Consider the following 72,089-nt stretch of genomic DNA (forward strand, 5'->3'; position numbering starts at 1 on the left):
TAAAAGGTAACTTATATTGGTTCAGTCAGGGAATCTTTGTGTCCTTTACATGTGTGCCAGAATTGTAAAATTATTGTAGTGGGCCTGGTAGTTAAACGCTGTTTTGTGAAGACCCTTGCTAATAGCGGCTTATGCTGCAAGAGCTCCATTGTTGTTCCTGGGTCTCAGCAAAGTCAACACTCTTTCTCCTTCTAATGTGCTTCAGCATTCTTAAACTTTTTAGTTGACTGGCTATCTCCAGCTTCAATGCATGGCAGTTTATCCTGGGTTTAGGAGTAATATTTTTGTTAGTACTTCTATGTCTATGTGTTCATGATTTCTCTTATTGAAAATGATTCAAACCCCATTGCTCAAAATAGTTTATAATCAGAAACCGATGCATTTTCCTATTGATTATTTTGCCCCCATCCCCAATATTGCTTTAGTTTGCTTCAATAAGGATGCACAGAAGATAAATATTTTAAGGTGGACTGTGACTTTCTTAAAAAGCAGGGAAATCATGGCTTGTTTCATGTATCAAGGGGCTTGTCCCCTTAATATAAATAATTGGTATTTCAAGACCCAGATTTAAAAGAATGTTTATGGCACATGATGCTGGTATGGTCTTAATGGTCTTCCAGGGGCTTAATGTTTTTTACTATAAAATTATGCTTCACTCTGAATATGTCACACTATGGTCTATATCACATGGCACTGGACCCTGGCACAAGTAAGAACAAGCAGAAACAATTGACTCCATATGCAGGACAGAAAAACATAAGTCAAGTTCCAAAAAATCGACTGCAGTTTCTTGCATCGGTACACATTAATAAATTTTGACCCTACCCAGCAGCGAGCCCCGCACACATGATGTTGTGGTCTTGCCTACTTGATTGTGATGATGTGAAGGTGAGGGAACACAGCCTTTAGGAGTGTCTTGAGGACATCACATACCCTTTATAAGTGATGCAATTTGTTGGTGCATCCACTCCCCCAAGGAATCACTATTTTCTTTCTCTCTGGTCTTCAATCCAGTGGCCACATGCCCCAGTCACCATATTAAGAAATGTTATATTTTAACTAATCACAGCAACCACTAAATCATCATAGTCATATTTTGCTTCAGCACTTTCCCTTGGATTCCACACAGGCTCTAATTTTCAAGCCCATGGTGATAGTCTAGAGGCACAATGCCAAATCATAAAGTAGTTAGGGAGACTACCTCACTTGAGGGCATTTTTGACACTGTTTAACATCCTGAACTATTCATCAGCAAATGATGGTCTTCAGGATGTTAGCATAATTAGTTCAGTGCAAGTAAATTAAAATGATGGCAGCCCAACTGCATAGGTTATCAAATGAGTATACAAGACTAGAAATATTCTTAATAACCTAGAGGGAGATGGCCATCCTAGGAGCAGTAAAGTGCGTGGTTCCCATCCTTGCAAGCCAGTCACACCTTATGGCAGCCATTACTCATAATTGGCTGACCTAAACAGAGAGGTTTAGAAAAGAATAAAACACAGCTGAACTGATATCCATGACATATGTGAGTGATGAGAAATAATAAAGACCTGCCCAAAGTATATAAAAATATATTTTAGGGAAATCCTGTGCATGTGACTCCTACTGTTTTTGCAGTTTCCCTCTATAAATGTCACTGTGGCTTATCCAAGGATTCCTATGCTGGTTTTTGTGCCCTGAAAGGAGAGCAAAAATTGTCAGTTTTGAAAAGTATAGTATGCAACCAGATCCTTGTCTGCAGGAATGAAACCAGAGTTTAGGATACAAGCCTTCAAGGAAGGATATGTCTTGCAGTTCAAAGAATACACATCCTTCAGAGCTGCACTAGTAGGGATTATTAGTGCAAAAGGGAACTCCACACAAGGTTATATATAAAAATAGCCTTTGTATTACCATAAACACATTAAATCATAATCACACAGATACACTGTGTCAACTGGCACTGGGCAGTATTTACAGGGGATTATATACACATGACTGGGCCACTTGGGCCACTGTCAGCTTCAGCACTTAGAAGAAATAGCACTTCTAGAACACAGAATAATTGTAGCACAAAATAACAATTGTAGAACGCAACCCGTTACCACTGGTAAAAGGTAGGTACACACTACGCAATACTAATCACCTTAGGCATAGATCACGCAGGTAAACATAAACTGACTAGCATAAACTATACTAGGCCAAACAACCTCCTAATCATAAAAACACAGTTAGAGGTATCACAGGCATAAAGGCCTTGCACATTATGCATAAATCACATCAGGCATTTATCATCGCAAACACAGTAGGCAATCACCTTGTGCCAAAATCACATTAGATACTGACCCCCTGGCCAACTGGCCTTCTGTAGGGCTCAAACGCCCTTTGTCCCAAAAGTCAGGGCTGGCTGCGCATGCAGCCAAAAGCTACAATGACAATGAACAGACCTAAACGTGGCAGCTGCCCACTACTTGCTGGGCAGCTGTAGAACCACCCCGATGGCCACTAGCAACTACTGTCCACCAACAGTCAGTGTGCGCTGCCTGGGTAGCTAGAGCCAAGGGGACAGGGGCACAGCCTAAACGTTGCAGCTGGCCACTAAGTGCTGGGCAGCTGTGGCAGGGAATATGGACACCTCCAGGCCCTCACGGTGGAGCCCTCAAGACTCCGAAATCAACAGGTTGGAGCCAGCACGGGCACTAAATTACTTGCACCAAGCCCCTCATGGGGACTCTAGAAAAACGGGGCGAAGTGTGGGAGCCACTCAGGCTCTGTAAATCCACGAGGTACCCCTGGGAGCCATCTAGGCTCTGATACTCATAGGGCCAAACTGTGGGAATGGGCAGGGGCCCATCTGGACCCTCTCAACAGGTGTACTCCTCCTTGGAGCGGCCCGCTGCCAAGTGGGGCCGCTCAAGACACACAAACAGGGCCAACTGTCAGAGCAGCCCTCTGGAAAGCGGGGCTGCTTGGGGTAGAGACACCGGTGGGGTGCCCGACCTCACTCCTCCCCCAGCCGGCTTTTACTCACCGGCTCTCTTCGGTGGGGAACTTCTCTCTCCACCCGGTCCCTCTCCCCCTGGGGCGGGGATCTCCCCGAGGTGGTGGTCTCCTTTCTTCCGGGTGTCGACTTCCCCCGTGACCGGGAAGCAGCGTCGCACTGCTTCTCACCAGGCACCACGGGGCCCTCCCTTGCTCTCGGGGGCCCAGGGTGCAGACGCCAACATTGTTCTTGTGGTCTTCCATGGTGCCTGGACTTCCTGCCTCTGCTCCACATCACAGTGATGTAGCAGTTGGAGTCCTAGTTGCCAGGCAACCCTCTGGTTTCTTCCTGGCAGTGCGTGGGGCCGGCGCTCCGGCTGCGATCAGGCCGCCATTGCTGAGGTCCTTGAGGATGCTTTCTCAGTTTCCATGCATGCCTGGCGGGAGCACCAATCACAGCGCGGCTCCCCTCTGACGTCAGCTGGGAGCCGGCGCGGTGCTCTAGGGATTCCCGGGCCGGCAGCAGTGAAACAGGGCAAATGAGGGTTAAGCTCCCTCTCGAATTGTACTTTAATACGGGGTGGGCACCCGCAAGGAACCAACCATTAAAGAATGAGCGAGGTGGGCACCTGCTAAAGAAATGAACCACAAAAAAGCGGCAATTATGCGGGGCGGGCACCCGCCGAAGTACCCAAGAGCAGCCAATCGCGGGGTGAGCACCAGCTCCTTCGGAGTGCAGTCATGGCGGGCTAATCCCTACACGGTGCAGCTTCACGCTGCAGGCCCCCTGCAGTTTCTCCACAGACAGAAACAAAGCACTTATTCAAGGTGAAGCATAAAGCACTCTTCAGAAAGTAAAAATAAAGCGCTCCAAAGGCGCTAGAGGCAAAAGTCCAGTAAGGTCTTTGAAGATCTTTGAATGAAGGGGGGGCAAAGGCTGGGCCCAGGGGCCAGTTCACAGGGCTCTCCAGCAGCAAGGCAAGCCCCAGTGGTGGTTCCTCCTGGTGCCCAGCAGCAGCAGGCCCCCCTCAAGTCAGGAACAAGAGTGAACAACCTACATGTGGTCACAGCCGCTTCTTATACAGCATTTTCCTTTGTCTAAGACTGTAGGGCAGGGGGAGAACCAGTTACAACTGTTTTTTGAGCACTTTGTTTTGCTCAGCCCCTCTCCCTATTCACAGGACAGGCTAGGGACATCAGACTCACAACAGGGGGCGGAGCCAGCATTGTTGAACGGAAAGCACAGCCCTATTCAGGTCCCAGGTGCAGCTCTTCCCTGTCATCAACATGCAGATCTCCCTATTCGCCAACGGGCAGACCCATCCTGACCCCTGGAGCCAGGCACAGCATCCAGCTCCAGCCAATCACAAGCCAGACAGTCAATTCACATTCACTGCACAAACATGCCAACTTCTAGAAGTGGCACTTCTACACTAGAAACAATCTGCGCACACCGTCGCGCAGTATTTAGTCTCACGAGTGCGCACATACCAAACTTGCCCCTGCACTCCCCACATATCAGGAACTACCATGGACACACATCTTCCCCATGCATTCCTATGGGAGGGCAGGCCAATTTCACCACACACACTCAGATTGCGCACGCACTTTACACTGGGACACAGTGTTAAAGTGCGCAGAAGCCAAAAACAACTAACACCAGGTCACATCTAAAAGGAAAAAGTTTAGGGGTGAACCTGCCAAAAGGACAAGTCCAACAGCGCAAATATTGCTGTCGCTAAGCCGGTCTGCTGCAGGCTTGTAAATACAGCTAAGTCTTGTTAGCGATTATTTCCATGTTGTTTTGCTCCGGTACGCCTACTTTGCATGTCATTAGCGATGGCATGCAGGGTGATATGAAACGGGAGCAAAATCATGGAAACCAGCGCTAACAAGGCTTAGCGTAAGCTTTTTAATAGGGTGATGTGAATATTGCCGCTTTAGAGGCAAAAATTGCTGTTAAAGCGGCGATAAATGCTCTTTATAATATGCCCCGTCATTGAGGTGGGTCAAAAATAGATTGTTGCACCTGACGGCGTCAGCGCTAAATCCGGCCCAGTGTCTCTGCCATTTCTATGCAAATATTTATCCCTGTTCTGTATGTTCTAGCCTACCTGAGCCCACGTTCACCCTTCCTCACTTCGAAGAATAATTTTCATTCCTTTTATGCAGTGTCTTAAATATTCCCGCCAGCAAATAAGACATTTTGAATGCTGATGTTTCTTTCAGCTGGCGGAAAGTTTGCTATTCCATTTTTAGGGTAACACCAAGCACCGATCCCCTTGATATCTGCAGCTAGAACATTTAAATAAATACGCTCAGACATCTTTAGTTTATTTTTTGGCTCACACGCCTCATCATTTTTAGTCTGACCTGACTGCTTTCGCTGTCTGCCAACCTCTTATAATCAGCATAAAATAATACATACTGTAAAAGTATACATAATGGGCCTTGAGAAAGATATACCAGCCAGGACAACCAGTCTTTTCGTTTGCCAGGCAATGTTGCGTGTTGCTATTTTATGCGATTACTGTCAGTTTCCACACTTCATCATATTTCGTGGCTCCTTTTCAGATGGATGTATTTTCGATAATATGCTAGGGTGGTGTCCAAAACAGAATTACTTGCAATGACAAAAATCTGAAGGTTATATAGATTCTGAAAGCAGACTAGCTACCAATTAAGACAGGTTGAAAGGTGGTTTTTTTTACCTTTGATTCTGTTTCGTTGCGCACACATTTGTTGATTTGCACAAGATGAAGGGTGCATTTATTACTTTAGAATATTCATTTTTACTTTGAATTTGTATTTCCGCTTGGCAGTATATCAAAAGTATTATATTTTGAATCATGTTACTATATGCATATATATTTTTAAATGTCTGCTTACTGCAGCACATTTACCCAAAGCACGTGGATTGAATGTAGGTGTTATATAAGAGCACTACACTGCTATGACAGGATTACACATCTTAACAGAAATAAAAATAAGCAATGAAGGGCACGAAGTACAAAAACATAAGAAAAAAGCAATGTTTATATTAAACCAAAATTAAAGTTAAACAATAAATGTTTCTGTGCAAGAATAACATTTTCGTGAAATAAAGCATCTGGCTTCTCAACAAATGAATGTGTGTTGGGAAGAGAGTGTCCCTGTATGGTAAACTGGCATGTAACCATGCCTTCATAGTAAGGATTACTGTCCTGTCCTAGGTGTATTACGTAGTGGTGGCAGTGTGCTATGTTTTTGAATTTATAGGGCGACCAGACCTTTTTCCTCTGTCAGGTTGAGTGCAGCGGACTGGCCCTTTGTGTGTAAAGCTACTCTATGTTGTGAAACCTAGAACCTTCTGCTGACATCCTGTGTGTATGAGCATTGCATGTGCTGCACATGTGTCATAGTAGGGATATGTGTTTTGTTTAAGTTTCAGTATTGGGGCAAGTAAGATCCATTTTGAAGGGCCTTAGCTTATCAAGAGCGAGGCGAAGGACAGCTTCACAAAGACAGTGGAAGTGTATTGCCTGCATTCCTGTAGCTGGATAATGACGACACAGACACTGAACTGAAAGACAAGGCTCCCTTTAGACATTCCATGAGGGCCTTGAGGTGAAGGACTGCTAATTAGTTCTTCCTGAGCTCTGACATTTGGTAGATGGTAAGGTGAAGGACCGGACTCAAAGATCCTAGACGGCTGCCTGCCTGCCTGCTGAGTGAAGGAAAGAGAATGACTGGCCCTGCAGGAGGAGAGACTGTCCAAAAAATGAAGTCCATCATGTTCCCCGGTGAGGAGCATCAGAAAAAGCTGCTTACCACGTGAGCAATCCGAAAGTCACCTGTGCTGTAAAGGGATCCTAAGGTCACTCAGCTCAGTTCACAAGTAAGCTGTATCAATACTAGGTATTCCTGTGAAGACCAGCAGCCCACTGCAAACTCTAAAGACTAGTGCTACTGCTGAAATGAAGCGAGAACGATTATGTCACTAGCCATGCAGAGGACCTTGTTAAACACGGAAGCTGCAACTGCCCCTAAAAACATGAACATGAAACTTGGCCTTGAAGCTGCACTCGCCACTCTTGAGCACCTGACTATAGCCAACCTGAAGCGTTGTTGCTGGTTTTGGCTACTGTTGAAGACCTACCCAAGACTATCCCCTTAACTTTGTCCTGAGTGAGGCAGCTACGGCAGTCCACCACGAAAGAAGGGTCTAGCCGTGTGGACAGGAGTGCTACCCAGGTTTACTGCAACAAACCAGCAGGTAAACTGTTTGACCTATTTGCAAAAGAATGATCAACACACACACTTCACATCACATACAAATAAAGAACAAATAATGTAATTATATAATGCACAGACTCCTACGTTTTTCTAAAAGAGTTACTTTATTCACATCTTCTTATTTTTTGTTAGAAAAACTTCTCTTCTGCTGTAGCCAATGCATTTAATCTCTTGAAAGAGACTTGTTCAGGGCGACAAAAATGGACAATACATACATAGCTAAAATACATTTACAAAAAGCTTTCCCACAAACCGCCATCATGTATAATCCATATCATGCAATCGTGTAACTAAATGTTTCTAGAATCCCAATGAATTGCTTTAAAACAAATCCTATTCACTCTACACATCCTGTTATCCACGATCCAATGTCACCTTACACAAAACTGTGTAATCATATGTAAGGCTAATTGCAAATTAAATTCAAATTAACGTGTTCATGCTATACAAGTAGTATAATTTTCTGTAAAGGGAGCTTCCACAAATTGCCAGTGGAACATTGTACAATCAAGTCAATCATAAAGAATCTAAACGTTGTCTTATAAACAGAGACACCTTACGGTTACACATACAATTATTATTCAATTTATCCTATATTCCATTTCTCATCTTACTCCATGTTTCATCATACATTAGTACATAAATATATAATTTACGTTTTGATGGACAACTGTTATGACATAAATCAAAAGGGTCCTCACCTGGTAATTCAAAAATTATATTACAATTCAATTAAGCAATATATACCTTAATATTGCATTAGTGTCTGTATTGATTGATGATCAAAAAAGCTTCATAACATCTTAGACAAATGGGCAAAGTTCACTATATAGCTCAGTCTGAAGTATCCAATTGCTTATTTCGAAACATTTCTCCAATTGTCACTAATGTTTTAATATCTATAGCAAAAAAGGAAAAAATAAGTATAAACCATTGAGCTCACTAACCTCCATTGTATAAATCCATCCTAGTAATTCTTAGGTTAATAAGTATTCAATGTACCTTCTAAAGGCATGAGCAAGTTCCATAATCCAATCTATATATTTTATTTTCTGCTTCTTTGAACATGGAGCACTTTGGCATCAAAACCTGCTAAACTTGTGAGAGCGGACACAATTACATCGCAGATACAACCTTCTTGAGTGCTTTTGTATCCACACATGGGGAATTAGCATATAGATAAAAAAACGTATAGATGTTAAGAACACATATATAAATGTTATGAATGACAGGACCATTTTATATTAAAAAAGTGTCTGAGCACTCAGGATTGCCATCATTTCCTGCACATTTATTTAATAGCGAGCCTATTATTAAGCCAGTATGTTATAATTTACAGAATTGACAAAACGGCTAACAAGTGGCATATTCAAAATATTGATGAGACAACATAGCGGTTGCATTAGAATTAACATACAAAAAATGGCCAATATTCAAAAGTAGTTTGGTAAAGCATTTTGTAAATTGATTTTAATTATGTATATATAGTCCATGTTTTGTAGCCCTGAAGAAGTCTCTATCAAGAGACGAAACATTGGCTGCAGTAGAAGAAAAGTGTGTTTATCAAAAGAATAAAAAGATATCTATAAATGAACTCTTTTAGAAAAACTTTGAAGGATTCTGTGCATTATATAATTGAATAAATGTGTACTTTATGTGAATATGGTGTATGCTGATCATTCTTTTGCAAATGATATTATGGAGCTGGGCTCCTGTATTGACGATTAGGAGGCTGATATTCTAGATATGTGAACCACCCCTATTTTGATTAACTTAATTTACTAAAAGTGACAGGTGTGAATCTTTTTGCCTCAGTTTTCTTGTAAATCACTCAAACCATGTGACTTGGCCTGCAGCAGGGACAAGACAATGAGCAAAAATGGGATGTACACCATATAGGGAACACGGGTGATTGCCAAAAAGTCAGGGAGATTGTGACACCTCCCTGTTAGAAAGCAGATTAATACAGTTCCACATGTTATAGCCAACAGATTGTCAACTATTTAGCACAAAATACTTTTTTATATAAAAGATACTCACTCGCCTGGACATTAACTTAATGTGCCTGTCGATTGACAGTTGCTCTCAGCTCTTGCCCACAAGCTAACTCCCTGATAAGACTGAGACTGCTTGCCTTCACTATCCTGAACGTCAAGTACAGTAAAGGATTTCTAATGCAGTAATTGAAACACTTTAAACCTCAGGGTGAATTATTTTCAAGATGAGTAAGTACCTCGCTTTTTTGAGTTGTTCCCTGGTCAAGTAGCAGTTATCAAGGAAATCAGTGTTTCCACACCAACTTCTGCATGCCATTTTCCAGGGGCATATTTCCTTACATTCTACATGGCTAATCTCTTCTCAGAGAAGTGTAACAGTGTGATGTGTCTGCACATCTCTGAATCCCTATTTGGCGATTAGTTACAATTATCAACCACATCACAATTCTCCAATAAAGCCAGAATGAGTCTATTACATTAAGAATGAGAAAGATGATTATTTAAGAGGTGCTGTTTATCGTAATGTAGCTAAAACAATGGATTATTCCAAAATAGAAATCTACCCCTTACATTGTTGAAAAAAATATTAAACATTAATAAAAATACAAATGATTGCAGAAGAAGCAGATGTATGTTTGCTGTAAAGTCCTCCCTGCTATTTGTAATTACACAGTACATATGAGGGGCATCTTATTATATGTTTTTTTTCAAATGTACAATTTCACATTGGGATACCTTGCGACTGTGTGTTTAGTGAGTTGATGAAAATTGCACTTGTAAATCAGGCCCTGAATAATTTTTGCCCTAATATGATTTTTACTTTTGTGTGGAAACAGCATGTTTGCATGCAAACATGCGTACTTTTCATGATTGTGTGCAGAATCACGGGTAGCAATGAACCTTTAGGTGAGCGATCTTGCCTGTATCCCAGATCACTGTGGCAACACCTCGAGACATGCAGTGCTGCCTGCACAATCAGCATAGACAAGATGCTGTCTTACAGTAGCCTGTAAATGAGTATATGTGACTTTTTCAGTAACTAATTCATTTGTTCTGAGTTGGTCGTCAGCTCCCAGCTGACTTCAGATGTCAAATGGTACACAGATTGATCTCACATCTCCTCTCCAGTTGCAGAAGAAGCTGCCTAACAAGGAATCAAAGTCACAGCTTGTCACTTCATAAGCTTGTAGGAAAGTGCCCTTTTTGTCTGGTCACCCGCCACTTTTTTTCACTAAATGCTGATGGTTATGAGTTTGATCGTACACTGAAGTCTGCTTCCCAACCCCCAGTGCCTGTGCTCTCTCTAAAAGCTGTTATATTTGATTTGGTAATCCCAGATTGGCAAACGCGTCACTCCCTTATAAGCTCTTAGAATATGAAACCAGGGATTCCCAGGGCATTGTTGGTAAATGGGTACCCAGAGCTAAGGCATGGTTTTGTGCCACCCTGGGTGGGCCATGGCACCTACTGATAGCATGCCTGCTATTGCAGACTGCAGGAGCTGTGCAAACTGCTTGAAACTGAAAGTCACCTACTCTGCATGTAAGGCATTTCTAAGGCAGGCCTCCTCAGTCCAGGAGGCAAGGTGCAATCTATCAAAGGCGTGAACATATAAGTGCAAGCCTATTTGTCCCTATAATGGTGTTCCCCATTGGAAACCATTATATGTGTTAGCGGTCCATTAGATAACATGGGCTGCTAGCCAGGCACCCTCAAGATTGGCAGCTCCATTACAGTACCACTAAAATAATAATCATGTTTGGTATCAAACAAAGTGCCTTTGCAACCCTGACATGAATCTCATACCCTGGGTTACGTGGCATGCACCCATAGTGAACCTTAGGGGTTATTCCCTGGTTACCCTCAGCTTTACTTTGCTCTGGCTGACCATCCCATACTGTCCCATGCCTGCTGCCACCAAGACAGGATTCTGACCTCCTGCCAGGCAGTGTGATCAGTCCCAGAAGTCAGAGAAAAGGGCTGGGGAGGAAGTAGGTCACATCTCTCTCCTCCCCAGAAGCCTAGTGATTTGGCACATCAGAGTGCTGAGCTTTGAAAGCTACACCACCTCTGATATGCATCTGGGCTATCCCCCTGAGAACGAACTAGTCCTTCCCTTGCCCAGGCACTCTTGCACCCAGGCAAGGTGGAAAATGTACTATGCAGGAGGTGTATACCCCCAGGGTGGGCAGCTGGCTCTGTACACCTAAAATTGAATTCTACCATCACTAGGAGAGCAGAAATAGTGGGTTGTAGGTAGAAAAGGTGACCTAGATCACTGGATGTAGTCACCTAAGAGTCGGACTAGCTACAGGAACTAGCTACCACTTGGCTACTAGCTCCCACAGCTCTATGTCCCCTAAATCTAGGATTTTAGGGTCCCCGACTCTAGAACGCTAGATCTGAACCTCCTACTTCATAGAAGGACCAAGAGGAGAACTGTGTCACAGAAAACAGGACTTTGCCCACCAGCACAAATCAAAAGTGCAATATTTTGTCCCTGAGGCAACAGACTTGTAACTGAGTGAAAATCCCTCATTCTTGGCCAAACCTCAACACTCCAAAAGAGAGGGACCCTTGTGGAAGCCAGAAGCACCCTCAGCCTCCACTGGACTACTGCCACTAAGCCAGTGCAAACTGCAAGTAAATACACTCATGGGTCACCCAAATGTAGGTGATCCAGTGCATTGTGAGAGCTGTAGTCTCGCCTGCCCAAAGCTTCAGGCAGCTAGTTTTCTCCCACGCCCCCAGTAAAGTTCCAGGTGCTTTTTGTTATGCTTACCATTGCCAAGCCTTGTTGATCACCAATCGGGGTAACTGACCCCCACACTTGATGCTGCAACTACAGAGATCTCCATGCAATCATTGTCCAACATCAGCAGCTGTGTACCTGTGTTTATGCATTTTGTTTCTTTGAGCACCTTGTAAATAGTAAAAACAGCACCACCTGCTGCTCATGTTCAGCACCAAGGACAGCCAGACCAACTCTGTACCCACACTTCACAGGCTTGGTAAAATTGATCTGACTGTTGTGGCCTGGTCCTGGGGCCTGCATGACCATATCCATAAATGGTTTCCAAATTACTCGACCTGCAGGTGACTGATTGTCACTAGTGGGTTTTGCCTTTGACTGCAATGTTATTTTGTCTATGTATTTTACTGCAGTGAATTAATATTCCTTCAAAAATCTATAACTCTGGTTCTTTGTATGCTATTCTGGTCATTTTGGTGTCTAAATGTTGATAGAAATATACACTGTTTTAATAAATTGGTGTTGGATTTCTCTCGAGTCCTGTCAATTACTTATCATCCATGTTGGCACTCTGAAATGCTTAACATATGCTCCTCTAGTAAAGCCTGGCTACTCTTTGCCACTCAACAAGGACTGAGCCAAGGATTTATCAGTGTGAATCCGAGCACCATCTTTGGGGTATTGTGATAATATTACATGGTAAAGCTACCCAGCCATACTACATCATATTCCACTTTCCTGCAAAGCTTTTAAGATGAGCACTGAGATATGAAAGTGATGTTGCCTATTTAAGGATCTCAATGTCAAAGTCAAAAAGGTTTATTGCATAATTAATTACAATTATTACAAATTTCACGTGATAAAATACCAGTACAAAAGTTAATACATTTTTATGGACTTGTTAAATATGTAGTTCTGTTTAAGTTATGTAAAAAAATATGTATGCCTTTCTAGGGATGTAATTACATGAATATTAAACTGCTATGTAGAACAAAATAATACCTTATGTGCAATAATGTGCTTCTGCAATGTAATTATGTCAATATTAGGTTTTAATTTCTCTAAGAATTTACCTAGATTTGTGTATGTTATGTAAAAAGATAGGCATGTATTTCTAGATATAAATTTACATGATTATTAAACAATATGTAGCAAACAATAATAAAATGCAGCACTGTACCTGTGCAATTTATAAATTCTGCAAATAATAGGTTTTATGTTACCACAATTATTGTTTTTAAATGCACCTAGCTTGAATGTTAGAAGGCTGTGTCACACTCGTCAGAATTTGAACCTTCAGATTACCACATGGGATAGCATCTTACAAACTGAATTGTTTTTTGGTTATGATTTTATTAGCACTGTCATCAGCCTGCATAGTATCTTTCTAGTGTACAGTTATCATTGGAGAAAGCTTTGAATTGAGTGAATATATTAGAACAGATTTACCAAATGTGAAATATCTGATCAATGGAACCCTGCAAAATCAGGAACAAGTTCACAGGCAGGTAACTTTAGAGCAGGGGAACTTGTCTCGTCATTTGATGAAGGGCTTTGATATTTGCTTCTGAGAGGTTGGCACATATCTTTTAGTAGATTCTGTTTCCTGTGCTTTAGTAATTGTACATTTTGTGTGGGGTTTCTCTAAAAATAGTGCAACGATGTTTATAAAAGGTACCTTATGTTGTTTCAGTCCAGGCATCTTTTGATTCCCTTACATGTATGCCAGAATTGTTAAATACTTGTAGTGGGTGTGGTAGCTTAACATGGTTTTGTTGTGGATCCTTGCTAGTAGTGGCATATCAGAAAAGGGCTCTAATGTTGCTCCTGGGTCTCTCCACAGTCAGCACCCTTTCTCCTCCTAATATGCTTCAGCATTCTTGAAAGTCCCTGGTTGACGTGCTCCTGCTTCTACACTTGGTAGCTTATACTGGGTTTAAGAGTAATATTCGTTTTAGTATTTTGTGATCAATGCTTTCTAGCATTGAAATTGTTTCAAGCCCTCATTTTCAAAGCAGGTTCTTTTATTCTTTTCCCCCCCTCCCCAACATTGCATTAGGTAGGGATGTGCATTAGGCAAATATTTTAAGATGGGCTATCACTTTGTTGAAGAGGAGGGAACTATGGCTTGTTTCATGCATTTGGGGCCAAGTACCTTTGATAAAAAAATAATAGGTATTTTAGGACCAAATTTGGTATAATGCATTCAAACATGATGCTGGTTTGATCATTGTGGTCCTCTAGAGGCCTAATGTTTTGGACTCTAAAATAGCGCATTGCATCTAGAGTCCTCAGCTACTTTTGCTCCAGCCTCACCATGAATATGTCACATCATGGTCTGTATTACATCACGTGGCACTAGAGACTGGCACAAGTAAGAACAAGCAGAAATCAAAGACACCTTATGAAGGACAGAAACACATGTCCAGTTCCAAAAAATAGGTTGCAGTCTCTTGATTGGGTATGCATTGTTACATAGGGCCCTACCAAGCAGCGAGCTCCACATTCACAATATTATGGTCTTGCCTGCTAGATTGTGAGAAAATAAAGTAAGGGAACAACACCTCTGAGAGGGGTGTCTTGAGGAATTCACACCGCCTCTAGATGTGATGCAATTTGTGGAAGCACCCGCTCTCCCAAGGCACTACCACTCTCTTTCTCCTCGGTGTTCCTCGCAGTGGACGTATGTACCAGTCACTCCATAAAGAAGTTATATATTGTGAACTGCTCACACCAGCCTCCAAATCCTTATAGTCAAAGCTTGCTCCAGCACCTTCTCTCAGATCTCACACTTGGTCTAGCCTTTCATGCCCACACTGATAGCTTAGTGGTACAGCACCTAATCAAAAAGCAGCTAGGGTGACTACCTCATTCGAGGACATTATGGACACTGTCTTACATTCTGAACTGTTCACCAATAAATTATGGTTTTCAGGGTGTTGGTCTAAAAAGTTCAATGCAAGTAAATTTAAACTACAGCGCCCATAGGGTATCAAATGAGAACATGGGAAAAGAATAGAAATATTCTAAATAATCTGGAGGGACAAGGTCATCCTACAAGCAGTAGAGCCAATTGTTCACATTATTGCAAGCCAGTCACACCTTATGGCAGTCATTCTTCAGAGATGTCTGGCCTGAACAGTGAGATTTAGATACAACAAAACACAGCTGAACTGAGATGTAGGTCATATGTGAGTGATAAGAAACAATAAAGACCTGCCCTACTTGTAAAAATATATCTTTTAGTGAAAGACCTCTGCATGTGAATCCTACTGTTCTTGCAGTTTCCCTCTATTAACGTCACTAAAGGGATTTTGAGCTCTTTAAGGAAAGGAAAAATTGACAGTGGTAAAAGTATGGTACATAAATCAGATCCCTGTCTGCAGGAACTAATACAAGAGATCAGGATATAAGCCTTCAAGCATATGTTTAGCACTTCAAAGAAGACACATCCTTCAGAGCTGCACTGGTAGGTATTAAGCTCGTGGTGGAGAAACCACTACTTTATGAGGAGCATCCTCACCTTTCCTTTATGCCTTCTTTCAGTAATCCTTCGAAGGTCTCAGAATAGGACTCAATAAGAGATTCTCACTGGGCTTTTCAGCACTACTCACATCTGATGAAAGATCTGTTTCATGCAGGGCCTAGTTTATAACAGAATAAGTGCAGAGGCAAACGGTTTTGTTCAGAAACTAAAGGGTGGTGCTATGGAAGGTCAGGGTGCCAAATACCAAGTCTGCATATTCTTGATTCCACCTCACGCCCTTTTAATCCACCATCAGACACTCCCTGACTCTTTATCTCACTATTGGAGGTTCTTTTTCTGCCCTGTTTTTTCCGGTCTTTCTTTTTCTGGCGTTCTCTCCTTAAGTATACAGAGAAGATTATAAGTCTAGTGCCCAGAAAAAAAATAGAATTTAAGAAACAAAAATTTTAAAGGAAAATTTTTGTGTATTTTTGTATCTTTCAGTGTGACAGGAGTTTGAATGGACCACACTAGAATACATAGAATAGACAGGAGCAGAAGAAAATTACCTTCATAGATAGAATCTTTCATGACACCAGATCACTCAAGTAGGAGCGGGTCATAAATGGCGTCGGAAGAAGTCTCCTTTATCGCATACAGGGAAGAAGCCTTGGATTGAAGTAGAGCTTCGAGACAGGAGCAGATGCTACTGCAGGATTGAAGAATGTGACGTCCTAGAATAGACAAGGCTGTCTCCCTCACACATATCTGTGAACAAACGGTTTTTGAAGCAGTTTTCTCTAGTCACTGCTGATAAAAAGTAGGTTTTGAATCAGGGCTCAATGCTCTCAGAACTGCTCAAAGAATAACAACGGAAAAAATACAATTGGGATTTGCTTCTTCTCAATAAATAATTTTTTGACGCAAAGCATTCACCAATTGAGAGTTGAAGGTCAGGGCCCAAAGATGGCTGAAAACTCTGAGAGCGTCACAACGGATTCAAACAGAGAAGATGGAGTGAGTTGGTCACCCTACACATGGCATAAAAGGCCTGAGTATTCTATCGCATGAAGGGAGCCAACAAAGGGGCAAGGAAAAGAAAATAGATTTATAAATGTACACATTATCTTATAGAACAAATTCTGCAATTTTTTCGAGGATTTTGGAAGAAAGCATAAATATAGTCTTATAGAAAAGTGTGATAATGAAAATGTGAGCACTGTTGGAGGGCGGTAGTGAGGGATTCCGTGGAGAAGGACATCATTGTGGTGGCGCCAAAATAGATTCTCGCACCAGACGCCCTGAGCTCTGAAGCTGGCCCTGTGCCTGAGTGCCTTTGCCATTTCTTTGCAAATATTCATATCATTTCTGCATGTTGCAACCTGCCTGAACCCCACGTTCACATTTCTTCACTTCAAAGAATAATTTTCATTTCTTTAATGCAGTGTCTAAATATTCCCTCCAGCAAATAAAAAAATGTGCTTCTGACGTTTATTTCAGCCATCGTAAAGTTTGCGATTCCCTTTCTAGGGCGCTGATCCCCTTGATATCTACAGCTAGATCGTTTAGATTAATTAATTCATTCATTCATCTTTCGTTAAATTTTTGGATCACACGCGTCATCATTTTTTGTCTGACTTGACAGCTTTAGCTGTCTGCCAACCTCTTACAATCAGCACGAAATAATGCATACTATAAATCAGGGGTCTCCAAACCGGTCCTGGAGGGCCGGATCCATACCAGATTTTTAAAATTACTACATGTATCTCAAAGGGGATATCCAAAAAATCTGGCATGGATCCGGCCCTCCAGGACCGGTTTGGAGACCCCTGCTATAAATGATATACATAAACGGGCCTTGGAAAAGATGTATGAGCCCACAAGTAAAACCAATCTTCTCGCTTATCAGGCACTGTTGCGTGATGTTATTTTCTCCGACCACTGTCAGTTTCCACACTAAATCATATTTCATGGCTCCTCTCAGGATGGATTTATTTTCGATAATATGCTTGACGTGATGTCTAAAACAGAATCACTTGCATTGAATCGACAACAATATGCAGGTTATAAAGATTCTGAAAGCAGGATAGCTACCAAATAGGACAGGTTGAAAGTTTTTTTTTTACCTTTGATTCCGTCTTGTCACGCACACCTTTGTTGATTTGCACAAGATGAAGTCTGCATTTATTACTTTTGAATATTTATTTTTACATTGAATTTGTACCTCTGCTTGACAGTATTAAAAAGTGTTATGTTTTGAATCACGTGAATATTAATTCATTAATTTTCTGCTTACTGGAGCACATTTACACAAAACACGGAAATTGAATGCAGGTGTTATAAATGAACACTAGACTGCAATGACAGGATTATAAATCTTAATAGAAACAAAAATAAACAATGAAGGACAGGAAATCACAAACACAACAAAAAAGAAACGGTTTTGATGAACCAATTTAGAAGATAAAGAATAAATATTTCCATGCAAAAAATGTAATTTTTATGAAGTAAAGCATCTGGGGGCATATTAGCAAGGACTGGTGTTAAAACTATTGCCGTTTTATCGGCAGGAAACTGCTGATAAAACGGCGATAATGGGCTTGATAATACGCCCTTGTTAATTCCCATAGAAGCCTTTGTTAACACCAGAACATGGGCTTCTATGGGGATTAACAAGGGCGTATTATCAAGCGCATTATCGCCGTTTTATCAGTAGTTTCCTGCCGATACAACGGCGATAATTTTAACATCGGTCCTTGATAATATGCCCCCTGGATCCTTAACAAATGAATGTGTGTTGGGAAGAGAGTGACCCTCTATGGTAAATTGGCATGTAGCTGTGCCCTGAGCGCCCAGCTACAAGTGAAACTGGTACCCTAACTTTCATTTTGGCCTTAATGTAATTCTAATTTAGCATGTGCGCAGGGGGCTTTGCCTCTTCCTGACAATGCAAGGTCCTAGACCTGTCCTGTGATGTAGCGGGTGTACAAACAATTACTCCATAGTAGGGAGTGAACTACTGTCCATGCCCTGTTTGTATCACTTTACGTAGTGGTGGTAGTGTACTAAGTTTTTGACTTCATAGGGTGACCAAAACTTTTTCCTCTGTCAATTTAGGTGAAGACTACTGCCCTCTCGTTTGTAAAGTTACTCTATGTTTTGAAACCCAGAACCTTCTGCTGACATCCTGTGTGTATGTTCAGTGCATGTGCAGCACATGTATCATAGTAGGGATATGTGTTTTGTGAGAATTTGAGTATTGGAGCAAGTGGGATGGATTTTGGAGGTCCTTGGCTTAGTATGGATCAAGAGGGAGGATAAGGGCAGCTTCACGATGACAGTGGAAGCGTATTGCCTGCATTCCTGTTGCTAGAGAATGGCTACAAAGATACTGAACTGAAAAGGATGGTGACAAGGCTCCCGTTAGACATTTCATGAGGGCCTTGTGGTGGAGGATTGCTAATTAGATGTTCCTGAGCACTAATATTTGGTAGATGTAAGATAAAGGACCAGATTTAAAGATCCTAGAAGCCTGCATGCCTGATGAGAGAAGGAAAGAGTGTGACTGGTCCTGCAGGAGGAGAGACTGTCCAAAAAAATGAAGCCCATCATGTTCCCACGGCGAGGAGCCCCAGAAAAAGATGCTGATCCAAGTGAAGAATACAAAAGTCACCTGTGCTGTAAATGGGACCCCAGGTCACTGATTCACAAGTAAGCTGTATCAAGACTGGGTATTCATGTGAAGCCTAGCAGTCCTATAAAGACTAGTGCTGTTGCTGCTAATGACGCGAGGAAAATTACATTGCTACCCAAGCAGAGGACCTTGTTCAACACTAAAGCCGCAACTGCACCTAAAAATATGACTTTGAAGAACTTGGCCTGAAGGCTGCACCTGTCACTGCAGAGCACCTGACTGTAGCCAACCAGCAGCGCTGGTGGTGTCGAGGACCATTGCAGACCTGGCCATGACTTTCCGCTTAACCTTGTCCTGAGTGAGGCAGCCACTGCAGCCCCCCCTCAAAAGAAGAGTCTAGCCGTGTGGACTGGAGTGCTTCCTGAGTCTCCTGCAATAAACCAGCAGGTAAACTGTGTGACTTAGCCTGCAGCAGGGACAAGAAAATGAGTACAAATGTGATGTAAACCACATAGGGGACTGGAGCGATTACCAGAAAGGTAGGGAAATTTAGGTACCTCATTGACAGAAATATATTGGGGGCATATTACCAACAAGTAGCGATATTTATCGCTAAATAGGCTTAGCGAGGATTTTTTTTATCGCTGCCTATCGCTGGATATGTTAGCGGAGAAAACATGCTATTAGCAACGTTATTTTCCATTCTGCTAAAATATCCAGCGATAGCGGCGAAATGCGTGAATATCGCTGAGAATACAGCGATATTCATGCATTAGCGACGAAATGCTCTTAGCCATGTTATCCTCCTCCCATTGGATAACATGGCTAATAACTGGTCTGGGCAGGTGTTAGTATTTGGAGATATTCGCGCTTAGTGCAAATATTTCCAATGCTACGCCTGCCTTGCTAATAGGCGATAGCGACGTTAGCGACTGCTTCCTGTCGCTAACTGGTTGGGTACGCCCACTTTGCATGTCATTAGTGATAAACATCGCTGACATGCAAAGCGGGCCCCAAACCGCTCGCTATCGCCTAAAAGCTGTCGCTAACATCAGTTAGCGACAGCTTGCTAATCGGGCGATAGAATTATCACCGCTAAATCGGCGATAATTGCCTATCGCCCCCCTTGGTAATATGACCCATTATTCCCAGCAGATTGTCTACTATTTAGCACTGCTGTGACATCAAAATACTTTATTTTTATACAAAAGATACTCACTCGCCTGGACATTATGTTATTGCGCCTGTTGATTGACAGTTAATCTCTCAGCTTTTGACCGCAAACTAACTCCCTGGCAAGCCTATGATTGCTTGCCTTCACTATCCTGGGAGTCATGTACAGAAAATGATTTCTAATGCAGTAATCGAAACACTTGAAATCACAGGGGGGAGTATTTTCAAGATGCGTAAGTACCTCACTTCTCTGAGTTGTGCCCTGATCAAGTAGCAGTTATCAAGGAAATCAGTGTTTCCACACCAACATGCATGCCATTTTCCAGGGGCATATTCCCTTACATTCTACATGGATAATCTCTCCACAGAGAAGTGTAACAGTGTGATGTGTCTGCACATCTCTGAATCCCAATTTGGTGCATAGCTCCCATTATCAACCAAATCATGACAATTAAATAAAGCCGGAATGAGGTTATAACATTAAGAGTAATAAAGATCTCTGGGCGCTTAGGTCCACAGTGGCGGCTCGCATGGGGCGTGCTGCGGGGCGGGGGGGCAGGGTGGGGCAGTAGTAAACTCGGACATACGATGGAACGGAACGAGGTAATAATTACGTTTCTCTGTTCCGTCCTATGTCCGAGTTTACTACCCCCCCACCCTGCCCCTCCTCTGCCTCCCCTCACCGCCCGCAGCACACCCTTATCCGAGCAGTCACTGAACAGAAAATACTTGTAAATATTAGAGGGTGATGAAGATGATTATGTATGAGGGGCGGTTTACCGCAATATAGGTAAAACAAAGATTTATTCCAAAAGGCTAAAACCCTTTACTTTGTTGAAAAACATGGCTTCTCGCTTCTCATGAAGCTGTCTTAATAACAGTGATTTGAAAAAAGGTTATATTTATTTTGCTGTGTGGGCCTTTCTGCTGTAAACATTCATAAATGAAAGCAGCGGAAGCAGATGGAGGCTTGCTGAAACCTTCTCCCTGCTGTTTGTAATCACAGCACATACGAAGTGCATCTTATTGTATGTTGCTATATTTTTATTGTTAACTCTGTTTGATCCCAGAGTGATATGTGAGACAACAAGGACCCCCTGATAAGAATCAATTTCCTGGGTCAGGGCAATTAATATGTGTAAACAAAACACCCAGGCAAATTACCAGTACCTGCTAGCACATTAAAGGTGGCATATGCCACACACATAATAATAATAATCAACTACTGTTTTTACACACAGAATACATTTTAATTCCTCATACAAAACATGATATTTGATAAAATCGATATATATTTATGGACAAATGATAAAATATTCCAGCATTATAGCATATGCATGATTTCATACACACAACATTAATTACATATAAAAACTATTGAATGGTTTCCTGTCTACGCGTTTCGACACTAAGGTGTGTCTTCCTCAGGACTGTACCATCTTAGTGCTATTTTAAACTGTCGATTATGTACACATCAGGGTGCCGGGAAGATAGTATTTGATATCAGAAAGAGAGTGATCGTATTTTTAACTGGCGCCCAAAGATAGTAAGTATGTCTTGTTTGTGCCTTTGGTTTTTATTTGTTGATATGGATACAAAAGGTAGATAGATGACATCAACAAGTCGTGTGAATTAGGGCACATAGATATATTAAAGACGGGAAAGTTGTTTTTCCTATTTAGTGTTCTCCTTGGTGGTGGTTGCTCAGGTGTGCCATATAACATGGATCCATATAGACGTCAGAGTTTGGCGATCTTTTAGCTGTAATCACACACTTTTTAAACCAACCGGCTGCAGTAACTTCACGGTGACATCCAGTGTCCACAACAAAGGGTATAACGCCGTGTAGCGTGGATTAAAGTGACCGTCAACGGTTCGGCGTTCTGTGTTTAAGGGCATTTAAACGGACCGGCTGCAGAAGTTTCCCGGCGGCATCTAATGTTTTCGGCATATGCAAAAAACTGTGACAAAATGATACTACATTACAACCTGGTTATGTGAAAAATTCAAAATACATCTCTATTCTCATGACAAACAGAGAGAAAAAACATTTTAATAATTAAATGCATTAAAAAATTCTTCTCTCTTTTTTTCTCTTTTTTTCTCTCTGTTTTTAATGCATTTAATTGATGTGTATCTGCAAAATATTCCTCAGCCACTAATTTTCAGTAGTGTGGACACTTAATTCATTACAGTTCCATTCAGTGCTGTCACTAAAATTCCCAACAAACAAATCCCTTGCTGGCCCAACCTCTAAACGTACCAGAGTATTAAAACAGTACCACTCATGTGGAGCAAAAGTGCCGCTAGGGGCCTCTTAAATGAGTCCTCATGTTTTTTGATGGAGAAATTGTTTTTCCATGTGTACATTTTTGTTATTTTAAAAGGAACAATTTCACAGTGTGTTTTGGGAGTTGAAAAAATCATGAATCTGAACTTATGAGAAATTGCACTTGTGAATCAGGCCTTGAATAATATTCACCCTAAAATGATTTTTACTGTTTCTATGTAAACAGTATGTTTGCTTGTAAATATGCACAATTTTCGTGATTGTGTGCAGAATCGAGAGGAGCAATAAACCTTTAGGAGAGTGATGCTGCCTGTATCCCAGTTCACTGTGGCAACACCTAGAGACATGCTATGCTACCTGCACCTTCAACATGTGCTAGATGTTTATCTTGCAGCAGCCTGTGAATTGGTATATGTGACTTTTTCCCTCACAGAAACCAGAAGGATGCAAATGCCTCTCTTCACAAACAGTCACTAATTCCTTTGTTCAGAGTTGGTCCTAGGCTGCCAGCAGGCTTCAGATGTACCTCACATCTCCTCTCCAGATCCAGAAGAAGCCGCCAAACAAGGAAACAAAGTCACTACTTGTCACTTCATAAGCTTGTAGGAAAATGCCCTTTTTGTATGGTCATCCCCCAATATGTGCTCTCAATGCTGATGGTTATGACTAACATAGTGCACTGGAGACTGCTTCCCAAACCCCAGTGCTTCTGCTCTCTAATAAAATATTTATGGTTGAGGTGGTTATCCCAAATTGGCAAAAGCGTTACACCTTCATGAGTCCTAAGTACATGGTGCAGGGATTACCAGGGCATTGGCGGTAAGGAGGTCCCCGGGGCTGCAGAACAGTTCATGGTTTTGTGCCACCCTGGATGGGCCATGAAACCTACTGGCAGGAGGACTGCCATTGCAGACTGCAGGAGCAAAGCAAACTGCTTGAACTTTACTGTGCCCCAACAATGTACAACGCAGTCACCTACACTGCCTTTAATACATCTAAAACACTCCTAACGAAGGCCTCCTGAGTTCAGAAGGCAGCATTCATTATATTAAAGATGTGGATATTTATATCCAAGCTTATATTTCCGTATAGTGGTGTTCCCCCATTAAAAAACCACTCTATGTGTTAGAGGTCCATAACATAACATGGGCTGCTGACCGGGAACCCTCGCGATTGTGAGATCCATTACGGTACCACTAAAATAAAAATAAATGTTTGGTATCAAACAGCATGCCTTCTCACCTCATACATGATGTGGCATGCACCCAGAGGGAACCTTAGATGTTACCTCTTGGTTGCCCCCAGCTTTACTGTGCTCTGGCTGATTAACCCCCACTTTCCCACACCTGGTGCCACCAAGACTGAATTCCTGCCAGGAAGTGTGAAGGCTCCCAGGAGTAAGAGAGAAAGGGTGGGCAGGAAGGAGGTCACACCTCCCTCCTCCCCAGATGGGTAGTTTAATGGTGGAGCCATTAGCTTTGAAGACTACATCACCTCTGATATTCATCTGGGCTGTCCCCCAGAGGAGGATACAGGCCTGCCCGTGCCCTAGGCATGTTTGCATCGGGGCATGGTGGGGAATTCGCTATGCAGGTGGTTTACACCTCCGAGAAGGCTCAGCACACCTCTAGGGTGGGCAGCCTGCTCTGTACACCTCAAATTGAATTCTGCCATCATTAGGAGGGCAGAAATACCAGGTTCTGGGTAGAAAAGGTGACCTAGTAAGTGGATGTGGTCACCTTAGGGGCAGACTAGTTGCAGGGACTAGTTGCAGGGACTAGCTACCTATTGGCTACTAGCTGCTAAACCCGTAACACCCCTGAATCTAGGCTTTAAGGGACCCCAACTCCAGAACCTCAGATCTAAACAACTTACTTCAAAGAGGAGACCAGTGTCTCTGACGATAGGACTTTTCTCACCAACACAAAGCAAAAGAGCAATACTTTGCCCCTAAGGCAACAGACTTAGAACTGAGTGAACGACCCTCATCCTTGGCCAAAACGCAACACTTCAGAGGCAAGGGACCCTTTCTTGAGTCAGAAGAACCCTTAGTCTCCCCTGGATTATTGGCACTAGTCCAGTGCAAACTGCAGGGAAAAACACTCACCGAATCTAAAGATTCGCTGGCCATCGGGCCCTCTGAGGGATCGCTTGAATCCAGGAGGTCCAGTGCATTGTGGGAGTGTAATTCTCACCTGCCCTAAAGTTTCAGGCCGCTAAGTTGCTCCCCCAAACCCAGTGAAGTTCCGGAAGCTTTTTGTTGTGCTTACTGTTGCCAAAGCTTGTTGATCACCAATCCAGTGACCGATCCCCAAACTCGACGCTGCAACTACAGAGAACACAGTGCAATCATCATCTGATGTCAGCAGCTGTTTACCTGTTGTGTTTATGCATTTTGTTTCTTGATGCACTGTGTAAACAGTAAAAACAGCATTGCCTGCGGCTCCAGTTCAGCACCAAGCACAGCCAGATCAACTCTTCACTCAGATTTCATGGGCTAGGTAAAATTATTATGACTGTTGTGGCCTAGGCCTGGGGCTTGCATGACCATATCCCTATAATTATTTCAAATAACTCTGCCTGCAAGTGGATGTTGCCATTGGCCGCAATGTTCGTTTGTCTATGTATTTTACTGCAGTAATTAAACATACCTTCAAAAATCCAAAATTCCAGTTCTATGCATGCTATTCCATTCATTTTGGTCTATAAATTATGATAAAAATACACTCTATTTTTATAAATGGGTGTTAGATTTCTCTTGAGTCGTGCCAATTACTTATTGTCAATGTTGATACTCTGAAATGCTTAACACATGTTCCTCTACCAAAGCCTGAATGCCCTTTGCCACTCTAGCAAGACTGAGATAAGGATGTATTAGTGTGAATCCAAGGACCATCTTTGGGGTATTGTGGTAATATTACATGGTAAGGCTACCCAGCTATATCACATAATATTCCAATTTCCTACAAAGCTTTTAAGATGAACACTGAGATATGAATGAGTTTTTGACTATCTCAGGGTCTAAATTTATGTAAGACTAGCTTACCCGTTGCGCGTTGCTGCGATCTCAGAAGAAAGGAAACTCATTATGATAACATTAAATTTACATTGTGTCATTGTTATTGAAACGTATTCATTTTATTTTTGAAAACATTTCTAAGTGTGGCTTGAGCAGTGCGTCCTCGATTGGCTTCCAATCTTGATTCTGGTTGCTCTCCTGTTTCATTCGAGCCGGCTTGAGCAGTGCGTAATTGATCGTTTTCCAATCTTGATTCTCGTTGCTCTCCTGTTTCATTCGAGCAGGCTTGAGCAGTGCGTAATCGATCTGTTTCCAATCTTGATTCTCGTTGCTTGTTCGTTTGAGAAGAACCGGCATGAGCAGTGCGTTATCGATCGGTTCCCAATCTTGATTCTCTTTGCTCGTTTGTTTGAGAATTACGGGCTTGAGCAGGTTGTATTCGAACAGCATTACGGGCTTGAGCAGTTTGTGTTCGAACAGCTTCTAATCTTGCTTCCCGTTGCTTGTCTGTTTCTGAAGCTCGTAATGCCTTTTTCTTTCGTGCTTCTGATGTAGATTGACCAATCGATTTCCGTTTGTGGGTCATAACTGTCGACGATGCTTGCGAATTCGCTGTCTATTTCAGTATTCGAAATATTATGAGAGCCCTGGAGTGCCGATTTAAAAAAAAAAAATTTGACAGAAACCTTCGCGGGAGTGTACTCAACAACTTCCCAAACTTTCATGGCGATTGGATGAATGGTGTAGTAATGCATAAAGGATAAACAGACATACTTTTGTTTTTATATATATAGATAGACTAGATACAGATAGACTAGCTTTCCCGTCGCGCGTTGCTGCGATCTCAGAAGGAAGGAAATTTAAGGAAACTTGTTATGATAACATTCAATTTACATTGTGTCATTTTTGTTGAAACGTATTCATTTTAATATGGAAAACGTTTTAAAGTGTTCTTTTAATTCTGTTTATATATTCGAGTGCTTGTGGATACACGTTATTTTTTGTTTTTCCGTCTGGTGCGTACACAAATAAATCAGAAGGTTTTCCGACGCGTGAGCTGGCCACATATAGTTGTCCATGTGAGAAGTACGGATTCTCCAAATCTAGTCCACACACTTGCAGCGATTGTCCTTGTGCTTTGTTGATGGTCATTGCAAAAGTGAGTCGCACCGCAAACTGTAAACGTTCAGTTTTGGAAAGATTATGAGGGCCCTGGGGGGCCGGGGGCCAATCTTTACCAAATTTCTTTTTATTTCTTTTTGCCAGAAACCTTAGCGGGAGTGTACCCAACAACTTTTAACACATTTTTTTTTAACATTTGTTTTTGTTTTTTGCCAGAAACCTTTGCGGGGTGTACTCAACAACTTCGCAAACTTTCATGGCGATTGGATGAATGGTGTAGTAATGCATAAAGGACAAACAGACATACTTTCGTTTTTATATATATAGATATGTAGGTCTGTGCAAGTTATGTAAAAAGATAGGGAAGTCTTTCTGTGGGTTTAATTACATGAATAATAAACATGTATGTCGAACAGAACAATAACGTGCAAAACTGTGCTTCGGTATTTATTTACCAAGGTATGTGTATGTTATATAAGAAGCTAGACATGTCCTTCTAGAGATAAAATTACATGGTTATTGAACCAGCATGTCGCAAAAAAATAATAACATGCAATACTGTGCCTGTGCAGTTTGTTAAATTCTGTATATAAAAGTTTTTATCATCACCAAAGTTGTTGGTATTACATTTTCCTAACTTCATTGTTAGAAGGTGGGGTCAGACTTGTCAGAATTTGAACTGTTAGCTGCAGATCACAACATGGGTCAGCAGCTTACAAAATGAATAGTTTTTGGTTATGATTTCATCAGCCTACACAGTATCTTTCTAGTGTACAGTTATCATTGGAGAAAGTTTTGAATCAAATGATTATATTCTAGCAGATTTACCAAGTGTGAAACATATGTAACCTGGAACCCCGAAAAATCAGGAATGAGCTCACAGGCAGTTAACTTTAGAGCAGCGGATATTGTCTCTTGTCATTCGATGCAGGGTTATGACATTTTCTTCCCAGAGGCTAGCCCTGATCTTTCAATAGTTTTTGTTTCCTGTGCATTAGTAATTCTAAAATCCAAGTGGGTTTTCTCTAATAATAGAATCCCTCTGTTGGTAAAGGTAACTTATGTTGGTTCAGTCCAGGCATCTGAGTCCCTTACATGGGTAAGTCACAAAAGATCTCTGAGAAACAGAGATCAAGAGCCTAGCTGTTGATTATAGTCCTATTCACAACACTCACTGGAGTTGGAATAGTGTATATAGTGATAGAAAAAGAGTATTGCTCTTTTTCTTGGTGTCCCCTCACTCACCAGGGTTGCCCCACGGTGACATGCTTCATCATAGGGGCCATCCCAGTCCGCTGCGGACTGGGGCGTGCTGCGACTTACGAATTACGTAGGAGCACTTAGATTCTTCGCTCGCCCGGATTTTTGTCATGCCACAGTGGAGAGGAGGTGGAGGTTGCGACAATTGATAGATCCATTCCAGAAAGCTGGGTGTGAGGCATACCTCCTGTACCCCGCAAGGCTGAAAGTAATAACAGAGGGCCACACGAGAATGTTTTTCTCAGAGATTAAAGCACAGAGTTTCCTGTCTGAGTTAAAGAGAAAAGAAGAAGATAAACAATATCCAAAAGCGAAGAGGGGGAAGGGGGGGAAGGGAGGGGGAAGGGGGAGGAGAGAGGGGGGGGGACAGGGCTGACGACCCTAGATGATATGGATTTACATGGCTTGTACTAGGCCTGAGTAGAATTGTATCGTACTGAATAGGTTTAGAATCCAAGAGGTGAAGGGTTAGATTATTCTGTATTTTTTTTCTTGTATAGACTCAGCAAGACTCAGCAAGAATCGGTTGTATGTAGGACATTGTTTTGGACTAAGCAATGAATTCTTACAGGTGAATAGGTGGAGCGCAGAGGGGGTTCGCTCTGCTCCTCCTTCTCTCTTTCCTTTTTCTTTTTTTTTTTTTTCTTCTTTTCTTTTCTTTCTCCTTTTCTTTTTACAATCACATTTATTACTATAGGAAGAGAGGGGAGGGGCGGCTCCACTCAAGGGGATCGGGAACCAGTCATACATAGGTCAGGATTGACCTAGTTGCCTGTGGGCAGGGGAGGGGGGAGGGGAGGGGGAAGGGGAGCGCCAATAAGGGGGAGATAGCGATGAAAAAAGAAAAAGAAAAAGTATGTAACTCAGATGATACAATTAGCACAGCAAGCTCAAGTAGCACTGCAAGTTGGTGTAGCACAGGTAGAAGGAGTAGAAGAAGTAAACACATAACAAAAAAACAAAAAAAGTGGGAAGAGCCGAAACAAACAAAAGAGCATATCGACTATAACATTTGTAAAGAAAATACAATGGGATTACGAGGTCGTAAGGAAAGCTTACATAACCCTCCATGAGCGGGAGTATTAAAATTATTACTATGAACGTGTGCGGGCTGAATGACAGATTAAAAAGACAGCGTCTGGCACTGTTGTTAAAGAACACCGGGGCTGATTTTATATGCTTACAAGAGACACACGTAGAAGGGAATAGGGTATTCTTACTGGAACAACTGGGATTTAGGGTACTAGCACATTCAAAACAAGGGGCAAGAATTAGAGGAGTGGCTGTACTAACTAAACATACAGACATTAAAACAAGAAAGAGGTTCGGGGATGAGTGGGGGAGATGTGCCCTGATTGAGTGTTTTATAGGGGAGGAGTGGGTTACCATAGGCTCTGTTTATGGATCAACCGAGGATGACCCAGAGCTGTTCCACTTTTTGGATACTGAGTTGCCTTCTTGGGCGCCACGGGTGATCCTGGCAGGAGACTTTAATATTGACGGGGCCAAGGGGCTAGATATAGATACAACAGGGCAATATAAGGGAAGAAAGAAAAGAGTCTGCAGGGCAATACAGAGTCTAGTAAGAAATAATGGAGTGTATGATGTATGGGGTGTCAAGAAACAGTCAGATCCTGGATATACATTTTATTCAGCACCTCACCACAAATGCGTTAGGTTAGATTATTTTTTTATAACCCGGGAACTGTTAAACAATGCAACAATTGAGAGATTACCACGCATATTGTCAGATCACAACCCTCTAAAATTAACAATTGATGGCGTAGGTTTTAAGAAGGTGGTGGGATCATGGACGTTCGAAAGGGGTTTGTTGAAAGACGATGATTATGTCACATATATGCACGCATGGATTAAACAATTCTGGGATATTAATAGAGGGAGCACCAACGTTGGGAATGCTTGGGATACATTTAAGGCCTGTATTAGAGGGGAGACGCTTAGCTATTCCATTGCTAAACAGAGGAGGGAAAAAATAGAAAGGGATCGGTTGAATAACGCTTTGATTCTGGCAGAAGCACGTCTTGAGTTAGCTACCATAGAACAGCGGGGACTCACTGAACGACTTCTAGAAGTAACAGCAGCTAGGGCAGCAGCTCTGGAAGAAGTGGCGATTAAGGCCGCTAGATTGTATGACACGCAGAGAGAGAGGAGCTATGAATTCAGTGAAAGAATAGGACGCACGCTAGCTGCACGAACAAGACAAAGAGTAGCTAAAAGTGAAATCAAGGAAATTAAAGACGAAACAGGTCAGATAATCACTGATGATAAGGGAATCGCTGAGGTATTTAGGGCATATTATAGCAGGTTATATAAGGAGGAGCTAGTCCGGGATAGGAGTGAAATAGAGCAGTATCTAGAGAACATCCCGGGTAAAGTACTTAGTGAAGAGGATAGAGAATATCTGGATAATGACATAAGTGATGAGGAGATAAACGATGCAATACTGGGCTTACCAAATGGGAAAGCAGCTGGACCCGATCTGATTCCAGGAGAATTTTATAAAATATTCTTACCCTCAATATTCAAAGAATTAGCGAGAACTTTCAAAGGAATTCAGCAAGGGCAGGCAATCCCGGGCAGCTGGGCGGGAGCAGACATTGTAATTCTACTAAAAAAAGGGAAGGATCCGACAGAACCTGGATCATATCGACCCATCACATTAATCAATGCAGATACCAAAATATTCTCAAAGATACAGGCAGCTAGACTCGCCAGGGTAATTACTCAACTGGTGAGTGACAACCAACACGGGTTCATACCTCACAGAGATACCACAACACATGTTAGGAAAATGATAACACTGTTTGATATTCAGGAAGGGGATGGGAAACCAATGGCCACTTTGTTACTCGACGCTGAGAAAGCATTCGATAGGGTAGCATGGGAGTATTTATGGGTTGTTTTGAGAAGAGGGGGAGTGGGCGAAACATTTATCAAAGTAATACAATCACTCTACTCAAATCCAACAGCAAGTGTCAGGATAAATACAGGTCGCACGAAACCCTTTAATATTACCAGGGGCACAAGACAGGGGTGCCCCTGTTCACCTTTATTGTTTGCAATGTATATAGACCCTCTAATATACAAATTAGAACAAAATGCAAGAATTGAACCACTACTTTCTAAGAGGGGAGATATAAAGGTTCTTGCATATGCAGACGACATAGCGGTTATAACACCCAACCCAATGGATGCGATAAGGGAAATAGAATCAGAGGCAGAGCTGTTTGGGCGAATAGCGGGTTATGCATTGAACAAAAATAAGACACAAATTATTAAAAACGCACACACAGATTGCACAGATACACGGGTGGTTAATGAAGGTAAATACTTGGGTATTATTATCACAGCAGATTTAGGAAAGTTGGTGGAAATCAATATCACTCCTATTCTCATAAAAACGAAAAAAGACCTGGATAGGATACACAATCTGCATATGACAATTGTTGGGAGGGTTAACTATGTGAAAATGAACCTGCTCCCCAAAGTGCTATACTTGTTTAGAACAATTCCGCTGTTTTTTAATTTGATATGGTTTAAGAACTTAGAGAATATGGTAAATCGCTTCGTATGGGCACAAGGGAAGACAAGGAGGGCACTGAAATATATGTCACTACCTTATGATAAGGGAGGATGGTCTCTACCAGACCTCAGGATGTATTATTGGGCAGCGGCTCTGCAACAAATGACCTGTTTATTGGGAGGGATCGAAGGAGAGGAGGAATTACATACAGGGTCTTTAGAAGTGTATGGCTTAATTTTGGGAGATGAAGCTAATAATGCTTTTCTGAGATATACGGAGCCAAGCTACTTCAAGCGAACTAGGTTTAAGACACTGGAAGCCGCCAAAAAGATCTGGAAGGCATTTAAGAAGAGTTTTGGTCTGGGTAGACTCCATGGATATACGAGACTAGTAGGGGACACAACACTACCCTCGGATATTTTCTCGGATGTAATCTTTAAAGAATGGGTTAGACAAGGAATTAGAAACATGGGAGACTTGATGGGGGAATTAGGGGTACGGCAATTTGCAGAGCTCCAACAGGAATTCGGGGTTAGTAATAGGTCTTTTTTCAAGTACTTACAGATAAGAAGTTTTTTAGGTAATAAACGTGGCGGTCAGGCGGGATTTAAGGAGAACTCAATACTACAGATGATGGAAGCAGAGCGGCCATGTACAATTAAACGGCTGTATGCAGCATTAATAGATCATAGAGGGGACGACTTAGGGAAGTATGAGACCAAATGGATGGAGGCACTAGGAATTTCTGAAGGGATATTTACAAAATCACTAACCTTGGGGCATGAGGTACTATGTCTGGCATCACTAAAAGCACAACATTACAAAACTTTGTTTAGACTTTACTATACCCCAGCTAGGATCGCTCAGTGGGGAGGAATACAGGGGGTGAGGTGCCCGCGATGCGATAGTTCAGAGGCAGACATAATCCACATGTTCGCAGGGTGCCCAATCCTCTCATCACTCATAAACAGTATTGAAATGTTCTGTGATAAATCATTGGCTTTCAAAGTGAAATTGACACCTGATGTAATAATGTTAGGCCTCGAGGCACCCAATATTGAACAACATAGTGCAGGTGGTTTCATATTTGTGGCAATGGCCGTACTACGTCTTTGCATAGCGTCTGTATGGAAAGATAAATTGGCTCCCTCCTTCCAGCAGTGGCTGGCTAAGCTATTGTATATGCACAACCTTGAGAGGGCTATTTATGCTAGAAAGGGGAAAAAAGGGAGGGCACTGGGGCTACAGCTGTGGAAGCCGATATCCGATTGGAAAGACAGGATGTTAAATGTATAAGGGGGTGACACAAGGTAGTAGGCCCTGAAGAAGCGAATGTCAAGTTTTTTTCTTCTTTCCCTCCTACTCCTCCTACTCGAGGCACCCAATATAGAACAACATAGTGCAGGTGGTTTCATATTTGTGGCAATGGCCGTACTACGTCTTTGCATAGCGTCTGTATGGAAAGATAAATTGGCTCCCTCCTTCCAGCAGTGGCTGGCTAAGCTATTGTATATGCACAACCTTGAGAGGGCTACTTATGCTAGAAAGGGGAAAAAAGGGAGGGCACTGGGGCTACAGCTGTGGAAGCCGATATCCGATTGGAAAGACAGGATGTTAAATGTATAAGGGGGTGACACAAGGTAGTAGGCCCTGAAGAAGCGAATGTCAAGTTTTTTTCATCTTTCCCTCCTACTTTAAATACTTAAAGTTTTAGTTGGTAGTCTTAAATTAGGATTTCTTTGCTGATTCTGTTATTTTATATCGTATTTTGTAAGAAATGTTATTACTGCAATATGTATCATCTGTAAATAAGTAATGAGAAATGAAAAATTTGTTACGGCGCGGGGTGGGGGGGGAAAACTGTTGTAAAATGTCAATTAAAAAAAAAAAAAAAAGCAATACTGTGCCTGTGCAGTTTGTTAAATTCTGTATATAAAAGTTTTTATCATTACCAAAGTTGTTGGTATTACATTTTCCTAACTTCATTGTTAGAAGGTGGGGTCAGACTTGTCAGAATTTGAACTGTTAGCTGCAGATCACAACATGGGTCAGCAGCTTACAAAATGAATAGTTTTTGGTTATGATTTCATCAGCCTACACAGTATCTTTCTAGTGTACAGTTATCATTGGAGAAAGTTTTGAATCAAATGATTATATTCTAGCAGATTTACCAAGTGTGAAACATATGTAACCTGGAACCCCGAAAAATCAGGAATGAGCTCACAGGCAGTTAACTTTAGAGCAGCGGATATTGTCTCTTGTCATTCGATGCAGGGTTATGACATTTTCTTCCCAGAGGCTAGCCCTGATCTTTCAATAGTTTTTGTTTCCTGTGCATTAGTAATTCTAAAATCCAAGTGGGTTTTCTCTAATAATAGAATCCCTCTGTTGGTAAAGGTAACTTATGTTGGTTCAGTCCAGGCATCTGAGTCCCTTACATGGGTAAGTCACAAAAGATCTCTGAGAAACAGAGATCAAGAGCCTAGCTGTTGATTATAGTCCTATTCGCAACACTCACTGGAGTTGGAATAGTGTATATAGTGATAGAAAAAGAGTATTGCTCTTTTTCTTGGTGTCCCCTCACTCACCAGGGTTGCCCCACGGTGACATGCTTCATCATAGGGGCCATCCCAGTCCGCTGCGGACTGGGGCGTGCTGCGACTTACGAATTACGTAGGAGCACTTAGATTAGACTATGTGTGGTGCGAGAGTTGTGATGTGATGGAGTACCCCACTCCATCACAGGATATATGTGAGTGATGAGAAACAATAAAGACTTGCCCTAATTGTATACAAATTTCTTTTAACGAACGTCCTGTGCATGTGAATCCTACTCTTCTTGCAGTTTCCTTCTATGAATAACATTTTGTCCCAGCCATTTACTCTTGCAAGGGATTTTGTGCCGTGTGAGGGCAGCACAAAATTCACAGTGTTAAAAGTATGGTATAAAAATCTGAACATTGTCTGCAGGAATTAATACCAGACTTCAGGATACGAGCCTTCGAGCATATGTGTTGCAGTCCAAAGAGTACACATCCTTCAGAGCTGTACTTGTATGGATTAAGCTCATGGGAGATCCCGCTGATTTATGAGGAGCAACGTCAGCTTTCCTTTATACATTCTTTCAGTGATCTTTAGAATGACTCACAATAGGAGTCAATAAGAGATCCACATTGGACCTTTTCTTTGCCACAAACAAGAAACAAAGCTCTGAAGCATTTTAACCAACAGTAACTGTCTATAACACTGCAGTTTCTATTGATTGGTGGCCAAGTGTGGACAGCACCCTTGGTTGAGTTCCCCAATCAACCAGCCCCCACTGCTTCCTAAAGTACTACTCACTTCTGATGAAGGATCCTTTGGCATGCAGTGCCGAATTTGTAAAAGAATATGTGACTGATTTACAAGTCCATTGCTTTGCCGGCGAGTCATTTGTGTTAAGGCGCCAGCAGCCCAATGGGCTTCCCCATATTTACAAGGCAATCTAAATTCACCCTGCTAAATTTTTCATTTTCATGTACTTGAAAATATGTTCCCCTTTCATACATAATGTGAATGAAAGGGGCATTCCATGGGTGTTGCTGTGGGTGTTCCCACACAACATCCATGGAACTTGACGCGTTCCCAGATTTACAACATTTGGTTAACCCTGGGAATGCATCAGAATCCTACAGAGGTACAACGAGGAGAAATATTGTTATTTCTCCTGGTTTCTTTCCTCTTGCTATGGTTGCTATAGAAAGAGGAAAATGCCTTTAATGATTGTTTTTGTGCAGGAAGGTGTCACATTCTACCCAAACACAATCACCCCCTCAGTGCAGGCACACTTGCAAAATGACCCAAGGGTGTCTGCACTGGCGAACGGCTGATGTTTGTGCTCCGGCGCAGGGGAGAAGGACAGGAATGCCCACATCTTGTAGACAGCACACTCCTGCCCTTTTATTTTGAGGCACAACAGCGTAGCAGGAAGGTTGCTGCGCTGCAGTGCGTCAAAATATTGTAAATGAGGCTCTAAGTGCAGATGGCAAAGTTTTTGTTCAGAAACTAAAGGTAAGGGTGCCAAAAACCAGTTATGCGGCTTGATTCCACCACATGCCTTTTTTTAATCCACCAGCAGCTACTCCATGCGTCTTTATCTCACTCTTGGATGTTCTTTTTCACACCTGGTTTTCCCCCTTTTCTCTGTTTTTCTGACTTTCTCTCCGTACGTGTACAAGGAAGAATCAATGTATAGTGCCCAGAATAAAATAAAATAAAATTGATTCATCCAACAAGATTTGATAAAAACTAAAATGTTGAAGAAAACATTTATGTGTATTTATGTATCTTTCAGTGTGACAAGAGTTTCAATGGACCACTTTGGAATACAGGGAATAGACAGCAGCTGTAGAATATTACCTTCATAGATAGAATCTTCAATGAAACCCAAGTCACTCAAGTCGGAGCAGGTCATTAATGGCATCTGAAGAAGTCTCCTCTATCGCATACGGGGAAGAAGACTTGGAATGAAGTAGAGCAGCGAGACAGGAGCAGATGCTACTGCAGGATGAAAGAATTTCACGTCCTAAACTTGACTAGGCTGTCTCGCTCACACATAGCTGTGGAACAAAAGGTTCTTGAAGCGTTTTTCATCATTCACTGCTGCTCAAAAGTACGTTTTTAGAGATGATTCAATGAACTCAGAGCTGCTCGAAGAATAGCTACGGAAAAAATACAATTGAGGTGTTTCTTCTAAAGAAGTACATTTTTAATCCAAAGCTTTCTAAAATTGAGACATAAAAGGTAATGTTAAAAGATGGCTAAATGAGACGGAAAACCCCCATGCTATGTACTCACCCGGCGTGCACAGATTGTTTAATCATGTTTTCTTTGTTCAATAAAACATAAAAAAAAAAAAGGTGGCTAAATGGACTGAGAGCAGCACAAAGTATGCATACTGACAAGATGGAGTTAGGTGGCTATCCTACACATAGCATAAAAGGCCTGAGCATGCTATTGCATGAAGTGAACCAACAAATGGGACAAGGAAAAGAAAAAAGCTAAATAAAACAAATCCTGTGATATTTGCTACTGCTTTGGAGTAAAGCATGAACAAAGTCTTGTAGGAAGTGTGATAGTGTTGTACTCCAGCCTCCAACGGAACCAATTCTGGAATTCCCTAGACATAATAAATTGTCTATAGATACACGACTAAGTTAAAAGTTTGTGGTCTTTCTCCTGCTTCGCCGGTCCTGGGGGATTGGAGGTGGTAATGCGGAGTATATATGTATATATATATATATATATATATATATATATATATATATTCACTGAAAAAACCATTGGTTATAGACCATATATAGTTAGGGATTAGCATTTACAAAACCTTAATTTACTCGCACAAAACCATAGAAATTCGCATATATAGTTAGTTGCAAGAACTATATATCGCGCACCCGCAATCCACTGCTGATGATGTCACATATTACATCATTCATGACATGGTCAGTGACATCACTGATGACATCACTGATGACATCTCAAATGACATCACTGATGACATCACTGATGACATCTCAAATGACATCACTGATGACATCTCATTTGACATTATTGATTACATCACTGATGATATCATTCACGTGATAATACGATGAACCTCTTCAGACTCTAATATAACCTTAGATACAATCAGTGTAAACAGACACTCACAGACTGTCACTCATCCATGGAGTTACTCACACACCTAGTCAGTCATGCAAAGAATCAATCACACCTCCATTTCCTAAACTATACAGTTATACTCACCTTACTTATTCAAACATATACTAACACATATTTACTCCTATACAATCCCTGATACAAATTCACAATGATCCATACTGCCACTCACACATTCACTGGCTCTTATGCACAGTTATTTATATATGTCAACTCTCACATGGACTGTGTTTTACATATGTACTTACTTTGACATGTAGCACTGAGATATCCATTCACTCACCAATACACTCATGCACACAGCCAACTGTCCATACAGCTGTTTCCACATGCACTTTTGAACCCATACATCTAGTGAATCAACTGCTCACACATCTATACACAGAGTCATACACCTCCCAGCCACCCACACACATACTCAGTCTCCCATACAAATACTTGGGCAACCATTCAATAACCCATATAGTTACTCATATAGCTACTGATTTAAACATGCAGCAGTTTACAGAACAACATATATAATGATGCACAAATTAAGACAGTTTAGTCACTAACCCATGCACTCAGTGAGACACATTTAATCATTCTCTCATACAGTCAGTCATGCACCTACTAAATTCTTCATCCAGACACTTATACATCCACTCATTCTTCAATATGTAAGACATATTTTAACTTTTCAGAAACATACAGTCACTGGGTGTTGTCATCAGTGATGTCATCAGTGATGTCATTTGAGATGTCATCAGTGATGTCATCAGTGATGTCACTGACCATGTCATGAATGATGTAATATGTGACATCATCAGCAGTGGATTGCGGGTGCGCGATATATAGTTATTGCAACTAACTATATCTGCAAATTTCTATGGTTTTGTGCGAGTAAATTAAGGTTTTGTAAATGCTAATCCCTAACTATATATGGTCTATAACCAATGGTTTTTTCAGTGAATTTTCAAGGTTTTGTAAATGCTAATTCCTAACTATATATGGTCTATAACCTATGGTTTTTTCAGTGAATTTCATTGGTTTTTTGAAAGCTAATATCTATAGCTGTAAAATATATTCTTATTCTAATTCACAAATATATTTTATATATTTTTGTATTATATTTTTTTAATTCAATTTATATTATAGTTTAAATAATTTTTTCCTGTTTCGCTGCCGGTCCGCGAACCGGTAAACGTTCCGTTAGTGCAAATACCGCGTTAGAAAGCCACATCGTGACGCGTTGCGTAATCGCAACGTATCGCGTTACTGCGTAATGCACCTTATGACGCACCGCGTTAGCGCACCCGGAAGCGATCTGGAACGCGAACCAAGGCGCGAAACGCAGAGCCCCGGAAACGATCCGAGGTGCGGCCCGGAGCGCGTAACGTAAGCATAACAGGTCATGTGACTAGTTAATAAAACTTTTTATTGCTTCACTTTTAGTTTCCTAATGATGAAACGCTTGATCATATGACGTAAAATAAACACTTTTCATTGGTTTAGAACATTTTTTTTTCCCAAATGATGAAAGTCCCACCTTTTTTCCTCACTCCGACTTTCATTTTTATGAGAGAAAGACCTGTTTTTGCTTGCTTAGTCATGGCATTTGTAGTAGCTGCAGCTGGTGGATCCCCACCACCTCCACCACCACCAAAGAAGAGAGGACCAACTGGCCAGGTCATCTTCCAACAAGAGGAGGAAGAAGAGGAAGACGAGGAACAGAAGCAAGGGACAAGGGTTTTTTTGAAAGAAATGCCAAGGACGTCCCATGTTAAAGTCAATTTTATTTGGCAATTTTTTTCTTTTCCTCAACATGAAAAGAAAGTAAATGCCAGGTACGTTACCTGCCTCATCTGCCACGAAAAACTCTCCAGAGGGACTGAAAAAAAATATAGTTATGGTAATCATACCATGCATCGACACATGGAGAGGTGGCACCCGATTAATTATAGTGCTGCACAAATTAGAGATTTGGTGGATAACCCCCGACCGGCCAATACATCCACCAATGAACTAGCAATAACTGAATCAGAGGCAAGGGAAACGGTACCAAATCTCCAAAATAACTTTGGGCAGATGAAATTGACATGTATACAATGTGGCAAATTAATTTCATGTGGAGAGAGGAGTATTACTCTAATAAATAGCGCATATGAACATCATCAATGTCCAAAACGTCCAAGAAAGCAATTTTCTTTTTTGTTGCTCCTGTTGAGCCCTTTGAAGTGAATAATTTTTGTTTCCCCTTCCTCCAAAAAATCACAAAAAAAATATAATAAAAAAAAGTTCTTTTCAGAACTGCCTTCCCTTTTAAAAAAAATTGCTAGAATGTTTAGCACTCTAGCATCCTCTATTTCTCTTGGTTCGCTTTCCGGTTAGCGTTCCAGTGCGCGAACCGGGAGCGAACTAAAAATTTTTTTTTTTTTTAAAAGACGAGTAAATAAACAGAGAGTAATGTGAAAAGAAAGACAAATAGAGGGAGTAACACACAGTTACTGTTGAAAGAGAGACTGATAAAAGGAGTGAAAAGAGTAGTATAAATAAGTAATAGAAAAAGAATTGAAGGAAGTAGCAAAGGCAGGAAACTAAGGGTTACAGAAATGAAGCAGTGGAACTAATAAAAGTTAAATCTGATAGACATGTAACGTAAAGAGTACTAAACACTTACCTTATAATTGTCATTAACGTAGTAAATTATCATTTTTATACTTTTAATCTGTGTAAGAAAGAACAAAAAAATTTAAATTAATACAAGGTAGTAAAAAAAGAGTGAGCATGAGACAAAATGAATACATATTATAAATCACAATTCAAAGTAGAAAATTAATTAAACATATTTAATGGTTTATTTTTGCTGTTATCAGAGAATAAAAATTTCACTGAAAACAGTGAGTTGAAGGTATTCATCATATAACAGCGGGGAAAAAAAAACACAATCAAAATGATTGTGTTTAAAAAACCCAAATAATATAACTAAGCAGAAATAAGAACTCCTCCAAAGTAACTTACTTTCTATGACGTCAAAGGATGTCCTATGAACAGCTTATACTCTGTTGTGCTGTTACTATTTTCTGCCCGCCACTTTCTGAAAGATAAACTCCATTGTTTTAAGAAAACTGAGACATACAAAGCAATTTAAAACAGCACACTAAATTACAGCAACACCTAGAATCATTATAGTCCAATTACCTACCCTAAATTCTCACTTCAGTAATCAAGTTAAAAGGCAACATTGCTTCGTACTCAATTAGTAATGTTTGCTGAAAGACTAGCCTTTTTTATATTCCAAATAAGCTGTGTAATATCCAGATGTTGTCAAACGAACATCATGTCATATAATAGCTGCAGTTGCAAATGTTCTTCCTGAAATCGATGACTGTGTAGCCCAAAATTTTTTAATTAGACTTAACAACTTTTTTTCATCCAGTTTATGTAAATGTAAATGTAGGTATACTTATATAGCGCAACCTGTCACCACAAGGGCATCCTGGCGCTTGCCTAGGGAACCTGTCCTGGTATTCCCCTGTGAGAAGCCCCGACAGGGTGTCCACAGGGTGAAAGTCAGGCATCCCGCCACGAGGGGCCGTTGTGGAGATTAAGCAAGCTATTGCCCAGAGTCGCAGAGTGTGAACCCATGAGTCGAGGAGGCACAGGGACGAGAATTATCGAGTCCGTGGAATTTTTAGCCCAAGACCCGCCTGGGCTGGGAATTGAACCCTGGTCCAGGACCGATCTCAGATTCCAGGTCCGCCGCCTCTAACCCCTGAGCCACACTTCTCCGTGTAGTTTATGTAGTTCAAATTGTAAAATGACATTTCACCCATAAGTTTCCATAAAAAATATGGACAGCATTGCAGACTTACATTTCCTCTACTCCTTATTTTGATCTGCTGCTTGACTTAGCTTATAAAAACAAACAGTTTTCGCTCTGTACTACAATTATCCACAAGGCCATATAGAGTAGGAGCCATTAGAACCTCTGGAAATTCCTCTGAACAAATCCCAAGATTCCTTTCCTAAAATTTTGGTTGTAAGGACAGCAGGTAAGAATTTTTAAGGTGGAAGGGCAATCTTTTTTTGAAAGATAAAACAGAATCATTGCAGAATGACCAGCCGTTTCCAGATTTTAAATAAGCTGTGTAATGTCCTGAAGAAGTTGAAGGACCGTCATGATATATAATTGCTGAAGTTACAAAAGTCCTTCCTGATATTGACAACTGCGAAGCCACAAAATTATTAATTAAAGTTGTCAATTTAGTTCCATCAGGCCTACATCGTTGGAACATTAAAATGACATACTGGCCATAACTTCGTAAAATTAACGTGGACAGCATTGCGAACTTACATTGGCTACACTCCATGTTTTGATCGGCTGCCTTTACTAGCTTATTGAAGGATACTGATTTACTGTCAGGCAAAGTTAAATATATAAATCTTTCTGAGTCTACACTAGTAGTACTTGATAGCCTACAGTTCTCGCAATCATGCTGCCATAGATAAGAAAGACCGAACAGATAATCTACATCTACACCTTCATCCTGCAATACATCAAGCATATACATTAAAATCTCCTGTCAATCCTGCTGAATATTTTCAGAGAATTCTGTTTGACCTGAACATTCGTCTAACAGATAACGAATTTCAGACACACTTTCTACTTTTGTTCTATCAGTGCTACATTTCTCTAACACAGAATTCAATAAACAGCATAAACTTTGTTCAGAATTGATCACAATCTGTTCTTTTAAAGTCTCTAGTGAAAAGACAACATTAACAACTACATTAGCATAGCAGTTGACACCAGAACTATTTTCAAATTTAAAATCAACACCATTTTCAACAGAAATCATTTTATTCCTGCTTACAATTTTTGGTTCATCGACTTTTGGTCTTTTTGCTTCAACCTCCCTACTATTACTGATATTTCTTCGTTTCGGCCTACCACACGTTTCTCAAACAAAGGATATTGAGGCAAATGTGGCGCATACTCTCTTCTTAACCTATTGTATTCCTTAACACAATCTAGATCCGCACAAATGTTTGTGACATCACAGTCAATCAAGTACAAACCCGATAAAGTTCTGACTCGTGACAATGCTACACAAGCCATACCCTCTTTGAACACAGAACTGCCAATATTCACTAAAGCAGTGTCTACACTTAAACCTTGCGATTTATGAATTGTCACCGCATATGCCAAGCAAACAGGAAACTGCTTACGGCGAACATATAGGTCTTTTACAAGCAAAAACCTAGTTGTGCAACGACCAATTAGCTGTACTTCCTCAATGCCATCAAATTAAATTTTTAAAAATTCAATTCCATCTCTACTTCTGTATTTTTCAAAATCAACAACATTACCCATTGATCCATTTACCAGACCTCTTTCAACATGTAAATTCCTTCTCAAAATGATACGGCAATTTAAGCACACATTCAGAGTCTTTTCAAAACCCGCAGTTTTAGATATAGTCTTCTCTAATGAATCCAATTTAGATTTCAAATTCTCAGACAAAATAATTGTTGCTCCCATATGCTCTATTCTGTCAATAGCTTCCAATTTCACAATCTCTTGTTTTTCTAAATTCAACATTTTGTTGTTGAAGATGGAACATTCTGCAAGAGTTGGCATTAAACATATTCCAGATTTTTTCTCAGTAATTTTCTGAAAGATATCCTCTGGCAGAACGGATACAAATTTGACAGTAATCGTGCATGTAAAGCTTCTTTCCCACGCTCAGTCACTTTCCAGATTCTAACATCTTGTAGAATATTCGTGTAATCTTCGTCCTTCGCCTGACGCATATTTTCACGCAGCTTAGCATAATTGAAGTTTAACCATATGTTAACGTTGCCAATGCTCCCTAGGCACTTCTTGTTATCTTCATGTGTAAGCAGTTTAAACACTGGTTGTCCTTTCACTGGTGTCAGCTGCAGAAGATCACCAAAAACAATGATGTGTTTGCCACCGAATAACACATCATACTCTGGTTTAAGAACTTCCTGCATTCTCAAATGCACAAAGGCAAGCATGACATTGGAAACCATGCTTACTTCGTCAATGATAAGAAGTTTCATCTTCTTCAGGACTCTAGATACTTCACAACAAGCATCCCCAGATAACTTGTAGTATTGTAATTTGTTATCATGCTCCACTGGCAGCATCAGTTGCCGATGCAAAGTAATACCTTTAATGTTATGAGCTGCCAGTCCAGTTGGAGCGGTCACAACACAAGACAGCGATGACTCAGTCCTTTTCTGCAGATAACATGAAATTGCTTTAATGAGGAAACTTTTTCCAGTTCCTGCTTCTCCACTATAGTCGGACAGGCTTCAACGACGTGCATGAGCACTTTTTCTTGTCATGACTTAATCCATGCTCAATTTGGTTGGTAACTTCGTCATATATTTTCCTCTGCTTAACGTTGAGTTGTCTTTCCAAATCTTCTAAGTTAACCACATCCTCCTGAGCATGTGCCATGGCTCTTTCCACTTCAATCATAGCAGTGTCAGCTTCATTTTCGATAACTGGTTCTCCTAGTGGATCCTGACTCAATGAAACAGAACTCTGACTATCCTGAGAACTGTCTCTAGCAATCTCAGCTGCAATTGTTGCTTCCTGCTCGATTTCTGCATTCAACATTTCTAGATATTTTGGAAAAACAGGACATTCTATGGACTCCTTGGCCGCATTGAAAGAGTCTTCATAACAGAGGAAATCCCCAAGCAGTTCCTCTTCTGCACGCCAAGGCTTGAAAAGTTGCAAAAGAGCTAAATCGAAAAACTCTTTTCTTTCTGGAGATTCGCAATCCAATTTTCGATGATTAACCAATTGACATTTTCTTTGCTTGACCAGACATCCCTCACTTCCAATTACAGTATACACTCCTTTATCAATATCTTCTTTGATGTTCCTCTTGAAAATGTAATTTTGTAAACCTCATACAGACAAACATTCTCCAGATGACTGCTTCTATTTGGATAATATGTATCCAACATGGTGGTCTTCAAAATATCTGTACTGTTTGGCTCCTTCTCCGCCAAATACTCAATTTCCCGTACAGGTTTCAGAACTCGAATATGCATTGCAGCAAGACCAAGACTCGCCCAAATGATACTCCTAGATTTGGCATAGAGACTTGCTGAAGATAACCGGTCAGAACATTTGTAAGCTCCGATTTCTCGATGCGACAACATCTTCAGACTGAAACTGTACAACTTCTTACTGAGACTTTTTTCATGGGAAATATCCTCCCACATATCCTTCAGTTCTGTCTTTTCTTTTTTGGTGATGTAAGACGTCACATACCGAGCCACAGCCATACAGTTGTCAGCCACAAACTGTATATCCATGTTAGCATTCCACATGGACAAAATCACTGGGTTGTAGTCGTTGATGTACTTGGACTCTTCGTTTCTTTTCAAATTGTATGTGTTTTTGGGTGATTTCCTCGTCACATTATGTCGCAGCGAAGACATCAAATTGTTCACTCTTCCTTTTGATATCACCGACCGTGGAAATGCGAAACGACATTTGGTGTAGTACTTGTCCATATTTCTGAATTTACGACGACAGTACTTTCCACAACGATGGCTTTGAAACCGTAAAACTTGTTCTCTTAGACTTTTGTCTTCATTTGTCTTTGGAACAGCACATGTAGCATACTGTTCTATGAAACTCATCACTAAGTCATCCGGATCTGTTCCAAATTTGGGTGCATCTTTGATCCATAGCAGCATATGTATATGAGGAGCACCTCTTGCTTGATACTCCTTTCTCCAGAAGAAATCCAACAGCTCTCCAAGAGGTGGATTTTTCTTGTTCGTGATGAAAGACATCATAGCTTCAAATCTATGATTGAAGTATCTGCATACATTCACAGGATCCAAAGAGCACAGTTCTCCGGGTGTCTTGAATTCAATATTTTCAATGTTTCCATTTACCTCTCGCAGAAATTCAAGTAAGTCTTCCCAGCCATACTCAGCACAGCTGAGAGTGAGGAACCATGTGGGAGTTCCTAAGTTCCTCAGCATACATTTTAAGTCACCATGACGACGGTACCAGTACTCATTAGTACCACGCTGACATGCCTTCAGATTAATCAGGTGAGAATCCAAAATAATGTCTTGCACATTGACTTTATCCATAAAGTCCCTTGCCGAGATATTTCGCAGTTGTACACCACTTTTCAAGATGTGGTTCACTGCATAAGACAACCCAGAGAGATCACTTTCAAACAGTAGATGAAATAAATAGGGAATGCATTGACGAAACCTAGAATCTTCTGCATACAATCGTAAAGTCCGGTATTCTGAAGCAGGAATTTGAACAAGTCGCTCATCATATTGTCCTCCTCGACCTGTGGGAAATAACTGTGGGAAACATCGAGCTTCCAAACTTTCCTCCCAAACACTAATGGGACTCCCTTTGGCTTGTTTCATTTGAAACAACTCAATAGCATTCCCCATGACTTCCTTGGAATGCAAAGGATGAACACTATAATGTTCATATATTTCTTCCTTTTTAGAGGCTTCTACTTTCTCAATTTGTCCAGGACACAAATCGCTGTCCTCTTCTTCACTTACTTCCTCTTCTGCAACACATACATTCTTGTAGTACTCATTATTTTTTATCAAATACAATGTTGCCTTTTTAACTTTCCTAACATCCACTAAATCTTGCCAGATTTTCTTACTCTTTGTCGGAACACCATTAACTTTGATAACCAGAGGTTCCTCTTCCACTTTCTCTACTCCAATTGTATTAATGTTTTTCTTCAAATCCAAAGGCAAATAAACAACCCTTCCCTTTAATCCTCTCTGTAAATCTGATGGAGGCAACTTCCCTGTCTTTGGCTCCATTCGTACAATAGCCTGAAAGGGATGGACACTTTGAATCAAAATAGATTCATAAGTATTTAAATCCTTCATTTCAGAAGGAATGTCAACTAATTCCAGATTATTGTAAACCGCTCTAGCAGGCATCTGGTTTTGGTTTAATTTGTTATAGCAATAAGTACACATACGTTGGTCCGCTCCCAAATCAAAACAATTTTCTACCATCAAGTATGTGACAAAATCCTTCCATTCACTATTGTTTTCCATATCACTTTTTGCAAATAAATCCACTAACATAGGGGCTCATTATGATTGCGGATTTTCCGCATCCTCTGGGCCGGCGGAAGCCACCGCCGGCCCGGAGGATGCGGAAAATCTGCAGCTGACCCACCAAAGACCCACCGCCACATTAGGATGGCTGGTGGGTCCTGGTTTCCGTCCGCAGCTTTTCTTCCACGGAGGAAAAGCAATAATCTGGTGACGGTGTCTCTCAGACACCGTCCGCCAGATTAGTATGTGCCAGCAAACATGCTTTTCCGCGGCAGCTTTTCTGCCGTGGAAAAGCAAGTGTAACTTCACTGCGGGGGCCCGTTGCAGGCCCCCTAGGGGAAGGGGGGGTGGGGGGTGCCCATGGGGGTACCTATGGTACCCCCCTGCATTTGTATGCAGAAAGCGGCAGGCACCGCGCGGTGCCTGCCTCTTTCTGCATGCAAATGCAATGCGTGCATTTTTAACATTGCCGCGGGTGCAGCTTGAAGCCGCACCCGCCGCAATGTTAAAAAATGAGGATGTGACCGCCACCCTGGCGGTCACATCCTAATCGCACAGGAGGGGACTCCGCAGCCCATGCGGACGTCCCCTCCTCCTCAATGATCGCAGACGGACGCAAGTCCGTCCGCGATCATAATCGGCCCCTTAGTCTGATTCTTATAATAAGTCCTTCGACAACACACACAAGTGAAATTAGGCCTCTCACATGTTTTCACCATAAACGTGGAAATTTCCTTGTGAAACTTATGTGTACTGAAAATCTGTACACTGTCTTCCACATTACCTTCTTCTAGTGGTTCAATATCAACATTGTTCTCTTTACCAGCAAAGTAACAGAACTCAATTTCTTGACAAATATTCTTCACATCTACTTCAGAACCATGCAAAAGAGCACTGCCTAATTGTTTAAGCAAAATTTTTGGACTCTTAGCATAATACAACATTCTCACTAATTTCCTCACTTTATTATGATGCACTGCTAGCATCCTGAAATGATGAAAAACACTCTGGCATACTCTCCTGGAAAGACAAGCCAGTGAATGACCATGCAAACCTGTCACTTGTCTCACTCTGCAAGGATCTAATTCTTGCAACAACTTAATTTTTTGTTTTAAACTTTTCTTATTAAACGTCCGTATAAAATCACAAAGCAAATTGATGGAATCCTGTCGCACACTGCAAATAGAACTACACTTCCAGGTGTACACTGGTCCCTTAGGACGTCTCCCTAAAACCTCATCACTTAACACCTCTTCTGCATCTGCAGACACAAGTATTTCTTTTTCAACCGTTTGACCATCTTTTACCTCATAAGCTCGACCACTGATGTCAACTGCATGCACCAAATCATTGTCCTGAAAATAACTCTCCTCATTAAAAAATGCCTCACTATTTGAACTATGCATCCATTCTCCTGAGAAAACTTCACAAAAATTACTTCGATTAACTTCTCTCTTCCATCTACTATTTGATTTGAAAACATAGATTACCTTGTTTAGTTTCCTAATTCTATTAATTACCAAAATAAATAACTTTCGCTTAATTTCGAAAGCCTGATCAATAATTTTCTCTACATTTTTCTTTTTCTTATAAAATGCCACTTTCTGTTGGCCTTTCTTAAATTGTTTTAGCAAATTGACAATTACCCTGTTGCGGAACATTCGCCTACGAATGTCCCTGAATGCATTTTCCCTTCTACTGCCATGCACAGAGTTATCTCCTGCTGTAGCAGAAACTTTTTTACGAGCCTTTCCTTTCCATTCAAATTGGCTCTCTTTTTCGGCACTAAAACTTGTTCTGTAGTTATACTTTTGTTTCTACAAATGTTTCTAAGAAATGATTTTGTTCTCTTACCCGGAGCGTTCTTCGTGTGTTGAGGTGATTTTAATGTAGAGGACTGCTGCAAGCATTTACTAATCTGCTGTCTTTGACGTTTTGTAGCCTTTCGGATTCTATCCTTAGACATCATTGTCTAATTTCTAAATAATCTGCAGTTGAATCTGTGGTAAAATATAATAAAAAATGCTATTAACCACTATTACCAAACAGTAAATCAATAACAGTAAGAATTTGATTCAGCAATGCTATAAAGATGATTCAATAAAATATTTTTAATTTTACTGTGATAGTGATAGTATTACAGGGCTTTCATGCAAATGACTGCCCACCCTGCAACACAAAGCCCACATGAAACTTTACGCACATTAAATTGTGTACTTACCTGCAATAATCCATATGCCAGTGTTTACGTCCCTCCACCGTGCCCCTCCCCCTCACCGCCTGCCTACCCCACCGTAACTCCCTCCACGACCCGTGGCTGCTGTTTTGCAACATGGTGCATCTTGTAAATCTCTCCTGCATTATAAAAGTGACGTAACAGCAGCACAAAAGAGGCGCACAACCATCATAAATCTGTCCCTAAGACTTTAAGGGCCAGATGTAGGTCGGTCGGTAACGGCCGAAAAACTGTATTTTCAGCCGTTACCGACCAGTTTACAAAATTTGTCATGTAAGGGGCAATATATTACCGAATCAGTAAAATTACTGAATCGGTAATTTTACTGATTCGGTAAAATAAAACATCGGTAAATATACCGATTTGAAGCCACCCATATGTAGGTGGGACTCTTCAGAGTGCCAGGAGCCTTTACGAATCGGTATTTTACCATCAAAACCAATTCGATGGTAAAATACCGATTCTAGGGCCAGATGTAGGTAAAAAACATTTACCGATTTTAAAATACCGAATTGTACCGATTCGGTATTTCAAAATCGGTAAATGGTATGTAGGTCTCAACATCTGGATTCGTTACCGAATCCTTAACAATTCTTTAATTACCGATTCGGTAAATACCGAATCGGTAATGCCCATTCATTCCTATGGGCTTTGAAGCCCATAGGAATGATTAGGCATTACCGATTCGGTATTTACCGAATCGGTAATTAAAGAATTCACAAGGGTGCAGGGGGTGTCACTTTGACACCCTTTGGCACCCCCAAAACAGGCACAAGTGCCATGTGGCAGGCATACCTGCATGTCACATGACATACGTGTGCATGCACACATGTGCATGCACACCGGAATCGGTATTTTACCATGAAGTTGGATTTCATGGTAAAATACCGATTCGTTAAGGCCTTTGGGACTCAGAAGAGTCCCACCTACATATGGAATTTACAGAATAGGTAAAATTACCGATTCTGTATTTTACCGAATCGGTAATTTTACCAATTCTGTAAATGTAGATTTACCTACATGTGGCCTTGGATTTAGGCCCCTACATACCGATTAGCCATTTACCGGTCGGAAACGGCCGAAATCGGACGTAACCGGTCGGTAAATGGCCTGAAACTGCCACCTACATCAGGCCCAAAGTGTGCATGCATTTAATTTCAAAAAAAGTTTTTAAACCTTTTATGTAAAACAATTATACACCTACATTCATGGGGAACTGACTTAAAATGCCCTAATACACATGAAAACGTTTATTTAAGGTACTTGCACCTTTTTTTCAATAACTTTTTACATGGCTATGTAACTCAAACAATCAAAAACAAAATTTTTCAAGCACACATCGGGGCGTTGCACCACAGGGAAAGTGACAGGGAAAGTGACTACAAATGACCAGACACACATGGGGACGTATTTACAAGGCCCTTGAACCAGGGGGAGTGACTTGAAATGGCTAAGGACACATAGGAGAGTATTTACAATGCCCGTGCAACACTTATGCATCATTTTTTACATATACACTGTAGAACAGCATGGGGCAATAACAACACAGATGCATCATGCATCTGTTCTGCAAGAGCGACGCATTGCAGGAATCACATCACAAGTAAATAAATTCTCATTTTTTTTAAAGCATGCCTTTTCCTTAAAAACTATTTTCTGATCATAATTTCAAAAAACACAGCACAGCTCCTATGTACATACACACCTTATCAGCACTAATACTTTACATTAACTACAATTACAATTGGGAAAAGAATGCAAAATCGCCTTTGAAAGCATAATGCAAACACTTGACGCAAAACATCATTTTAAAAACACAGCTGACTTTCCCTAGTTTCGCTGGTGTCCAGTGCAGCCTGTGGAGTAACCAGTATTTGGTTTGTGCTAGTTGTGGCGTGATTTTGTTTTTGGACGCTGACGTCCATAGTCTGGCCCTCTCTTCCTCATTTAGCGGTCTTTGCATGGTCTCCTCCCAAAAGGCCAGTGTCTTATTGTTTAGAGTTGTGGTGCGTGGTGTGATTAACTTGTAAATTTGCGCTGTTTGGTGGCCTGTCTTGTTTAAGTTTTGTGCGTACTGTATGATGGTGGGTTTAAGTTTCGAGAGGCTTGCTTTGGTGATTGCTGCTTTGATTTTTAGGAATTCGTAGAACTCCTTGTCTGGTAGGGAGGTTGTCTGCTGTAGTGCCTTGTAGGTGAGTGGGTTGTTCCCTGCTTCTAGTTGTGACGGCGTTGTGATGCCTCTACTATACCATTCCTTGCTGTCTAGCGTTTTGCCCTTGTATGTGACTTTGGTATTGTGCCACAGTGACTCCCATTTGGTGCCTTTGATACTTACTGCCATTTCCTTGTCTACTCTCAGCAGCGCTGTCTTTGTGTTGCGGATAATTGCATTTTTGGCCTCTGGGTGATTGTGCGCTGTGAGAGCCATAATTGGGTCTGCACCTCCTAGAATACCCCTTTCCAGATCCAGCCATGCCGGCATGTACTCTGGTGTGGGGGCTATCCAGTGTATTCCTTGCTTGGCAAGGCATGCCGTTTGGAAGGCCTTGTAGTTTGTGAGGTTCAGTCCGCCCTGTACTTTTTTGAGTCTGAGTTTCGCTAAGCTGTTTCTTGGTTTTTTACCTCCCCAGAGGAACATGTTGATGTTTTTGTTTATGTGTTCGTGGAGCGAGCGAGAGCAACACATGCTGGAATTGCCAGAAGGCAACAGGAGATCTATCCCACATGATATACAAATGCCCCAGAGTCAAAACCTTCTGGAACAAGGTCTATAACGTCATAGACACTGTCACGGGAAGCAAGGCACAAAGAGGAGTAGCGGAGATAGCCACTGCCTTCCTAGCAACAGAACTCCAGTCCAAAGAAGTATGAGACCTGGTCTATGTACTCCTGATGGCTGCGGTGAAAACGATCTTGGGTAACTGGAAGGACACCAGCAAAGCCACCTTCAAACGCTGGTTCAACTGGGTAACCTTCCTCCGGGGGGCAGACAACATCACTGCCAAGCAATTGACGGCGAATCACACTGCCAAAGACCACATGTGGGAAGCTCTCGACGCCTATCTGGAGCCGTGACCCCCCCTTCTTTTCTTTCTCTTTTCCTTTCTTCTCTCTCTCTAGGCCCCCACCAGGCCGCAACATTGTAAGAACAGTACAAAGTAAGACGACTGTTTTGTTTTTGTATATGGAAAATTTACTCTCAATAAAATATTTTGAAATTAAAAAAAAAACAAAAAAACACAGCTGACTTTCTTATTTACTCAAAAAAGCATACTAGTCTTTATCAAAAATATAGAAACGATAACTCACCTTTACAAATTCTTTTTGAATTTCAAAACAGTCTCAGAAACAAACCAATTATTCTTTAGCAGAATTAAAGATATTCATCACGCATATCTCTCATGTCAACCAATCAAAACTCTTCCCTCACTATTTTCAAATCAACACCCTTCCCCCCTCTGCCCTTTCTGACCTTTTTCCATAGCAACTACCGCCTGCCAGACCTCTCATGTTTACAAGTTCACACAACAATGTTTCAAATGAACTCTGAACTCTCAGTACACCTGCTAATCCACTGCAATCTTTCATAACATCATTTTTTATTACCCATTCAAATTACATCTTTCAAAGAACACATCCATGCACCCTAACTTTCTGTTTTCAGCAATGGAAATACACCAATCACTGCTAATGAATCATTTGCACTTAAACTCCACAGTTTTTTTTCATTACAAACTTCACTATTTCAACTGCCATTTCATTCCCACACTTCATCTGACTGCAGCAAAAACTCCTCTAGCCATGTTTTCAGTCTGGATTCTTGGACATAGCTACATCCACTGGGCTCACAGGTATGCTGATAACAGAAATTTACACAACCTCAATTTACAAAATGTGGAAATCAAATGGATTGGCCGAAGAGGATTGAAATGTCACCAATTGATACCATTGGTGAAAACCTTTTTACATTTGCCAAACCCTGACCTCATAATAGTGCACTGTGGAGGAAACAATTTGGGCACTTTGACTGGGGTAGGTCTGGAAATGCTCCTAAAAGACACCATTGAGCAATTGATGACACTTTTTCCTCAAACTGCCTTGGTATATTCCAATATATGCCAAAGACAAAAATGGAGGTGGTCCAATCAATTTTGTCCACAAATTGAGAAATTGAGGAAGCATGTAAATAAGTCTGTTTCAGCTTACATGATAGACCATGGAATGGGCTGCATCTACAACAATAACTTGCGTTACTATATGCAAGATATCTACAGAGGAGATGGCGTACATTTCTCAGATGAGGGGAACAGAGTTTTCATACTAAATTTAAGAATGTGTATTGGTTCCTACTTATAAGTATCTAGAACTTACATTATTCAATACTGTTATCCAAGTTCAAAAAGTTCTAGGCTTTATAATCATTTTGCCCATTAAAGTGTTGACTTGAATGTGAAGCCGAAATTGATGCATAGGAAGCTGTGCATAATCCCTTCGCTTCCCGCTGTTTACAAATACGCAGACACTCATGGGTGACCCTCACATGGTTGAGGCACCATATATATATATATATATATATATATATATATATATATATATATATATATATATATATATATATATATATATATATATATATATAACAAATCCTGCATTAGAAGTCGCGTCTTTGATCACGCGCAGGAGCCAAACAGGAAACAGACCCAAAATTTCGTGCTGATTATTCTTTTATTTTGCCAAGATGTCCAAGACGCGTTATTTATTCCACAAAGTGATCCTGCATACAGCGCGCTCTCGCAGTCGGTGCTATGCACAGGAGCCGGATCCTGGCCCCGAATTCAATTTTGCGGGCAAAGATGCAAAGCACTCAGGAGTGAAAGTCTTAAGTTTGTTTATTCAGCAAAAACAAACCCAACCAACGTGTTTCAGCCTTCTCGGCTTTGCTCACGGTTAGTGAGTTTTCTATTTCCACACTCTTTAAGCCTAGTCTGTCATAATGGGGCATTCTACGCAATGTAGTGTTTTTCATCTTTGAAATTCAAAATCATAATTACACTTCAAGTCCTGTGTACCAAGAGCGAGTTGAAGCTAAATGGGAAGGAAGTATCCAGAATGAATGACATAGGTTATCTAGCGAAGAAGGAATCAGTAGCACACATGATAAATGCTTGGTCCAACGAAAATTGGTTCCCCTACTTAGACATCCTACCCAATCGCGGCTACAGGCAGGAGATTCTAAGGCTGCGGATTGGGATCAACCCATGGTTAATAAACAGAGACCTCAAAGCAAAAATGCTAGATCAACAAGGGTGTTGTAGGTGTAATCTGGGAACCAAAGGAGACATGCTACATATCTTACTTGATTGTTTGACACTATTAGATCAGCGGAAACAGTGGCTGCGCCCAGTGTTCCTAAAACACGATATAAGAACAAGGGCGCAGGCGGCCAACCTATTAACTGAAATCCCCACTATTGACATTGCAATTGCCCTTGGGAAATATATAAAGGTGGCCCTGAGTGAACTAAGAAATCAGGAAAAATCTGTTGTACTGCATGAATTTTTAAACTAATGAAACTACATTTTGTAGTAAGTGAAAGGAATGTGTTTTAAATGTAATATTAAGTTTTAACACAAATGTAATTTTATTGGCGTTTAGTAACCGTATAAGGGTGTGTAAGAAATTTTATTGGATCAATTTTTACAAGGTATTACTGCTTTTTATGTGAATATTTTGTTCTGTGATACTGTCTCTTGCATTTGTTTAAAGACTATGGTCGTAATAAACATATATTTTTGATTTGAAAATCATAATTAACAAAAAAAGAAAAAGGGAATTCTATGTACATTCACTGACCCTATTATGGAGGTTATTTTTGATATTATCATAACACAATTCTGCCGTCATTATTGTATATTATAACATGTTTGACAATTCTTAAAGTCCACATTTACCACATCTTTAGTCCATATTAAACGAGTACAGTACTCATGTTCATATTTACATATTTTCAATATTACTAGACAAATTGTCAATTCATTTCATAATTTTCGTGATACTAATGCAATCGATTTGATTGCATTGGACCTTGTGATTGAGTTTAGTACTCATGAGTGTCTTTTCATGGACAGTTTATGATTCTTTGATTTTCAATCAACATTTCATACTGCAGAATGGTAGTTATGGTATTTCACAGCTTAACCCTGTCATCAGGCTCCTCACAGTCCTTAGTTCGCAATTTGAAACTTATTCCAAATGGGTGTAAAGCTCCTCATCGTTTCGTTATTCATCCCTCTTGGGGCCTTAGTTTTGAGTCTTAGAAATGAATTTGGATTCCATTTGGCACAATGTTCTGGTTCTATTTCCACCTTGTTCGTTTAAGGTGACTGATTTTATACCATAGTAACACATTGATTTCCATTCTCCCTTCTGGCAAATCAACATGTGTTTCGCAGTTGCATATGATAAGTCTTTATTTTTTATTGCTCTGATATGTTCCAGGATTGGTTTGCGCAGGGTGCAAGTTGTACTTCCTATATATTTACTTCCACATTCACATTCGATGATATATATCAAGTATGTTGAAGTACATGTGATTTTTTCATTTATAGTGATTGTATTCCCATTTGGGTCAATTATGGATTTTTTATTTTTTCCAATCTTGCACGCCTTGCAGGAGTTGCATTTGCAGAATCCATTTTGTTGAGTGGATAGCCAATTGTTGTCCATTTTCTGAGTGAAGTGACTTTTTACAAGCATGTCCTTCAACGATTTGGTTTTCCGATAAGTTACAATTGGTTTTGATCCTACCAGTTTTCCTATCTCAGGATCTTTTTCTATTAAATGCCAATATTTTTTCAATTTTCCCATGATTTTTGCCACTTTCTTTACTGTATGTTGTGATAAAGCATGGTTTTTGTTCATCTGTTTGTTTTTTTAATTTTGGTATCAGGATCTCTTCTCTTGTTTTTAGATCTATTCTTTTTTTTCACTTTTTCAAGGTATGATCTTTATATCCTCTGACTTTCAATCTTTCCAATAACTCCTCTATCTTATTTTCAGCATCTTCAGTTTTTGAGCTGTTTCTTTTCATTCTCATGAACAAAGTGGTTGTGTGGTCAGGGACGGAAGGCGGCTCTGATTGTGTACAACAGGAGGACATGTGGGACTACGGGGCACATCGTCCTGTGATGTGGCTCATCCAGTTTTTTATCATCGCCACTGGACCAAGAATCGGACTGCTGTATTCTGGGTCTAGTAGTCCAAGTACCCACAGTAAGGACTACAACAGGCGGAGCCCTTTAGGGGTGTAGCAGCCGGGGTCAATCCAGCAGCGGCAGGACCTTGAAAGGTGTGCTCTTTTTCCCTTCCCCTTGTTTTCTCATGGCGCTGATGAAGGCAATTCGCCCTTAATGAGATATTGACACATTAAAGCCTCCTTCCTGTACCTGCTGGGCCTCTGCCTTTTCATTCTTGGTAGGGATTTTGGTGGATATATATATATATGCAAAGGCAAAAACAGGGTCCTTCTGGGATCCTTCCTCCCGGGTCAGGTGGCGCACAGAAATCGGCGGACCACACAAGCTGAATTATTGTATAAATCCAAGGTTTGCTTCAAAGCAAAGAATTGCGCACTCGGGAATCCAAATTTAGCAAAGATGGTTTATTTTCAGTTTACACACTACGCGTTTCGACACGCTATGTGTCTTGATCACACGTGAACCATCCCGGTAAGTTTGGCTTGTTATGCACAGAAAGTAAACATAGAAAAGGTAACTTAAAGGTAAACGTTTGTACATCATTCCATGTCTGAAAAAGTACCTCCATCTTGTAGTGGTGTACTTATGTAGTAAAGCATATACTTTTAAGATGCATACAATAGCCCACCCGCTATCAGTGCATGTAAATTACCTTTTACCTGCATAAGCAAACAGAATAAATGAATACCTCACGTATTATTTTCTGTCCGTATTTAGAAGGTCAACAAATTCGAATTCGAGCATCAACATATGCCTTCATTAGGTCTAGTGCCTATAATCGTTGCGGGTGCCGTGTCATTCATGTGATTGCCAAAGACATACTATAATTATTGAATGTCAATCCACAACAAGTTTTCTTTCGGTCTAGTGCCTATAGAATGTGTTAGCAAGCACAGGGCTCATTATAACAGACATTTTAGATCACCTTTTTGGAAAAGCTGAGCATAAACTAGGCCTTACAAACACGGGTAAGAGTGCACATCTAGGTGAAATAAAATACAACTTTCATACAGGTGAAGGTGTCTTTCATCCAAGTGAAAGGAAAAGAAAGGTCCAAGGACCGTGGAGTGACTGTGACGGAAGTAACTTCTCTTTCCCATTTTTCCTACAAAAAACACATAAACATACAGTTAAAATCCCTTCGATAAAATCTTACTTATAAAGAGTTTGCACAGTTTTACAGTTCAAAAACACATTTGAGCGTTGTGTTTGCTACTGTAACATGAACCTGTTTGCTTTGCATCATAGTTCAATGAAATCATGAAGACCTGACTAGATGATGGAATTACATAGTCATACTAAAGAGGGGTGTAGTGCAAATATTTTAGTATATTTTAACCCTCATGAAGATGCGTGGCAAGTTCCTCATCGAGGTTATGCCCCCCAGGGAATTTAGTTTCGAGCTCCATTATCCAATTTGACTCTTTCTTCCTGAGGGCTAATATATATGCTTTTAGACTCCAGAAAACGCCACTTCCAAATCCTCCCAGGACCGGGGAAGCAAGGTAGAAGACGGACCACTGATTTCACAGATCCTTTATTGTAAAGACAGCTGGCAAAACAGGAGGGCAATACGCGTTTTGGGCTCCACGAGCCCTTGTTCACATATATATATATATATATATATATATATATATTTTCTCCAACGTCGCTGCAAGAATTTGCTTGACCACAACAAAAGAGACGATGATGGACCCAGGTATTGTACCAATCCAATTTTCTTTATTTAATCATGACCAGCCAGTCCGCCATAACACGTTTCAACCCCTATCGGGTTGCCAGTAAGTAGTTACAGTTAGGACCAAGTTTCCATAGGAAGAGCATTTTTTGTTTTGCTTATAACTTTGCCGTCGTTTGATGAATCTGCATGAAACTAATTCTTTGTTCATGTCAGCACCTATGTTGAAAGATTGGGGGTGATTGGTTAAGGGGGTGCTGAGATAAAAGAGGGGTCCCAAAACGTGTTTTCTCCATGTTAATTTCCATAGGAAACTTTAAACAAGGCTACAGGTCGATCGGGTGAACGGAATTTCCCCATATTTGGCATGGAAAAGGGTTTTGCTCCAGAAATCACGCTTTTGTTTATTTGGTGTATATCCGTTCAGTAGTTTTGGAGAAATATCGAAATTTACAGATATCGATATTTGAGAATTCTGCCATCTGATTGACTGAGGCATTACGAGCACAAGCTTGCTGCTTATTGGTTGCCAGCGCTGCGAGCGGTTGCAGCTAGGAAGTGTTGGCCACCATTTTGGGATTCCGTTGAAGTGAGTAAGGGGAAAAAAGGACGAAATAAGTAGGAAAGGTGGGTAGGAGCACTGTAAGCTCTGTGGGGGAGTGCGAAGCGAAGTAGTCACTGTTACTGGTCTGAAAGTGCGGTGTTGCTCAGAGTGACATGGTGGTGAGATGATATGCTGCTACACTCGGGTATGAAACCGAGAGCCTAAACCGGGAGCTTTTTGCTGTAAAGTGATGTGCTCTTGTCTTTGTAGCATACGTGTGCAAGTAGTATTAGTAGGCTTTTATACCATACAGGGAGTGGGAAGCAAACTGCTGACCGCTATCGTGCGTTTATACTATACCGGACACGGGAAGCGAGGTACTCATGCCTACCGGTGTGAAGACTTGGGGATTAAACCGAGGTGATTGCGGTAAAGGGATGGACTCTGGGTGCTGTAGTATACATGTGCAAGTAGTGTTAGTAGGTGTTTATACCATACAGGGACTGGGAAGCAAACTACTGACCACTACGGTGTGTTTATACTATACCGGAAGCGAAGTACTCACGCCTACCGGTATAAAGACTCGGGATGAAACTGAACTGATTGCTGTAAAGTGATGGGCTCTGGGCACTGTAGGATACTAGCCACTGTAGTATAACTGTGTAAGTAGTGTTAGTATGCATTTATAGTATACTAGCAGCCAGCCCCAGCCTTGCCTGGGGCAGAAAGGGGCTGGGGGCAGTACACCCGCTCCCGCCCCGACCCCCTTCTGCACTGACTCCCTCCCGCCCAACTCACTCACACCCTCCTCCCACCCAGACTCACTCGCGCCCCCTCCCACCTAGACTCGCTCGCGCCCCCCTCCCGCCCAGACTCACTCGCGCCCCCCGAATTGTCCTAATCCTAAACCCTTGCCGCCCCAGTACCTCCTCCGAAACTGCTGCCTCCACACCTTTCCTCGGGCCCCGCAAAGATCCCGCAACCTTCGGCAGCTCCGAGCCGCGCGGCAGATGTCAGCGGCAGTAAGTCCTGGGGAGCAGAGGATGCGTTCCAGCAACTCTCCGGGCAGTGCGCTCAAGCGCGGACCCTCCGCTCCACCGCACTCGTCGCTCGGACTATCCAGCCTGGCACTCGGCTCCCCCGTTGTCGCCATCTTTAGTGTGTACAAAAGTGACAGCTCCGAGGCCTGCCCACAGCTCGCTGCAGAGCCGTAGACATAGAAGAGACACACGGCCCTGAGAGACTGAAATCGAGGCATTACTGCACCGCCCTCCTCCTTGTCGTCATCACGCACGTTGTGTCGTGGCCAGCGCTAGGTCCCGGCCGGCGCTACTTTCAGGGGACTACTTTGTTTACAAACGTAATTTTTTAAATGTACTTTTAAAAAAAATGTATATCGCCTTTGTCCATCTACACACCCTGACATTTTCATAGATGTATCGGGTGTGTAGATTGGCGCTGTGGTTCCCGAGTTTACCTGGCCAAAAGGTGCAAGTTCTCTCTTTATAATAGTTGTATAGTTAGGGAGTGGGTTGTGAACTACTTTCTCCTACTGTTCTGAAGACTTGGGGATTAAAGCGTGAGCCTAAATCGGGAGCTCATTGCTATAAACTGATGTGCTCTGGGCGCTGTAGTCTACCTGTGGAAGTAGCGGTAGTTTGCAATTATATAATACAGGGAGTGGGAAGCAAACTACTCACCCCTACCAGTCAGAAGACTCCTGGATGAAACCATGAGCTATTGCTGTAAAGTCATGTGCTCTGTGTAGTATTCCAATGTAGGACATAGTAAAGTATTAGTATGTAATTCTACTAGAATGTAAGCATGTAATGTTAGACTTTAGGGCTGTCATGAGGGGAACCTTGGGGAGTTTGTACACAGAGCAAGAGAAGACGGTTGCCTTGCTGTCTGCTCCTGTTGGTGTGTGTTTAAGGTGTCTTGTTTTCCCGCAATAAATCTACTTATCGGATCCACTGCTGTCTGCCTCTTCACTACATAAATTTGGCGACGAGCGGGAGAAGGTAAAAAAAATCCAGCACTCACCAATATTTCAAAGTTGTTTATGCTGTGCTGAAGACCAGTTTTCTTCATGTATCTGTTTCTACTCATCCCAGGGTCATCGGCTCATTGAACTATGTCATCGACCTCTGGTAGGATTTATATTTTTAGATTTTGCACTTCCTCCGCCTCTTCACTACACTCTGGTCGCTGTACTACATGTATGTAAGTAGTGTTAGAATGTGTTTATACTAACCAATGCATCATGGTCCTAGGGAGCATGACCTCCTAGGCGCAGCTCAAACAGTGTCCTAGGGTGTGCATCCGCAGTACATTTAAGTTTGCTATTAGAGAGCGGGTGCATGGCTTCCACTCTGTGAGAGCAAATTCTTGTTTGGCTACTTGAGGCGAGGGGAGCAAAACCTTGCATAACTTTAATAGAGCAGATCCGGATGGTAAAAATGGAGAAAAAAAAAGTGGGGTCTCATTCGTTGATTTAAATGAAGGTCTTGGTGGGTAATGTTCTGTGGCTAACCCTATTATTGTACCGCGGGGTCTCTGTAGGACTGGGGATGTTAATGTCACATGTAAATTAGGTGCGGAAGGGCACAGAGATGGTTTGCATCCTCGGTGATCGCCACCTTCCTGGGTATTGTTTACTAATTGTTCGGGGACCTTCGAGGCCAACTTAAGTCCGGGGATCGCCACCCTCCGGGGCTTTACTTAAAAATGCAGGGTGGGCCTCGCCAGTCCCTGAAGCCTTGGTGGCCCTAGGAGTGCCTTATTGGTTCAGTAAACACACGGGCAGTACTGATGGTGTTATAAAGTGATACACTCCTAGAACCCTTGCAGTTGTAGAATTACCCAGGTTTCATTTTGTAATAGTCTGTTGGGTTATATTTGGTAGGTGCACCGCAAAATTACAAATGTTTTCCTTCATAACGTCCTATAATCAAACGATTTTCACAATAAACTACAGTGTTGTCAGAAAAAAAAGACGTATACACTCACTTATTTTTTGGAAAAAAATAACCTTTATGAAAACAACACAAATAAATGGAAGCACAGCTTTATTAGAACAAAAAACAGTATAACATGAAATACGTGGGTGGGACTCATCCGGAAGCAGCGTAAAAAACCTGAAAGACAAAAATGAAACATAAGTATGTGTGCCATGTGGAAGAGAAAAAGAAAAGTAGTCCGAATGAAAGGAAGATAGTGGGAATGGGTGGGAGAGGGCGTGGGTGGAAGGGAGAAGGGGAGAGAGAGTCAAACGAACAGACGGAGGAGGAGACAGAGCGTCAGCCTACTGCACCCATCCCTCAGTGTTTACCTCCTGTCACCCATTTGTCTAGGACACTGGGGTCTGCGAGAAAGAGTGTGGTCCAGCAGGTCCTTAAAATGAAACATTGAATAAGATCAGAGATTACATTATTAGCTACGGGAACATCGCTTGTCTGCACCTGTGCACCCAGGGTGCTGCACCCCAGCACCTTCCCCCGCACTATGCTCAATTGTAGGTCCTGCGTACCGAGGCTTTACTGCTCACCTGACACCACCGATGTGTCCAAGGACGTGACGGTGCAAGCTCTGACTCGGGGTACCTTTGTAGGGTGGGAGAGCAGGTCTCCGGTCGGGGGCGGTGTCTTGATACCATGGTGGATGGCATCAGAATCCCGAGGCCATCATGACCGGGCGAGCACCCGCTCCGCCCATTTTGGCTCAAAAAATTCAGTGTCTGAAAAGGGAGAAATAATAGTGGAAACGTCTGGAGGCCAATGAAGGTTTATTCCAAGGTTAATAGAAAACACCAGTTGAATGCATCCTTCGTTTTTGAAGTATGATCTACCAACTGTTAGTGGTAATTGTGGTTCAAAGAGGAGTTGGAGTGCATGAGAATACACAAGGTTAAATAATAATATGTTATGCTAACGTTTACATACAAAGGAAGAGAGGGCATGCTAGAAGCATAATGTGCGTGTGTAATGCAGTGGCGGAAGTCTGTGAGCATGTACACTTAGTAATGAGCTCAGTACAGTGCCCTAAAAGCCAACACCATGTGTCTATAGTGCACCGCTGGCCGCTGGCTGAGGCCTGCAGTATGGTCCAGCAGGTCCGTAAAATGAGACAGAGATGAGACTGAATCAGGTCAGAGATCACATCATTACGCAAGGCAACATCGCTTGTTCGCACCTGCGCACCCATCCTGCAGTACTGCGCTCTACATGTGTCTGTAGGGTAGCGCTGCCTGCTGGTTCAGGCCTACAGTACAATGCAGCAGGTCATTAAAATGACAAAGAGATGTGACTGAATGAGGTCAGATATCACATCATTACGGAAGGCCACATCATTTGTTTGCACTTGTGCACCCAGGCTGATGTACCTAACCCCTCCTGCAGTATGGCCAGAGATTAGATTATTAGCTATGGGAACATCGCTTGTCTGCACGTGTGCACCCAGGGTGCTGCACCCCAGCACCTTCCCCCGCACTGTGCTCAATTGTAGGTCCTGCGCACCAAGGCTTCACTGCTCACCTGCCACCATCGGTGTGTCTAACGACTAAGCATGGGCGAATTTTGCGAATCTCGCGTTCGCGAATTTTGCGGATTTGCGAACTCGCAATCCACAAAATCCGCTAATTCCCGCGAATTTGCGGATGTTTTTTTTTTTTTTGTGTTCGCGCGTGTTTCTGCCAGTTCGCGAGGGTTTGTACAATTTCGCAATTTGCGAACTTACCTGTCGGGTCGCAAGTTTTGCGAACTTGTTGTTTCTACGTGTCCAGCCTGTTTGGGACACTCTTCTTCATCACTGCCACTCTCTGTCACTACTGCCACTCTCTGACTACTCATGCCACCCTCTGGCCCACCCATGCCACCCTCTGTTTCATCACCACACCCTCTGGTTGTCCAGTGTACATTATTTTCGGCAAAGCAAAGAACACCTTCCCTGCCTCAAGTGACCTGAATTAATTTGGGGCTGATTAATGTGTTACAGAATATTTTTTTAGCTGGCACCTGCTTCCTTAGTGCTTCCTGATTAGTGATCTTTTGCACTTGCTAAGTGCTTTCATTGTTGCAAAATTAGTTACAACACCTGCCCTGCTCCAACTGACAATAATGAATTAGGGGCTGATTAATGGATTTTAACTTCCAGCCTGGCTCCTGCTTGTCTCCCTTAGCTGTAATTCAGGACCTTTGTGGCATATGTGTAACTATTCTGAGGTTCAGAGCAGGGTCACATAATAGTTGCAACTGGCAACTGAACTCTGGAGGGGCCCCTCAGGAAGCACTACAGGAAATGGCTACTAATGATGAGCCTGAACTTTTGAACCTGGTAAGTAGTTTCAGTTTTGCTAAGATCGTATTTCTGCAATTTAGCACTTACTCGCGGGGTGCGAAGTTGTACTGGCAAGCCGCGAACTCACGCGAACAGTGCGAGCAAGCCATAAAATCCGCCGCTCGCGGATTTGCAGATTTTGCGGGAGATTCGCGGATCTCGCGGATTGCGAATTTACCGAAAATCCGCAAAATCTCCGAGCGAAACGGATTTTCCGCCCATGCTTACTAACGACATGCCGGTGCAAGCTCCACGTCCGGACTACTTTTGTAGGGTGGGAGAGCAGATCTCCGGTCGGAGACGGTGTCTTGATACCACCATGGAAGGAGTCAGAATGCTGAGGGCATCATTAAAGGGTGAGCACCCGCTCCACCCATTTTCGGTCAATTAATTCAGTGTCTAAAAAGGGAGAAATAATTTAATGGTGGAAACATCTGGAGGTAAACAAAGGTTTATTTCAATCTTAATAGAGAACACCAGTTGAGTGCATCTTTTGTTTTTGAAGTACGAGCTACCAACTGTTAGTTGGAGTGCACGACAATACACAAGGTTAAATAATAATATGTTATAACAAGTTTCACATACAAAGGAACAGAGCACATGCTAGAAGCATAATGTGCACGTGTAATGCAGTGGCGGAAGCCTGTGTGCATGTACACTTACTAATGAGCTCACTACAGTGCCCTAAAAGCCAATGTCACGTGTCTGTAGGGCAGGGCTGCCCGCTGGCTCAGGCCTATAGTATGCTCCAGCAGGTCCTTAAAATGAGACAGGCATGTGACTGAATCAGGTCAGAGATCACATCATTACGCACAGCAACATCGCATTTTCGCACCTGTGCACCCAGGCTGATGCAGCCCACCCCTCCTGCAGCACTGTGCTCAACACGTGTCTGCAGGGCAGTGCTGCCCACTGGCTCACTCCTACAGTATGGTCCAACAGGTCTTTATAATGGGACAGAGATGTGACTGAATGAGGTCAGAGATCACATCATTACGCAGGGCAATTTCGCTTGTTCGCACCTGCGTACTAGGGCTTGTGCAGCCCACCCCTCCTGCAGCACTGCGCTCAATTGGATCTGCTGTGCCCCAGGCCCCACTGCTCACCTGCTTTCTTTGTTGTGTGTGCAAACACTGCGGGCAGCAGTGTTCACAATTCAGTTGCAGTGTTGATTGCAGGATAGTGTACACCTCATGGATTCCTTGGGAACACGACCGGGCAGTAGGGTTCACAATTTAGAACCAGCGTTGATTTGCAGGATGGTGTATTGTGATATGCGAGGTGGATGCGGCGATATCACCTGAGGCAGTGTGGAAGAACTGGGACATGTGGCGTACGCAAAGTGGGTTGGGCTTGCATACGACAGGCCAGCATAGGGGTGTGAATAATTGTTCTGGGGATCTGGGAGTTGTTCAGTTCCTGCCTGGCCAGGAAGTGTACTTATGTGTGTTTCTTTTGCTGTTTTGACGTCACAGAATGCACAATTTACATTAATGTAGCATGTATCGGGAGGGCGGCAACTATTGCTAATGAGATGCTGTTCTAAAAGATTGAATGGCGAACATCACATGTCTATGTCAAGGTTGTGGATAAGGGCAGACATGCATGTCAATGGTGTGCGATATTATTGAAAGTGTTGCTATTGCGAAGTGTACAGCTGTGCATGTGCTCAGATGGAGGGAGGATCAGCAGTGAGGCTACATCATACACAGTGATAACTATCATTACAGTCTAGCAATGTATGTCAAATGTGAATCTGAAAGTCTCATATATAACACACCACTATATTGGCAAAGTCTGACAACAGAGCGTACAGAGCGTGCAATAATCAAAATCTACACATTACGGTTTACTGTTTGTTAGACCTGACATCATTGGCTTGAGTCTCTCCTCCATTTTTCTGTTTGCCTCTACTGTTTTACGATGTTTTGCTGGTATATGCTTTGGGCGCCGTGTCACTGCTGATCAGTGCCATAGCGCAAGTGCTCCCTATGTTAAAATGATGTATCTATTGTATCCATGTTTGGCTTATTTGGTTTACTGTCAGTTCCTAGTCTAGTGCACCAGGAGTGCCGGGGCTTGTAAATACAAATGCCGCTCGTGGGCTTGCAGCACGTGTTGTGCCACCCACAGGAGCGGCCTTGTAAAAGAATGTCTACGGGTCGGTCATTGCGAGACCCACGTGCAGTCCTGTACTGTCACGCCGGCTGCGCAGGTATCCCTACTTGCCAGCCCCTCCAACCTTCCCTTAACTTCATGTTAGTCACCCCTATGGTAGGCCCATGGGCAGGGTGCATTGTAAGTGTAAGGTAGGACACGCCTGACCAAGTTGGCATGTCCTGATAGTGAAGTGCCGCCATCTTCGTGCTTCACTATTGCGAGGTAGCCTGCTCTCCGTTGGATAGAATGGGCCGCCGGGATTGTTAACGCTATAATCCTAGCTGGCTCGGGGAGCATGGTGCAATGTCGAGTTTGGTATCCCTGAACTCGGGGTTTAAATACGCATCCGTTGGTGTGGATGGTTTTTGGACTCTGGGTTCGAAAGTAGTACTTTTAGAAAGTGTCTATTTTCTTGTCTAACCATATCTGGTCTCTGCTGGTCTTACGTGTGTGTGACAGGAGCTGGGTGGCTCCAAGAGGTCTGGATGAGTCAGTGTGGGATGAGTGGGACATTTACGTTGAGAGTAGGGGGAGAGTAGTTGTTGATAGCCTGCCTTGCCTGATACAATGCTGGCTCCACCTCCTGCCAAGCGACTGATGGCTCTGTGCCTGCCATGGACGATCCTAGCCCCACCTCCTGCCAGGAGGGCGATAGCTCTGCTCCTGCCAGTATCATTGCTGGCTCCACCTCCTGCGGGGCGTCTGAGGACCCGGCCCGGCTCAATGAATAGGCCAGGTGCAACTACCTAGCTCCACCCACAGCAGACCCAGGGTGTTGGGAAACCCCCGGCATGGACAAAGGGATCAAAGACGAAAAGGGGTATAAGAGAAGGACCCCTGAACTAGGAAATCAGATCACTTTTGACAAGGAACCCTGTAACCAAGGACAAGAAGCCTGCTGATCTAAAGGACTGTCTACCCCTTCTGCCAGTGTGCTGTTGTTGGGGGAATCCTGCAGTGCTTCTTTATTTTTGCCAAGGAACCAGGAGAGAGGAACTGTGTGTGTACTCTCACGCTTGCTAAGAAAATCTCCAAGGACTGAAAGAGTGCCAGTCTCCTGCTGAAGTCACAGGGCTAAAGGACTTCACCTGCTAAAAGTGCTATTTGCCGGAAGTGTGAATCCAGCACCTCTGAAAGAACCAGCAATCACGACGATCGGACGCTGGGCCCGACCGACGCCAGCAGCAACGCCAGTGAGTAGGAGTACGGCTCTAACTCCAGAGGACCTCGTGTCTGCCCCGCTGCTGATCGCATCCACCGTGTGCCCTTCGACGCCGTGAGCGCTGCTCACTCTGTGCAACTGCATCATCGACAACGCCTGCTGAGGCCTGATCGACGCCGAAGACGCGACGCCGGACTGCTCGACGCCGCTGATCATCGTGTGCTTCATTTTCCTAGGGTACTGTGTTGTTGGGGGTCCGTGTGACTCCAGGCCCGGCGCAGCGCTCCTCGCGGTCGACGCCGAACCTGTGGATTATCTTTGCCCCGGCGTTGTGTAGCTCCCGTGTGAGTCACCCTGTTGCTAAGAACTGAGTTTCCAAGAAGAAGAATTGCTTGATACTAAAGACTTTTGTGCTAAAGAAGAAACTACCTTTGAACTATCCTTTTTCCTTCCTGAACGTATTTATTCCGATTGTGTACAGTTTTGCCGTTATTTGGTCTTGTGCTAAGTCTTATATAAAAATACTTATTTTTATAATACTACTGTGTCGTGTCCATTTGTAGTGTATTCACTGTATTACTGTATGTGGTCATAATTGCTTAACACACAGCCTCTGAGATAAGCCTGTTCTGCTCTGCCAAGCTACCAAGGGGGTGAGCAGGGGTTATCGAAGGGTGTGATCCACTTGCCCTGACTAGAAAAGGAGTGTCCCTATTTGTCAGAAGTGTATACCTCTGCCAACTAGAGACAGCCGGTTCTAACACTGTTTGTCACATGTGATCTAGGATGTGCATTCTGCCTGTGGCTGATGATACTTCTTAGAGCCACCAATGCCCAAGCCGAAAGTCAGCACAATAATGTGCATACACACACACACACACCAGGGGCATCGAGTAACACACATTTGTTTTTCGATGTAACGTTTGAGATGCATGACCATCACATGTGGAAGGCTAATGTACATGTCATGAATATTGATCAAGATGATCTTTGCATGTTGTGTATAGAGAGAAAAAACAACATTAAAACTGTGAGAGAGAGAAAGTTATAGATGGAGCAGTTAATACTGGAGAAAATCTTCGTAGCTCACCTTTTTGCCTCCGTTGTGTGTCCAAGCACGTGGCGGTTCATAGTGCTTCCTCTTGTTTAGTAATCTGAAAGATAGTATAGAGTTAGTAATAGAAGAGTATATACAATTGCACAAGTATATTTTTATTTATGTCTTTGTAAAGACAGGATACTGTATTTCATCAACTTCCACTGTAAGGAGGTGTGGGTGCTCTGTTTTTCTTCCAAAGTACTATATCCCATGAACTCCCACTGCATAGCGGTAGGGGCAGATTTACAAGCTCCTTGCGTCACTTTTCCGATGTTAAAAATCACACAAAAGTGGCGCAAGCGGCTTGTAAATCTATCCCTCAGACTGTTGTAACCTATCTATTCTTACTGCTCAGAGGTAATTGTACATTCCTACGCAGTGAAGCTGCTGCACACTACCCACTCTCTCCGTCCACAAATGACTTGTCGTTGTTTCGGAAACAGGCTTCTTTGCTCACCTTGTGCCATTGGCGTGATTCAAAGAGGGTGCACCATGTATCGAAGCTTTGGAGGTGTTTGGGGGGGACGCCAATTTGTGAAACCACAACCTGTAAGATAAAAAGAAAGTTACCATTGTGTGTCATTTTTTATCAAAGGAGAGAGGAAGTGAGAGAGTGACTGAAAAGAACATTCACAGGTCACCTTTCTGTCACCTGTGTGTTTTTCACCACGTGACAGGACATAATGCAACCTGAAGTTCTAAATCTAAAGGATAGTAAAAGAAAGATGTTATGATTGGTAATTGTTACAATCTTAATGTGGAGTAGAATTTCATGGCCCTTTCACACACCTTGCCTCCCGCATTTAAAAACAACTATTTGTACAGTTCCAACTTGTTTAATAGGCTTCGATTTTTGAAAAATTACTATAGTAGTAATGTTTATATTCGGTTGTGAAAGCAAGTGGCACGAAGTGATACACGTGGTTTCGATCATCACAAGCGTCGGACATATGACCGTTTATAAAAACATTCCTGCTATTGGAAAAAAATATATAAATGCAATAAGATACGGTATATAGGACTGCGTACGCATAAATCGCTGTGTCACCTTTTTGTATTCAGTCTGCTGCACCCCATCGACTTCATTCATAGTTGCATACATAAAAGATGGTGGACATGACGCATTTCTGCGAATATGAATGTTTGTTGTACATTCAATGGAGTATTGTAGCTGTAGTAATACAGGGCTGTTAAAGGTTTGAGTTGCAGTTTTCGGCACATGAAACGCAGGTAATATATATATACGTTTGTGGTCATTCAGGTATACTGTCGAACTTGGTGCTGGAAATCAGTGTTCGAGGCTCGGAGTTGCGTCCTCATCCTGTTATTGTAGAGTAATGACATAATCAACGCCTGCCTGAAAATGTGTTGTAAATACGGTGCTCATGTAAATTGCTGATATAGTTTTGGGTTGACTTTGTGCTATATAAATATGTAAAAATAAAAAAAAAGAATAATAGCTCACACTTACTGTCAGAGGTAAGATGGTTGTATACGCTATTTATATCACAATATAATGTGGTAGGGCGCAGGAGCAGCATTTTACAAACATAATAAATACACATACAGAAATAGATAGTTGAAGTGTGTACGGGCATGTGTGCTCGACTCCATTTTATTACATTGCTGTTGGTAACAAATAGAATAGTTATCATGAAATCATACATAGATATTGAATCATAAATGGTTTATGACTTCTGCTGTACAAAGGTAGGAGCACTACATGTAAATTATTACACAGAAGATTCTATCGTAAAGGGTTCATGAGTTGTGGTGCACTGAGGTAGGGTTGGTTTGTGTGGAACCTGGGATGATGTGTGGTTGAGGCAGACCGCACTGCTAACAATGTCTTTTCACTACTGAATTTTTCCTTAATAAGGCCACGTGGCGATTATTTTTTGGTGCACTGAGTTAGTGGTACGTCTGGCACGTCAGCGTGTTGTCTAGTGGACTGCATAATCTGTAATCACGTTTGAAATAAAAGATAAAACATGTAAGGAATACATTGTCGAAATGTGTATGTTTCAAGGACATTATATTTCAAGTTGTGACCTGTGCTGTCTGCAGTGTAGACTGCCATTGAGTGTGCCTTTGCACTTGCAGCATCATGGGCGTCCACCGAAATTTTTCTGGGGGGGGGGGGCAAAATGTTAACGTCATCACCATCCTCCAACATGATGTGTGCCAGGTGGGGCACACGAAACACTGGGGTGCAGAACTAGGATAGACTCAATTTAATGCCAGGAATCCAGGACATGTGACTGACCCTGCCACGGGCCAACAGGAAAAACGCTAAACTTTCTGACAGGTGCTTTATCCCTGTCTGCTAGGTGTGCGATCCAACACAAATCAAGGCTGTCTTCAGCACGATTTGATTTTTATCAGAATACTTTAAAACAGCCTATGATTAAAGCACCAGATTAAATATACTGTATGCACAGTGTATGTTAGGGATTATTTGTAGCACACATATTTACCAATATTGGCTTCTTGGTGCTAGAATTCATGATACCTTTTATCCAAAGTCAAAGCACAATGTCAAAGTTAGTAATAAATAATGCAGCAATCACACACGCTAGTGATTTGACAGTGGGTGGTCCCTTTACTAAAATTCCCCGGGCATTGCTAAATTTTACACACATTCAATTAATTTAAACAAAATAAAATGTATAGGTCCAAATGTTAGCTATATTTTTTAAAAGAAACTTAGAGTCCCTCTACGTGTAGTCAATGTCAAACTGACATCGTGTGCACGTTTAGGGATACAATAATGGCCAGCTCCCTTATGCGGGAGCCCGGCACCGTAAATGTGTGGCACTTGCGGCGCCCGCAGCTGCGCCACATCACAGGTCCAGGGATGCTGAGTCTTACACAGTGGTCGAAGTGGGGGAAAAAAGTAGGGGCACAGTGGGTGGAGAATCAGAGGCCGGGAATAACTCAAAGATTGGATCTGTGGGTGGAGCCAGAGGTGTGGCCAGAATGCGCAGACATCCCAATTTTTTTTTTTTTTTTTTTATTAAGCATTTTTCCCTTTTTTACATGTACAGGGCACAGCAAATAAACAAAAGTGAATAAACAAGACATTAATATTACCATCAACATATTTTGCAAAAATTCTTACACTATATTGCATTTGTAACAACGTTGAAAGGAACTCCCTCTTTCCACCGCTTAATAGGTTCCCAAATTTGCTCGCCTAGTTTTCTTCCATTTTTCCCCTTTCTTGCATAAATTGCAATCTTAAATTATAAATTGAGAGTAATTTAGCTAGCCATTGGTGATATGTCGGAGGCAAAGGGTCAAGCCACGCTGAGGCAATGCATAGCCTCAGAACTGCCATGGCAACAAAGATAAAATATCCACCTTTCATCTGTCTATCATTATCATTGACCCCTAGAAGAATTATAGAAGGAGTCAAAGTGATCCCTATTCCTAGTGATCTGTGAAGAAACACCTCTATGTATTTTTGTATTGACTGCAAGTGAGTGTATGTTACAAAGATATGTACTAAATCAGCCTTCGTGCTTCCACATCGAAGGCAGTTAATTCCTGATGTCCCTCCCCATTGTGTGATTCTCGCAGGCGTATAATATAGACGGAACAAGGTTTTATAATGTTGTGCCTGGAGGGGTGCTGAACACAGAGTACTCTGTCCCATATCCAGTGAGAGGTAAAAGCACTCTTCCCCCACATCTAGCTTTGTTGCCCATTTATCCGCACTCCTTTCCATATAATCCTGCTTAGATTCTAACAATGCAGAATAAAACCTCTTGATTGTGCAATCTAGGCCAGCTTGAATTATCTCCATTACTGAGTTTTTCCCAAACCCTGCCGGGCCTCTCCTTTTGTAGCTATATGCAAATATTTAAAAAATTGTCTTGATTCTAAACCATACTTTGTCTGCAGCTCCGAAATTGTATCATTCCTTTTAAGTCCATGACATCACCGATCATCGTTATCCCCGCCTCCCCCATTCTCTAAATACAGAGTCCGAAAAAACATCTTGGGGAAAAGTAGGATTAGCATGCATTCTTGTGTATGCATTGTATTTCCCAAGACCAAAACTCTTCGTGAATGCTTTTCTGACGCTATGTGCTGCAAGGATCGTCTTGAATCGTGTCCTTTTAAAATAACTTGAATCAATGTGTTTTAAAAATAAATTCTCCTTCTCCGCTCCCATAACCAAACCATATATTGCTAGGGTGCCAAACTCATCCTGTCCCTCTGCCTCAGCTCCCCCCAGTAAACCTACCATGTACTGGAGTGCGGCCGCCCAGTAATAGAGTTTTAAATCTGGTAGCGCCCACCCTCCTCTCACTCTAGGG

Source organism: Lissotriton vulgaris, chromosome 8 (assembly GCF_964263255.1).
Source record: "Lissotriton vulgaris chromosome 8, aLisVul1.2, whole genome shotgun sequence".
In the NCBI taxonomy this organism is placed as follows: Eukaryota; Metazoa; Chordata; class Amphibia; order Caudata; family Salamandridae; genus Lissotriton; species Lissotriton vulgaris.